This window comes from Onychomys torridus, unplaced genomic scaffold, assembly GCF_903995425.1.
Source record: "Onychomys torridus unplaced genomic scaffold, mOncTor1.1, whole genome shotgun sequence".
In the NCBI taxonomy this organism is placed as follows: Eukaryota; Metazoa; Chordata; class Mammalia; order Rodentia; family Cricetidae; genus Onychomys; species Onychomys torridus.
In genome coordinates this window covers 135,167-207,255 of record NW_023411418.1, presented here as the reverse complement: position 1 = coordinate 207,255, position 72,089 = coordinate 135,167, and the positions used below count along the sequence as shown (strand labels likewise).

Here is a 72,089-nt window from a genome sequence, read left to right as displayed (position 1 = left end):
TTAGATAGGCAAAGGAATACAGCTTTACAGAGTTAAACAAATGCAACATAAAAGAATGTAACATACCTTTGCATCATTAAACAAATGTTCCACAGTGTAAACAAATGTGACTTACCTTAAAATAATATTCTGCAGGTGCTGGAAAATGGGTCAGTGGTTAAGAGCACTGACTGCTCTTCCAGAGAACTGGGGTTCTACGCCCAGCAACCACATGGCATGTCAGAGCTATCTATGACTCCAGTTCCAGAAGACCCAACACCCATGACAAAAATACAAATGAATATAAAATAAAAAAATTTAAATTTAGAAAAAAATATTGTAAATAAATCAATAAATCATTATAGTCCATTTTCATATGTGATACATTTTGAGCTTATCAGTGATGAGCAGACAAGTAGAAGGCATTAGATCCCTGGCCTGTCTGGCTACCCACTGTCACCTATTGCCTAACCACCTTTATCTTAGAGTTGAAAAGTTAAAGCAGTCTTCTACATGCATGCTTGGCCCCATATATCTGGAAACATGAGTAGAAGTAGGGGGTGGGGCATAAGTCTCAACCTCCAGAACGATGGGAAACTAGAGATGGAAGATGACATCTTCCTGAAGAACTCAGCCAACATGGAAATCAGGGGGCAGATAAATATAGAAGTCACTATTTTGAGCCAAATGGCAGGCCAGTTATTTTTGACTCTTCTTGGACCTGGACTTTGCAAGATCATAAAATAAACCGCTTTACTTTCACTGAAAAAAAAAAAAGAATACATAGGTTTCCTATGCAAATCTGTTCCAGATGTTTTACAGATACTAATTACTAGGAGTCAAAAAAAGGTCAGAAGGCTTAAATCCACATGTCACAGGTCAAACTGACTCCAGATAAATAAAAATTCCAAATATAAGGTTTTCTTTTAAGCTCCTAAATTTTAACTTTTGTCCTAAGTCAGTAGATTTCACAGACATTATCTAAAGAGCAACAATGGAATGCAAGCTGCTGATCTCTGGACTTGCTAAAAGCTGATGTAAACCAGTCCAGTTCCCAGTCCCTTCACTGGGAACAGCTAATCTGATGCTCCTGATGAATGCTCCATTGCCTAGCATTTGAGTAGCCTTTCAGCCTTCCGAAGCCCTGATACCCCAATTTCAGCTGGTGGCAGCTGCACAAGAAAGTATGTTGTCCCTCTCCCCTTAACAGGCTGAAAATGCAAATCCAAAGGAAAATTACCTTTGTGGGAAACCTGTTGCTTACATCTCAATCATTCTGAGATGCGCCAGGGAATATAAAACTTTTACCATGCAGAATGAAACTAATTAAGCTGCCCCATCTGGATGATGGGCCTGAAACACTGGGTTGACCCCATGCATTCATGGTATGGTCCTAAATTCAGGAAGGGGATCTTCCAGCTCTTTACAATTATAAAATACTATAATGAGACTCAGATGAAATTAGCTCTGTCTCCCCTTTCCAAATCTAAGTGGGCCAAGGGCACAGCTATAATAATTGTCTCCAGTTGGGTTGGACTTGGATTAGCAGGAGACATAGATATATGGACTTCAGCATTGATATTACAAGAAAAAAAAACTACAAGGCTTTCCAATCAGTCATACATTCAGACTTAGTTCACATTGAGGACTACATTGACAAACTAGAAAGGTCTCTAGACCCCCTAGCTGAAATAGCCCTATGGAACAGTTGGGGTCTCGATCTTTTTAGGCAACGAGGAGGTCTCTCTGCTGCTACACTCAGGAGTAAATTTTGTTTTTATGTCAATCACTCAAGGGTCATTTGTGACTCAATGGCTATTCTAAGAAAAAAAATTAAAGATAGGGAATGGGGGACCCAGGTCTGGATGGTATGAGAGTCTATTTAATTGGTCCTCCAGGCAAACCACACTACTCTCAGCACTAGTTAGACCACTTCTAATCCCTATTCTCCTACTGACCTTGGGACCCTGTTGATTAACAGGCTGATTCCCTTTCTGTGAGAAAGATTACATAAAGTCAGTCCTCCAGTTTCATGGTCTTCCAGTTTCAATATCAAACCCTAGAATCCAGAGACACACGGGGCCCATGATTGTATCCTCTCTGGTTACTTGTAGAGGGGGAGATGAAGAGGCCTTATTTAACATGAGTGCAGCCATGATAGTCCGCAGAGTAACAATACTGGGTCTAGGCCTCACCATACAATGACCAGGAAAAGCCACAAACTGTACCCTATGGGAGACCAATCAGAATTGAGACAAACAAGTACTAATTGCTCTACAACATTAAGGCTTGCTTACACAATCTCCATGTAGTTTTCCAACTTCCTTGCACTAATGCCAGCACCAATCAGTGTTTGACAAAACTTCTGTCATCTCATTCCTGCCCAACCAGGTGTTCAACCCCCAGCTGCAGTTTTCCTACCCCCCCCCATTCCTTTATTATTTTACAGCTCTGCCTCAACTGAGCTCAATGCTTTCCCTGATCCAACCACTGTGTCTGAATGGAAAGAGAGCTCAAGCTCAAGATTACAATAAAGGCTCTTTACTTTTGGACATGAACTTGGTCTCCTGGTGTTCTCTGGGGGGGGGGGCTCATGATGTGCACATATCAAATAAAAGAAGCACACAGAATACCAAGTGGATTGGACCAAAGGAAAAAAGTCCACTTACCACATAATAACATAAACATTAAAATTACATGCCAAAGAAAGAATATTAAAGGCTGCAAGGGAAAAAAATACCAAGTAATACATAAAGGCAGACCAATTAAAATTACAGTTGTGAAAATGAAAATGTCTAGCTAAGCCGGGTGGTGGTGGCACACACCTTTAATCCCAGCACTTGGGAGGTGGAAGCAGGCCAGCCTGATCTCCCAATTGAGTTCCAGGAAAGGGGCAAAGCTACACAGAGAAACCCTGTCTTGAAAAACCAAAAAATAAAAAGGAAAATGTTTAGCTGGCATGCTACTGTTAATAAATGGAGGTCAGTGATCTTTGGGGTTATACTTAATCTCCAAGGTGTCTGTGTGACACATTCTCAAACAAACTTCATTTTCACAATCCTATTCAAGCTAGAGTATTATCTACTTTTCAGGAGTGGCTCTATGCAACAATTTTTGGCCTCTTGAAATTAATTTAGCTCCCTTTGAAGATACCTTAAAATTTGTGAGCCTGAATGTAGCCATTATGAGACCATTAATTCTGCTCCTTGTGAGCTGCCTGTATTTTCTTTATGGTTCTTAGTTGCTCTTTTGCAGAGCTGCCAGCTTAAGTCTTGCTGGGATCAAGAAAAATCGGACTTGGAGATTCATGCTTCTGGAGTTGTGTCCATGCCAGTGGATGCCCACATGCTTCAGAAGAGAATTTGACATCGCTGCTGCTGTTATAACAGTGATGACCACCACTAATACTGTTTCTGGGATTGCCATTTCATAATTGGTTACTACACCTAGCACAGTGGAAACACTGGCAGCAAAAGTAGCTACCACAGTTAGATAATCTTTTATTCTATTGAACATGACAAATTTAAATCAATACTTATATACATTTCGATTGGCTTTGAAAGTTATAAATTTACAAACTCAAGTTCCATTTGCTTTTGGAATACCATCTTAGAAGGACTCCAATTTGCAGTAAGGGTCGTTAAAGAAGGAAATGGCTCAGTTGCCTTTAGCCTACCAGCTATGGGTGGGTTAGGGCTTCTGTTGGTCTTTTCTGTGTTGAACACACAGAATGAAAGACATGTGCCGCTTAGAGATCTTTGGCAACAGTTAACTGTGCAGCTCTCACATGATTGAGCCTGTATAATAATGAGTATTCAGAGATGGGTAATGTGGGGGGGGCCCTCACAAACTTAAGACAGAATGCCTGTGTGGCCTGGACAGGTGTCTCCATGACAATTAAGCTGACCTGCTGATGTCCCACACAACCTAAATCAGAAGCTCAATTTTTATTAAAAGGGGGGACCTGTAGGGCTCTGGCCCCCGTTTTGGGTAACTGTTGCCTTGCTTGCTGATCTTGACCTTGATATCCTCCCTGTGCTAATTCCCTTCAAGACCCTCCTGAATGCTTAAATAAAGTTTGTTGTGTGTGTCCTGCATATTGGACAATAACAGCTTAGATACAAGATTGTAAAACATCGGAAGTGAACTTGGCCCCCCAGGGTTCTCCCATTGTGCTTGCTGTAAGCCTGTATTTAAGACCTCCTCCCTCCTTCAATAAACAGCAATTGGGCATTCAAAACAAAAACAGGAAAGAAAGAAATTAAAGACATCAATGTTCTAAAACAGGAAGTGGTGATGGTGTCATGGGCCTATGAGGATGCTGGACTGAAGTGTATCAAATTGTGCAAACAGGAAAATTGTATACTATGTGAATTATCTGTAAATAAAGTTCTTATAAAAAAAATTACACTTAATGCCTCAATGGAGACTCTAAAAGCCAGAAGGGCCTGAACACAGATGCTGAAAATCCTAAGAGACCATAGATGCCAACCCAGACTACTATACCCAGCAAAACTTTCAATTATCAAAAATGGAAAATATAAGACATTCCATGATAAATCAAATTTAAACATTATCTATCTACAAATCCAGTCCTGCAGAAGGTACTTCATGGAAGGAAAACTAGAACCCATGGAGAGTAACTACATGAATGTAAACCAAGTAAAAAATCTCACATTAGCAAAGTCAAAAGAGGGGAAACTAGGAAACTAAATCTCTCTATGTCACCCTGATTTTGTCTGTCTCTCTCTGTCAAACACACACACACACACACACACACACACACACACACACACACACACAGGAAAGATAAGAACAAAAACAATATAACAGGAATCAACAATCATTGGTCACTGATTGCTCTCAATACAAATGTTCTCAATTACCCAATAAGAAGATGCAGACTAAAAGAATGGATATGAAACTAGGGTCCATCCTTCAGCTTTATATAAGAAACACACCTCAACATCAAAGATAAATATTACCTCCTGGTAAAGTGTAGGAAAAAGATATTCTAAGCAAATGAACTGAGGAAGCATGTTTATGTATCTCTGTGAGTTCAAAACCAGCCTGGGCTACAGAGTGAGTTCCAGGAAGGTGCACAGCTACACAGAGAAACCCTGTCTCAAAAAAAATATGCTGCCAATAAAAGTACCCTATACACACTCAAAGACAGAGTAAAATCTGGAATTGTGTTTTATTCTTAGGTCTAGGAGTATAGTTCCACAATGATGATCTATGCATATATGTTGCTATAAATATAAATAAGTGTAAAGGTATATACTTTTTTATAAATATCACTGCATCACGACTTTTTATAGTTTGCTTACAATTTATCATAAAATATAGAGCAGTTACAAAACACACCTAAGAAAACAGTAGCTCAAGAGCCTTTTAAGTTAAAAATAAAAATAGATATTATTATATTATCAGCACACATACTGAAATTGCTCTAAGTATGTAAAGACCAAACATTAAAATGTATATTATCCAAGAAGAGATCAGATTTTATGAGCAAAGTGTGATACAAATGTGGTACACTTAGTGTTACTTCATGAGAAAGAAATTTTGCTGCTTTTATTTAAAACATATAAATTGAATTCATTCTCCTAAAAAATGTTTAAGTATCTACACAATGACTTATATAACTATGTGATAAGAGAGTATAGTAAGAGTAAAATTATGTTATAAATAATGTTTTTAGAACAGTTTGAAACATGTAACATTAAGGATATTTGTATGTACACAGGATTACCAAGACACCAAGGATGGCAGGCAAAGATGTATATTCTTAATGCATTAAGGATAGACAGGCAAGGCCATCTGAATCAGATTCTTAGACACACATGCAATTTATCTCTGACAAATTAATAAATGAGTGCTAACTTGCTGCTCTTAACCCAAGTGGCTGTAAATAAAAGAAATAATCTCATACCAGCAGAGCCAAAAGGGAAACTGGAATCATATTCTGAATTTTAATCACTATCTAAGACTTCAATCAGCCCAACTGAGTTCAAAAATTGAACTTGTCCTCTAGCAACAAAAATCAGTCATATTAGTGAACACGTAGACATTTTCACTTCTCACTATTCTTAATCTGTAATTTTTCTTTCTATCTTGCACATGTGTTCCTATGAAGGAGAATATATGTATATGGGGTGCAATGTCCATGAGGAAGCAAGAGGAAAACTTTGAAGATCAAAGTACATGATACCTCGAACAGATCCTACCCACATAAAAAGAGCATCTTTATGTTTTATACTTCTGAACTATTGAAAGGTATTCTGGGGGTACAGCCTCTAATAGCCTTCTTTTCAGAGGTCAAGAAGAGATACTACCAACAAAAAGAAGAAGAATCTGAGGAATGAATCTAAGTGCACCAAGTTCTTCAATGCATTCATTTTATTCCTCTGAGACAAAAATTCTATTTACATAGCTTCAAGTCTGTACTCATACTTAGCTCCTCTCTGTCCTTTTTCTCATAGTTCTAATTTCTTTCTGTCTCATCCTCATCTTCATCTTTGTCCCTTTCCATCTTCCATTCCTTCCCTGTTCACTTTGGATCTGGTCTAAAACCTTACAGATTGACCTTTACAATCCAATGCAAGGTCCCCACAGAGCAGTGATAGTCAGCTTCATTTGCAACCCAAAAGGGGAATGAATAAAGGAGGTAGGGTCAAATAAGGGCTGGAATAGATCAGAAAGGGAATTTATGTACTCAAAACATATTCTTATAAGTGGGTTGGTGAAACATTATCAGTTTATCATAAATATGCTCAAACTACAATCTTACAGGTGGTTAGGTAAAAGAATCTATGAGTTATTAAAATAAAACTATCTTTATTTTTCTATCTCACTGTTTTCTGGCAGGGTAGGGGAGAGTAGTTGATAGCTAGGTAACTTGCTTCACAGCTACTCACTGAGGCAGAGCCCATGAGCACCGACAGGACTAAGAGCTGCTCCCTGAGACAAAGAGTCCATCAGCACCGATTAGACCAAGAGCTCTCACTGCACCAAGAGTATTGATCAGACCAAGAGAGGTCCACTGCACCAAGAGTATTGATCAGACCAAGAGAGGTCCACTGCACCAAGAGTATTGATCAGACCAAGAGCTCCCACTGCACCAAGAGTATTGATCAGACCAAGAGAGGCTCCCTCAGACACAGACACCACTTACACCAAGTAAAGAAAGAGATGGGTAGATGCCAGTGCAAAAATACAGTTAACAACATAAAAACCAACATGGCTCCATCAGAAATTACATCAGCAAGACCTGAACATCCCAACACAGAAGAAACAGAAGAAATCAACCTTAAAAATTATGTTAAGAAGATGACAGAGATCTTTAAAGAGGAAATGAAAAATTCCATTAAAGAATTTGAGGAAGCTAAAAGAAAATTAAAAAATAATAATGAAAATTTAAAAAAAATAAATAAATAAAAAGAATGAGGAAAAGTCGAACAATAAATTGAAAGAAATCAGTAAATCCCTTAGAGAAAGCAATTAAACAGGAGATGGAAACAGTTCAAGATTTGAAAACTGAAATAGAGACAATAAAGAAGACACAAACTGAGGGAACGCAGGAAGTAGAAAATCTGAGTAAACAAACAGGAACTATAGATGCAAGTATAACCAACAGAATGCAAGAGATGGAAGAGCAGATCTCCAATGTTGAAGATAAGATAGAAGAAATAGATTCATCAGTCAAAGAAAACACTAAAACCAACAAAGTCATGACCCAAAATGTCCAGGAAATTAATGACACCATGAAAAGAACTTAAAAATAATAGAGGGGAAAAAAGGAGAATACCAACACAAAATCATAGAAGAAAACTTTCCCAATCAAAAGAAGGAAATGCCTATAATGACACAAGGTTACAGATTAAAAAAAAACCAGACTAGATCCCAACAAAAGTCCCCAGCCACATAATAACCAAACCACTAAACATACAGAATAAAGAAAAAAATATTAAGAGCTGTAAAGGAAAAAGGCCAAGTAACATATAAAGGCAGACCCATAAGAATAACACCTGACTTCACAATGGAGACTCTAAAAGCCAGAAGATACTGGACAGATATTATGAAGACACTAAGAGATCATGGATGCCAACCCAAAATACCATATCCAACAAAACTCTCAATCAACATAGACAGAGTAAACAAAATATTCCATGATAAAACCAGATTCAAACAATATCTTTCCACAAATCCAGCCCTACAGAAAGTAGGAACACTGGCAATAGATAATCCCATACCAACAAATACCAAAGAAGGGAAATAAACATCACTACCACCAAAAAAATAACAGGGATTAGCAATAACTGGTCATTAATATCCATTAATATCAAGGATCTTAATTCACCTATAAAAAGACACAGGCTAAAAGAATGGATATGAGGGTTGAAGAGATGGCTCAGAGGTTGAGAGCACTGACTGTTCTTCCAGACGTCCTGAGTTCAATTCCCAGTGACCACATGATGGCTCACAACCATCTGTAATGAGATCTGGCACCCTCTTATGTATACTAAATACATAAGTCTTTAAAAAAAAGAATGGATATGAAAACAAGATCCATCCTTCTGCTATATACAAGAAACTCACCTCAACTTCAAAGACAGACACTACCTCAGAATAAAAGGCTGGGAAAAGACTTTCCAATCAAATGGATTTAAGAATCAAGCTGGTGTAGCTATCCTAATATCTAATAAAATAGACTTCAAACTAAAATCAATCAAAAGAGATTGGGAAGGACATTACATATTTATCACAGTGAAAACCTGACAATACTGAATATTTATACCCCAAATGCAAGGGCACCAGCATTCATAAAAGAAACATTACTAAAGCTTAAATCACACACAACAAACCTCACATACTAGTAGTGGGCGACTTCAACACCCCACTCTTACCAATGGACATGTCTGCCAGACAGAAACTTGACAGAGAAATAAGGGAACTAACAGACATTATGACTTAATGGACTTAATAGATATGTACAGAAAATTCCAACCTAACACAAAAGAATGTACATTCTTCTCAGCACCCTATGGAATCTTCTCTAAAATCGACCACATGCTTGGTCACAAAGCAAATCTAAATAGATACAAAAGAACTGAAATAACCTCCTGTGTCTTATCAGACTACCTTGGCTTAAAGTTAGATTTCAAGAACAACAAAAATTATAGAAAACCTACAATCTCATGGAAACTGAATAGTGCCCACCTGAAGAAATGGTACAAGGAAGAAATAAAGAAAGAAATTAGAGATTTCCTAGAATTCAATGAAAATGAATGTACAATATACCCAAACTTATGGGACACTGTGAAAGCAGTAATAAGAGGAAAATTCATAGCTCTAAAGGCCCACATAAAGAAGTTGGAGAAATCTCACACTAGTGACTTAACAGCACAACTGAAAGCTCTAGAACAAGAAGCAAAGTCTCCCAGGAGGAACAGACGCCAGGAAATTATCAAATTGAGGGCTGAAACCAGTGAAATAGAAACAAAGCAAACAATACAAAGAATCAATAAAACAAAGAGTTGGTTCTTTGAGAAAATCATCAAGATAGACAAGGCCCTAGCTAAATTAATCAAAGAGTAAGAGAGAGAGCATCCAAATTCACAAAATCAGAAATGAAAAGGGAGACATAACAACAGACAATGAGGAATTCCAGAGAATCATCAGGTCATACTTCAAAAACCTGTACTCCAAAAAATTGGAAAATCTGGAAGAAATGAACAATTTTCTGGATAGATACCACATACCAAAGTTAAATCAAGACCAGAGAAACCATTTAAATAGACCAATAACCCATAAAGAAATAGAAACAGTCATCAAGTCTCCCAAACAAAATAAGCCCAGGACCACATGGTTTCAGTACAGAAATCTTCCAGACTTTCAAAGATGAACTAATACCAATACTCTTCAAAATGTTCCACATAATAGAAACAGAAGGAACATTACCAAACTCTTTATGAAGCTACAATTACCCTGATACCCAAACCAAACAAAGGTGCAAAAAAGAAAGAGAATTACAGACCAATCTCCCTCATGAACACTGATGCAAAAACACTCAACAAAATATTGGCAAACCAAATCCAAGAATACATCAAAAAAATTATCCATCATGACCAAGTAGGTTTCATCCCAGGGATGCAAGGATGTTTCAACATATGAAAATCGGTCAATGTAATATACTGTATAAACAAACTGGAAGAAAAAAAAACACATGATCATCTCATTAGATGCTGAAAAATCCTTTGACAAAATACAACACCCCTTCATGATAAAGGTCTTAGAGAGATCAGGAGTACAAGGAACATACCTAAACATAATAAAGATAATTTACAGCAAGCCAACATCAAGTGACATGGAAAGAAACTCAAAGTGATTCCACTAAAATCAGGAACACAAGAATGTCCACTCTTCCAATACTTATTCTACATAGTACTTGAAGTTCTAGCTAGAGCAATAAGACAACAAAAGGAGATCAAGGGGATACAAACCAGAAAGTAATGCCAGGCAGTGGTGGCACATGCCTTTAATCCCAGCACTAGGGAGGCAGAGACAGGTGGATCTCTGTGAGTTCGAGTCCAGCCTGGTCTACAAAGTGAGATCCAGGACAGGCTCTAAAACTACACAGAGAAACCCTGTTTCAAAAACCAAAAACACAAATCAGAAAAGAAGAAAAAAAATTCACTATTTGTAAAACACATTAAGTGACCCCAAAATTTCTATCTGGAAACTCCTACAGCTGATAAACTAAACTCCTACAGTAAGGTGGCAGGATATAAGATTAACTAAAAAAATATCAGTAGCCCTTTTATATAAAAATGATAAATGGGGGCTGGAGAGATGACTCAGAGGCTGAGAGCACTGACTGCTCTTCAAGAGGTCTTGAGTTCAATTCCCAGCAACCATGTGGTGGCTCATAACCATCTGTAATGAGATCTGGTGCCCGCTTCTGGCCAGCAAACATAAATCCAGGCAAACACTTTATACATAATAAATAAATGTTTAAAAAATGATAAATGTGCTGAGAAAGAAATCAGAGAAACATCACCCTTTACAATAGCCCCAAATAATATAAAATACTTTGGGGTAACTCTAACTAAGCAAGTGAAAGACCTATATGATAAGAAGTTTAAGTTCCCGAAGAAAGAAATCTAAGAAGATAACATAAAATGGAAAGATCTCCCATGCACTTGGATAGGTTGAATTAACATAGTAAAAATGGCAATATTAAAAAAAGCGTCTACATACTCAATGCAATTCCCATCAAAATCCAACACAATTCTTCACACACCTGGAAAGAAAAATACTCAATTTCATATGGAAAAACAAAAAACCCAGGATAGCTAAAATAATACTGTACAATAAAGCAACCTCTGGAAGTATCATGATCCCTGACCTCAAGCTCTACTATAGAGCTACCGTAATAAAAACAGCTTGGCACTGGCATAAAAACTGACATGTGGGCCAATGGAATCAAATAGAAGAACATGACATTAAGCTGCACACCTATGAACATGTGATTTTTGACAAAGAAGCCAAAACTGTACCACAGAAAAAAGAAAGCATCTTCAACAAATAGTGCTGCCATAACTAGATGTCAACATGCAGAATATTGCAAATAGATGTCGCCATGCACAAAACTCAAGTCCAAGTGGATCAAAGACCTCAACATAAATACATCCATACACTGAACTTGATAGAAGAGAAAGTAGGAAGTAGTCTTGAACATACTGGTACAGGAGACCACTCGCTAAATATAACACCAGTAGCACAGACATTGAGAGCAACAATAAATGGGCCTGAAACTGAGAAGCTCTTATAGAGCAAAGGACACAGTCTATAAGACAAAACAACAACCTACAGAATGGGAAAAGATCTTCACCAATCCCACATCTGACAGAGAAGTGATTTCCAAAGTAAATAAAGAATTCAGGCTGGGGATTTAGCTCAGTGGTAGAGTGCTTGCCTAGCAAGCACAAGGCCCTGCCTGGGTTTTGTCCTCAGCTCCAACAAAAAAGAAAAAGAAGAAAAAAGAAAAAAAAGAATAAAAAGAATTAAAAAAAATTCAAGAAACTAGACATCAAAATACTAAACAATCCAATTAAAAAATGTGCTACATAGCTAAACAGAGAATTCTCCACAGAAGAATCTCAAATGGCTGAAAAGCATTTAAGGAAATGCTCAACATCATTAGTCACCAGAAAAATGCAAAAATGACTCTGAGATACCACTTTATACCTGTCAGAATGGCTATGATCAAATACACTAATGACAGTCTATGTTGGAGAGGATGTGGAGCAAGGGGAACACACCTCCACTATTGGTGGGAGTGCAAACTTGTACAACTACTGTAGAAATCATTATGGCGGTTTCTCAGAAAGTTGGGAATCATTGCACAATCATACCACAAAGATACATGCTCAACTATGCTCATAGTAGCATTATTTGTAATAGCCAGAACCTGGACACAACCTAGATGCCTGTCAACTGAAGAACAGATTAAGAAAATGTGGTACATATACACAATGGAGTACTACTCAGCAGAGAAAAACAATGACATCATTAAATTTGCAGGCAAATGATAGAACTAGAAAATATCATTCTGAGTGAGGTAACCCAGACTCAGGACAAACATGGTATGTATCCACTCATAAGTGGATACTAGAAATAAAGCAAAGGACAATCAGACTGCAATCGACAGATCCAGGAAGGCTACCTAGCAGGGGGGACCATAGGATGACTGTGGCTTACAAGTTTTGGTTTTACTCTATCATTAGGAAAGCCTCAATGAAACATTTCAGTATTAAGTTAAGAATTTGTACTGTATCAAGCTGATAAAAGAAAATGGTGGCCATACTTTCAGGAGGGGAGGCTAAAATCTTTTTAGATTATGGATTAGTCTATAGAAAAATGTCTGCCATAAATCAAACAGTAAATAGGAAGATGAATAGGAATCTCACTTACACACCTTAAGTAAAACATAGCTCTCTGAACAGATGAAGATAGGTTTCTTCTGTATCCCAGAATCTAGTCAATATTTATATGTATAATTCAGCTATCATTTTCCTTACAAGGGCTTATTGGGAAATGTTATCATTTATACTATTTCCTTCAGAGAGAATGTTTTCCTGTTCAAAATAACCCTGCACTTTTAAGTTATAACCTATTTTTATGGTTAAAAAAAAAGGAAGGGTTTACCATTATATATAACAAAATAGTAATCAAGCAAGAATTACTGTTACAATATCTAGTTTATTTGTAATTGGCAAAATTAAATATTGTAACTATCTTTAAAAAAAGGAAGCAAACAGAATTTGAGATGTCTGTTTCTTTTTTAATGAGAGAAAAAAGGGGATGAACACAGCTACAGGATTTCATCCCAGAACCTCAGGAGACAGCTTCCCCATCTCCCCCAAAAACCAATCAACGTCCACCATTCAGCCTGAAGCAGTCTTTGAGAGAAACGGCGTCCCATACCCATCTATCCACGTTTTTTTTTTTTTCTTTTTTAAAACATGAGAGTCGGGAATGATAGAGATTACTTGTCCACACGGTTGGGCTTGCCCAGTGGACTGCCTAACTATTTCTGGTTCAGAATAGCCATCTCTGGGTCAGACATCTATCTTGCGGGACCGGGACTCTGTGGCCTTATGTGGTTGCATACGCACATGCGTGGAGTACCCACAGGAGTCCCTGTATGCATGCACGGCCCAACCTTTAAAAAGCCAGTGCCATCTTGCATGAGTCTCTCAGTCTCTCTCCCCCACCACGTGTGTTTCACACAGGCCTGTCACCTCTATTCTCTTTAATAAAACTCTTCTGTGGTCTTGTCGTGTTCGGGACGTGTTCCTAGCGCTGCTTAAATAACTAACACCCTTTCCTAGAAGAGAGAATGGCATAAGAGATAAATTGATCTTACCCATTTGCATAAGTTGGCTGTTGAAATCTCTACATGGACACATAGAGATGCACTCAATGGACTGTTTCTCAAACTTCTGAGCTGACATAATTGTGTCAAGCAGGATTGAATATATCTGCATAAGAGAGTTCCCTAATTGCAAAATAAATATTCATTGGCTCAAGTTAAACTTCCAAAAGTATACACCCAGACAATTTCATATGTGATCATTCACATGACATGAACTGAAACATGCTGGGAAATTACAATATTACTCCAACTACCACAATCAGATCCTTTTTCATATTGGTGACTCTAGAAGCTGATTGCCTATCCTGTTCTTCCTTGCACTGTACACAATAAAATATTCCTACCATTTGGTCTGAAGGCAGAAGAAATGCTCCACATGTGAATCATTTCTCTGTGACTGCATTGGATAGTCAACTACATGATTCAAAGAGATAATTAAAAATTTTGATGTTGTATAGTCATTTAATTATAAATTTTGAAGGTGTGGTAAAGAGGAAAGCAAGATCATTGTTCTGGAGAGCAAGAGGCTGGGTTCAAGGCCACCGGAGTCAGCAGAAGAGAGTTTGTCTCAATCATCTTTCTAACAGGAAGGAAATACAGCTTTTCTAGAATTAAAATATGCCTTCCCAGGGGAAAAATCACTTCATACACTTAGTGGTTTAATAAAGACAAATCTGCCAGGCGGTGGTGGCGCACACCTGTAACCCCAGCACTCGGGAGGCAGAGGCAGGTGGATCTCTGTGAGTTTGATGCCAGCCTGGTCTCCAAAGAGTTTCGAGAAAGGCGCAAAGCTACACAGGGAAACCCTGTCTGGGGGGGGGGGGAAACCAGAAAACAAAAAAAAAGAAAGAAAGAAAGAAAAATCTACTTAATTATAGTATGCATCCATCTATGGCTAATGCTCAAAGGAGACGGCCTAGACACATTTTGCATTTCATATATGATGTCATCCTTAAGTGTCTTTTAGGTTCACCCTCTAGGTTACACTCGAACAATTTAAATAGAGACAGACAATTGTATGTCTAGGCACTTGGGAAGATGAATGAGTTACACAGCAAAGATATTCCCAGAATTGTTTCTTAAGTACACCAGTGACCTGAAACAACAAATCTTTCTTTAGTGACAGGGTCCTGAGATGGAGGTGGCAGGGGATGATAGTGACAGAAGAAGTAGAAGGTAGAAACAAAAAATGTAGAGTGTGATCTCTAGGACAATCTATGTCCCATGCTAAGTGAGCTTTTTTTGGGGGGGGGGTGATTTCAAGACAGGGTTCCTCTGTGTAGCTTTTTTTTTGGGGGGGCACCTTTTCTGGGACTCACTTGGTGGCCCAGTCTGGACTGGAACTCACAGAGATCCGCCTGCCTCTGCCCCCTGAGTGCTGGGATTAAAGGGGTGGGCCACCACCACCACCGGCTAAGTGAGCTTCTTAAGAATAGCATCTTGTATACTACTTCTGGGTGGGGGGGATGTAAGAAAAAATGGGTGACTTCTATGAAGCCAACAGAATCTATCATATAATGGGACAAACTCAGGGATGAGGCCAATCAAACAATGAGGCGACAGGGAAAAACAGGGTATCTCAAGAACATTACTTACTAAGCCCACAGTGGTCTGATAATCATGATTGGGACTGATAATCATAGCTCCATGTGGTGGAAAGAGTTGGGTTCTCAGGATCTGAAGAAACCCCATAACAAAGACCCTGGTTCCAGATCTCTAAAGCACATTCCTGTCTTTAGAGAAGGAAAGCAGTTTTGTTGTCAACATATCATGCCCTTAAGGAAATCTCCCAAAGCCTAGGCCCCAGGCTGCTACTAGCTCTCCCAATGTTTCCTCTCCCTCCCCAAGGGCCTAAACAAAAGCCTCAATTGATCACACCAGTCATTAACACTTCAGTGTTTTATTTTTCAAATAGTTTTCACCTGGTTTCATATTCCCTCTCCGGCAGAACTATGCTTTTCTCTAGAAGAAAACTGTAACTCTAGGGCACACCAGGCCTTGAGGTTGGTTGTGGCCCATAATGCCTCAATGAGCAGCTTGTTAGAGTCCCATTCTTTGATATAAGGTCGGGCTTAGTGGGGGGTTATAAATTGTGTGTGGCTGCTCTGTAATGGTCTGGAGCCAAATGTCTGGACAATCCTGGTGAACAAATGTGTATCCTACCATCCTAATCTCTAACAGACCGAGTTAGCATATATTTATCTTTGGGGTGTTTTTGAGGCAGTTTTCCCCCAGCTAAATTCTATTTTGTGAAACTTATTATTTCCTAATCATTGATAAATCCTTTTTTATTTCCATTTTTTCTACATCACAGTTTAGAAGCAGAATGCTACCCAACACATGATATGAATTTTACAACCTGCACAGAATTAACCATGTATGGATCTTTTTTGTTTGTTTGTTTTTTGTGACAGGGTTTCTCTGTGTAGCTTTGGAGCCTGTCCTGGAACTCACTCTGTAGCCCAGGCTGGCCTTGAACTCACAGAGATCTGCCTGCCTCTGCCCTCTGAGTGCTGAGATTAAAGTGGGATTAAAAGCGTGTGCCGCCGCCGCCGCCACCTCCGCCGCCACCACCACCACCCAGCCTTGGATCTTACATATACAGGTTAAATGCAAAGTGCTAATACTAGAAGATACTGGAGGAAACTAGGTCTCCTCAAGTCTGGCAACCTCCTTTCCCTGGGTGCACCAAAACCATGTTGAAGTTAGCTGCAAAGATATTTCTACACACAGCTCCCAATACTATGAGCAGATTCAGCCCACAGAGCAAAATTATTCAGAGGCCTGCACTTGAGTCCATGGAGTATCAAAGACCACATGGGACCGCACGGGACATGACTTCTGACTGCATGTTTCAAACCAGAGAAAGGACAAACCCACCACACTGGCTCCCACAACTCATCAACTACTCTCCCACATCCAGGGAGAGCAGCCCCTTGCTCACCATGTTGTAGTTTCACAGTTCATCATATTCTTTGCTCAGCTCACTTCAGCAGCACTCACAGCACACAAAACCATGGGCCCCAGCTTGTCTTCAAAGCTGAGACTGGAACTGGTAACCGGAAGTGCCCTGCAGAATGTCTGACTGACAGTTTGCCTGGAGGACCTGATTGGCTAGTGAGGCCTGAGTGACAAGAGCATCTACCATAGGGTTACACTGTGCTTAAAGACACAGCACAATGGTTCCTAACTGCCTTTTACTCCAAAGACTTTTTCTAATCAGCAAAGATATGCATTTTTGTCCTCTCCCCCCTCCCCAAAGCTGAGGACTGAACCCAGGGCCTTGTGCTTGTTAGGCAAGTACTCTATCACTGAGCTAAATCCCAACCCCAAAGATATGCATTTCAATAGCATTTGTCTCTGGCCCCAATAGCAGACCCTACTATTTTCCTACACTCCACAGGCACTTCCCCTTCTTCCTCATGGACACCATGTTGCTAACTACCTTGTACGGGCCTATATATTACGTGGGGTAGAGTGATTCTGACACACAGGTGGAAGAGTGCCCAGAATATTAACAAATACAAAGACACTGGGGGTTGGGGATTTAGCTCAGTGGTAGAGTGCTTGCCTATCAAGCCCAAGGCCCTGGGTTCAATCCTCAGCTCCACCAAAAAAAAAAAAAAAAGAGAGAGACATTGAAGGATGCTGAAAACAGATGTCTGTTATGAGACTTCACACAGAGGTCAGGTGAACTGAAGGTACTTTTATCCTGTTTATCACAGAACTTCAGACAACCAGGAGAAAAAAGCAGAAACTAGATCACAAACAAGATAATAGTTCTTTCTCACATCAGAAAGTGGGATGGTGGCTCCACTGATTTAAGAGTGTTATACCTGAAGTTCAGAACAAATGGTTAGCAAATGATTAATAATAAAGAGTAGTGGCCTGGCGGTCATGGTACAAGTCTTTAATCGCAGCACTCAGGAGGCAGAGGCAGGCAGATCTTTGTGATTTTGAGGCCAGCCTGGTCTACAGAACAAGATCCAGGAAAGGCACAAAGCTACACAGAGGAGCCCTGTCTTGAAAAACAAAACACAACAACAACAACAACAAAAAGAGTAGTCTTCACAGAAATTTGAATACTAAGACAATAATCAAGCAAGGAAGAATGTGTTTACTGTTAGCCAACACATCTTCCTTAGTAGGCAGGTGAAAAAAACCACAAGTACATTATTCAAGATTCTCTACATAAACAGGACTGGTAGAATGAATGTATGTAGAAAAAGGGTTTATTAGATTGCATCACAAGCTGTGGTCCAGGTATTCCAACAATGGCTGCCTACCAATGGAAATTTGAGAAATCCAATAGTTGGTCACTTCATGAGGCTAGATATCTCAGTTGGACTTCAGTATATGTGGAAGGGCCCCAAAATAGCTTGACCACACAGCCACTATAACAGGCTTAGAGGCCCAGACACAGCTTCTGTGACAGGCTTACTGGAAGGCAACATCAAGATCCTGGAAAAGCCTGAAGCAGACACCACCCAGGGATCCACCCAGGGATGAGGAAGGACCTGACATCCCAAACATTCCATTAGATAAGGTGGCCACATGTCCCTGAGTCTATCGCATACCTGTTCTTGTTTTACAGATACTCCTAGACAATTGTCAGCCAACTAGGGTCCTTAAACCTGGAAATCTCCTCATCCCAAACTTTGCTATGATTAAAAACATCACCCCACCTGAGCTCAGGGTTCTCTGTTCTCACCACTCTGTTGTACAGATAGAGGGATCAAGCTCAGAGCTTGAAGAGTATAAAGGTTCTTTGCTTTTACATATGGAATTTGGTCTCTGTGGTGGTCTTTTGGGGGTCCCCACGGTCTGGGCAAAACATATACACTACAATTCCAAGGAAGTAGTCTCTAATACTAGTAAAGGAATGAACTTGGTAGTTAGAACTAGGGCAAAGAGGCACAGCAAGAGAACTTCCTCCCTCAATATTCTTTATATATGATGGCTGCAAACAGAAGGTGTGGTCAAGATTAAAGGTGAACCTTCTACTTTGATTTTTTCTTATGGAGTTTTCAAGACACATTTTATCTGTTAGCCCTAGAACTCATTTTGTAGACCAGGCTTGCGTCAAATTCAGAAAATCTGGCGGCTTCTACCTCCTGAGTGCTGGGGTTAAAGGTGTGCACAGCCACCAAACAACTGAAGGTGGAGATCACCTAATTGATCTAGATTAAAGATTGGTCTTTACTTTCAAACCTTTTAAAAAAAAAGTCCGGGGCTGGAGAGATGGCTCAGAGGTTAAGAGCACTGACTGTTCTTCCAAAGGTCCTGAGTTCAATTCCCAGAAACCACATGGTAGCTCACAACCATTTGTAAGGAAATCTGGCACCCTCTTCTGTATATGTAATAAATAAATAAATAAATCTTTAAAAAAAAGTCCAACAAAGGTGTACCCAATTCTTTGGGTTTTAATTAATTCCAGAGGTAGTATGCTTGACTAAAAAGAATAAACACCACAACATCCAAGACAGAAGAAATGAGAAAACTTTCTTACCTGCAGGAGACAGGGAGATCATGGGAATTATTTCTAACACAATGCTTTCCCTAAACAAAGGGAGCATTTGGATTTTAGTTGGGAAGTCTGGCAAGTTCATGTGGAGTTCTCCCTATTCCTATGTAGGCTCAGTTAACAAATCCATTTATGACCATAATGTCACTGTAAAAGCAGAGACATTTATGGGCATTTTTACCTCAAAGTCATGCAGGAACATATATAAAGTATAAAAAAAAATGATGAAAATAAATACCTCTGGCAGGTTTACCTTGTACCACAAGGTCTTAATGGAAACTCAGGTAAGTGACATAGTAAAAGTAAATTTCTTTGGAGCCTGTGATGAGTCACTCTTGACATCAATCTGTAAGAAAACTATATCAATGCCATAATTCCCACAGATAGAAAAATTTAGAGGACACAAATAGAGAAGACTTCAAGGAAAAGTCACTTATCAGCACTGTATACTCTTAGATGAACAGTTATGATGAGCTGTATTATCCTTGGAATAAGGCTGATGTTGCCTATGGGAAGACTGGATCAGAGGAAAGCCACAGCTGGTTCCAAGCAAGACCAGAAGTTCATTTTAACTAGCCCTGGGTGCTGTCTGTCTTGGGGACATCACTGCAGAGAATTCCATTCTTTCCTTTTCTAACATTTGTTAAAATTTAGTTGTATGGTGTTTTGTCTGATTGTGTCTCTGCACAGTACATAAAGAGGCTAGAAGATGTCAGGGGAAGCCTGAGACTACAGTATTAGTAAATGGTTAGCTACCATGTGGATTCAGGGAATGGAACCTGAGTCCTCTGTAACAGCGTCCAGTGCTCTTAATTGCTGAGACCTCAATCTAGCACTGTTGCTTTATTTAAACTTTATTATCATAAAATGCTAATTGAAGGATATTACATCACTTTCTCCTTTTATCTCTTCATTCCATCCTTTCCCAAATCCATTTCAATGACTTCCTTGTTAAGTATGGGGGAATAAGTAAAGAATAAGCTGAAATACAGGAATACAACCTGCTGTGTTTTATTAATTGTATATATATTTATAATTTGCTGAACATGTTGTATTGAATAATCAGTTAAGGAACCAATTCCTGCCTGAGGCTTATTCTCTCAAATGGAAGAGAATTACACTTTTGAATCAGCATCCTCTGTCTGACCTTAACTAGGTTGCCTTAAACAGGAAACATAATCAAGAATAGAAAACTTAGGGAGGAAAATGCCTTACCAGTTATGAGCACTGAAGATTCTTTCAAAGCATCCAGCTTCCATTCCTAGTACCTATAGAAGCTCACTAATATAGATAGATAGATAGATAGATAGATAGATAGATAGATAGATATCTCCAGTATCATGAGATCTGACCTCATACTCTAGTCTCCCTGGCCACCATAAGAGGACCAGATTTACACCATAAAAATTATATTTCAAGCTGTGTGTTGCAATGCCTTCTTTCAGTACTAGCAAGCTGGACAAAGACTCAAGAAGATCATTGTGAGTTTTAAAGCCTGTGCTTCATAGTCTACCCAGACAAAAAAGAAAAGAAAAAATCCTTAATAGTATACAAGAACAGGAGCTTTGAAGAATTCTGAAAATGTAATACTTACTAAAGTCATTTCAAGTGTCTGTCACTGGTGACCATAGAACCATTTTCCAAAATTAGAGTAGCCAAGCATGTGAACACATGCCATTAATCCTAGCTACTGAAGGAAACTGAACATTTGACAGTGTGTCATCATTTTTCCATGTGACCTAAACTGCCCATCATGAAATAGGTGATATCTGACCCCAAATGTCATAAAATAGGACATACACAACATCAATCTAATAGCAAGTGGAAGAGGTATATAACAGATCTGGCCCAAGAAGGTCACAAAAAAAAAAAAAAGAGCTGGGCGGTAGTGGCTCACGCCTGTAATCCCAACACTCAGGAGGCAGAGCCAGGTGGATCTCTGTGAGTTTGAGGCCAGCCTGTGCTACCAAGTGTGTTCCAGGAAAGGCAGAAAGTTACACAGAGAAACCCTGTCTCGAAAAAAAAAAGGTCACAAATGAGCTACATGAAGAAGTTGCCTAAATGCCTGTGGTTTCTACACCAGCTACAGTGACTACTGCCTGCTACAATCTACACGCAGCCTCAAGAGGTGTTCCCTATGATTGTTTGTGTGAGGAAGAGAAGACTGGAGCCAGGTTTCCTGATGGTCCTCTACATCATTCGGTCCCCACTCAGAAGTAGACAGCTGCAGAATTTCAACCCCATTCTGAGACAAGCATGAAAGACACTGGGGAAGGGAAATCTTCACAGTGAGCAGAAGTTCAGGCAGTACACAGGGTCATATAGTTTGTTCGGAAGGAGTAAAGTCCAAATGTTTAATTACTCATTGATTAGTGGGCTATAGTCAATGGATTGACTGGATTGTCAGGGACTTGGAAAAAGCATGACTGGAAAATTGCTGAGAAAGACATCTTGGGAAGTATATGGATAGAACACTTCCAATAACTAAAGCAAGTGAAAATACTTGTATCCCATTTAAATGTTCAAAAAAGGTGACTTCACCTGAAGATGAGTTCAATAATCAATTATTGATGACTCTCTGTGGACAGTCAGCCTCTTTTCTTAGCCATTCATGTCTTTGCCCAATGGTCATATGAACAAAGTGTCCATGGTGGCAATGATGGGGGAATATGCATGGCCTCAACAACATGAACTTTCACTCATTATGGCTGACCAGGCTATTGCTGCTGCTGAGTGCCAAATCAACCAACAGTGGAGACCAACACTGAGCCCCAGATATGGCACCATTCCCAGGTTAACCAGCAAAAAAGTTAGTGGCAATTAGACTACATTGGGCCACTTCCTTCCCAAAAAGGACAACTTTTTGTCATTACTGGAGTAGATATTTCTTCTAGCTATGAATTTTCCTTTCCTACATGTAATGCTTCTGCCAAAACTGCCATGAAAGGACTTACAAAATGTCTCATCCACTGACATGGTAGTCCACACATTATTATGTAGATATAACCATATTGCTAAATAAGAAACACAGAGTCTATTGCAGAGTTAAAAGCCAAGAGGTCAGAGCAATAGCTGAGAGCTGAAAACCTTACCCTTCACTGCTGTTGCTGTCTTTCCTCTCCGCCAGAGCTACTTCCTGTGTCCTGTCTTTTATATAGACTTTCTGTTCTGCCTTCTCATTGGTTGTAAACCCAGCCACATGACCTCCTCATCACTGCCTGTTGTACAGACCTCCAGGTCTTCTATAGTTGGTATTGAGATTAAAGGTGTGTGTCACTGTGCTGGCTGTATCCTTGAACACACAGAGATCCTGCCTATTTCTGCCTCCCATGTGCTGGGATTAAAGGCGTGCACTACTACCACCCAGCTTCTGCTAGGGCTTGCTCTGACCCCAAGGCAACTTTATTAATATACAAATAAAATCACAAATCATTACAAATAAAATATCACTATATTATTGTTTATGAACAGGGAACTCATTTCACAGCCAGAGAAGCATTACAGTGGGGCCACAATCATATAATAAACTTGTCCTGTCATATTCCCCCACATCCTGAAGGAGCTGACCTTATAGAAAGAAGGAATAGACTTTGGTCTTTTGAAGATATAGTTACAGCACCCATTAAGTGGTGGCATCTGCCAGGCGGTGGCGGTGCACTCCTTTAATCCCAGCACTCAGGAGGCAGAGGCAGGCGGATCTCTGTGAGTTTGAGGCCAGCCTCAGCTACCAAGTGAGTTCCAGGAAAAGGCGCAAAGCTACACAGAAAAACCCTGTCTCGAAAAACCAAAAAAAAAAAAAAGTGGCGGCATCTTGAGGGCTGGCACAGGGTTCTCAAGAAGTAGTGTGTTTGTGTGTGTGTGTGTGTGTGTGTGTGTTTGTGTGCTGATTATTACTTGAAATATTAGCATCCAATATTTGATATGGTTTCTTCAATCACCAGGATACATGGGTCTAGAAATCAAGGAGTGGAAAAAGAAATAGTTCCACTCACTATCACCTCTAGTGACCAACTAGAGATATTTTTCCTGCCAGGCGGTCGTGGTGCATGCCTTTAATCTCGGCACTCAGGAGGCAGAGGTCGACAGATCTCTGTGAGTTCAAGGTCAGCCTGGGCTACAGAGCTAGTCCAGGACACACTCCAAAGCTACACAAAGAAACCCTGTCTCAAAAAAAAAGTTTTTCTTCCTGTTTCTACAACTCTAAGTTATGCTGGCCTAGAAGCTGTGGTTCAGAGGAAGGAGTGCTCTTTCCAGGAGCCACAACAAACATTCCATTGAACTGGAAACTCAGACTTCACCTTTTCTATTTAGTGTTTCAAATGTTCTTAAACTTAAAAGACTAATACGGAATAACAACATTAGGAGGGATATATATCTTGATAACCATGGGAAAATTGGATTGCCTCTCCACAATGGACATAATAAGGATTATGTCTGAATGCAGGAGATTCTTTAAGGCATCTCTTGGTGCTACTGTGCCCTGTGATTAAAGTTAATTGGAAACTACAACAATCTAATCTAGAAAGGATGACAAAGGGCACATACCCATCATAAATGAAGGTGTGAGTCACTTCTCCAAGAAAAGACCTGCAAAAGTATTTGCAGAGGGTGGAAGAAATACAGAATGGTTAATAAAGGAAGGGAGTTCTAAATACCATCTAAGGCCATGTGACCATTTGCAGACATGAGGATTATTAGTAGCATGAGTGCTTCTGTTGCTTTTTGTTAATAATCTATTTGTACAGATATTTGTATGTTCTTTCAATTTCCTTATCATATGTTGCAACATTAATTAAGAGAATAATCAGTGGTTATCAGATGTCAAGTTTGAGATACTAGAAAGATGTCCACCAAGGGATATTACCACTATTCTAAATATAATAATGATGCATTTATAATTTTATGTTGGGATAGTCATGTTAGGCATAATTATGAACTGCTTATTGTTTTTTCATTTGGAAACTAATCATGACATAAGGTGATATGATTTTGTGTCAAGTTGAAAAGGGGTGGATTGTGATGTCTATTCTTGGTTGTCAGTTTGAGTCTATCTGGAATGAGCTATAATTCAGAAATGGAGAGTAGAGTTGTGATCTGGACCTTGAGATAAGAAAACAACATGCCTTTTATCTTGATCCTGAGGCTGGATGACACACGCCTTTAATCTAGACATTGAGGCAGGAAGGCACACCTTTAATCTGGGTCACATTTTCTATTGAGGACAATGGAAGAAGGAAAGTTGTTTATTAAATCTTTGTCTACTTTCCCTCACATTGTCAGCACATCCATTTCTTCACTGGCATTGAAGCTGCTTCTGTGTGATTCCAGCATATACAAAAAAAAAAAAAAAAAAAAAGAAAAAGAAAAAAAAATCCAGGTGAGACACCCAGCAGCCTCCTGTGACTGAGCAGCTACTAGATTCTTGGACTTTCTGTTAGGCATTTTCTGGAGCGCAGTCTGTAAATTCACATATACATATGTAGATATTGACAGATACATAGATAGATAGAGATAAATGACATTCATCTCTTAAATGTTGTGACTATAAAAAACTCTGACTAATACACAGGAATTTCCAGTTAATTAAATTAGTATGCTGTTAGGTCCTAATTTTCTATTTATAGTCTCACTACACATCTGAAACACTTTTAGCAAATACCTTAGTACCACATTACATACATTAGCAGAAAATAACCTTTTCTATTTTATAAAGCTAAAGACTATGGGAAACAGTGAAGTATAGTGCTCTATATTATTTCTTATGAAAAATTATAAAACAATATGAGCCATTAGATACACAGGAAGATTTGGGTTGATCAAGATGATAGGTATTTGCTGCTTCATGTAAAACTAAATATTTCTTAATTTAATCTTATAAGTATTAGTTATTCAAACCTATTAAAACTCAGAAATTAAGTAAATTCATGCTTAAAAGGGAAACACCCACATCAATGTTCCAATCACCAAGGAAGGAGAAAGGAAATTCTATCTCCAGTTCTACCATTTAGAATTATAGTTAAAGGACTGAACCATGGGGCTGGAGAGATGGCTCAACAATTAAGAGGACCTTGATTCAATTCCCAGCACCCAGGTGGAGGCTCACAACTGTCTTTAGCTTAAAGGCTAAAGATCTCCTGAACTAAGATAACACCTTTTTGGAAATGATGCTTATCTCTAGGTCAGGCAGGTAGTTTTATTTCTTGTGCAATTTAAGCTGAGACCCTCCTTTCTTGTACAGTCTCACTAACATTATAGATCCCATTATTTTTATCTAAATGCTTCTAAGAATGTATTTTGAACAAATAAATTCACTTTTTCCGATATATTGCTGATTTAGCTCTTAGTTGACCTCCTCCCTTACCACTCCCCTTTTGGGTTGCAAAAGAAACCCTGCTGGTCACTGCCTGAGGAAAACGCTTGTCTGCCTTTATGACTCTGTAAGAATTCCAGCCAGGTGACCTTGCTTTAGCTAGAGCACTGCTATTGCATGGGTATATGACTGTGTACCTCAGAGACTTGGAGAGTATTTTGAGGATTTTGACTGGAGAGGATTTTGACTAGGAACTAGATGGGAAACTAGAAGAATGAGAGGGAAGATGAGCCAGATGGGAAAGAATGAGATGGGTAAAAATGAGATGAGGAAGACCAAGGTGGGCAGAACTGAGATGAGAAAATTAAGATAGAATGTAAAGCCAAGTGGTGGTAGTTCATGCCTTTAATCCCAGCACCCGGGAGGCAGAGCCAGGTGGATCTCTGTGAGTTTGAGGCCAGCCTGGTCTACAGAGTGAGATCTAGGACAGACACCAAAACTACATGGAGAAACCCAAGACAGAATGTAAAGGGGACAGCAGATGAAGGTAGAGAGAAATCAGGCAAGAAAGGAGCTGGGCTTAAGTACAGAACTGTAACTGTGTAGACACCTCATTCCAGAAGAATTAATTGATGGTCTAAGAGCTCAGTGTACTTAGATTCTTTTCCTAAAATTAATGCATGCCATTTGTAGCATTTCTTCTGAGACCCTGGGAAAATGATTATTAAGACTGGTCCTTAATAATATTTGAGAACTCACAGTTGCTTTGGGATATATGAGACAGCTTTTGGTGAGAATCCAGGGGTGATGGAGAACCAGAAACTGGAGGTTTGGAACCAGACCAATGAAGCATTGCAATAAACCTTTTTAAGTAAAGCTCATTGGATAAAAGGGTATACTATGTGATACAGGGTGGTTCCTCATGTCACTAGGACATATGAAGAGATGCTGAAGATGTGGAAAAAGAGGAGGAGCAAAGACGGGCATTTGGTGCTGTTTTGTTTTCTTGTTTTTTTTTTGTTGTTGTTGTTTGTTTGGTTTGGTTTGGTTTGTATATTTCTTTGATTTATTTTTTTTTTTTAATTTTCAAAAAATTGGGGGGTGGTGCTGGGCATTGGTGACACATGCCTTTAATCCCAGCACTCTGGAGACAGAGCCAGGCAGGTCTCTGGGAGTTTGAGGCCAGCCTGGTTTACATACAGAGATACAGGACAGGCACCAAAACTACACAGAGAAATCCTGTCTCGAGAAAAACAAAAACAAAAACAAACAAACAAACAAAAAACCAAACCAAACAAAACAAAAACCACACACACAAAACAAAACAAAAAAACTTATAGTTTGGGCATTTAGCTCAGTGGTAGAGCACTTGCCTAGCAAATGCAACGCCCTGGGTTCCATCCTCAGTTCACAAAACAAAACAAAACAAAAAACTGAGTGGGAGGATGCTGCAGGGAGAGAGGCACATATGGAGGGACTGGACTTGAGAAGATTTTAAGTGCATGATGTAAAATTCATGAAGAATCAGTAAATAGATTACATTAATTAAAATAACTTAAAAAGGATTACCTTGGTTATTAGAAGACTGAAGATCTGAATTTAGAGCTCCCATGATTCCAGACAATGCTATTTTTTCACATGATAAATAATTTTACTAGAAACAAGAGGAGGGAAACAAAATGAAGAGCTTTAAAGAAAGGATAAACACCCTTGAGAGTGGAAGTGAGCTCAGGATCTAAGTAATAAAGTCCAAAGAGTGTTGTGCCATAAGTAGCACATCCCTTGCAGGTCATTTACAGTGTTCACCTTTCATGTCTGGCTATCTCAGTTCCTCTTGTCTGCTCTATTCTTGATTTGAAGCACAAGTAATGGAAGTATTTCCTAATTTCACTGACAATTGGATTATTTCAGATGTTTCAGTCTTCCTTCTACTGCACATGAGTCAGAAAGGAATGATGCTTATCAACCCTCAGAGAAGGGTCTGTGGGTTTTCATACAGTCCACTCTTCTGTTCTTTCCTTGGGGAGCTTGTTTGTGGGATGGAGCATCCATTCATTGATACAACATAAGACAAATTACTTTTCATTTTTTAACTAGTGAACTAGGAAATAGAGCGCTGCTCATCACAGCTTCATTTGCTTTATTGGGTCAAGGATACATTTAGAGGCATTACTATGCTTTATGCATAAAAGAGAAGGACTTCTCATCACCCTCATGTTCTCAATTAAGGTAAGTAGCTGATAAACTTTCTAGGTATGGATTAGAAAAACATGTCTACTCAAAGGTTTAGTGAGGATTAACTAGACTGCAATGGTGCAGTAGCACAAAGCCCAGAAAGGAAACAGAAAACTTAATTTCTCAATTAGGTGACCCATTTGTAAGTGAATAATTTAGAAAAACCATTAATTTTCTCAAAGTGAGAAATGAACGGATTTCATTGTGTGTGGACATTATATTGATCTGCATATGTAGATGTATCATAGAAGGAAGAAAACTCTGAGACACAGATACTAGCCAGGTAGAATCCACTAGTTTCTTTTGGTTTGGGAAAATCAAAGCATTTTTGTGGGTTTCATCTGGCATAGGATTTTGGGCCATTCTCTTTCCCTCTACACTTAGAATGTCATCATCTAGTATAGCTTGTTTACACCAACCTCAGTTGTTTTCACATGAAAAGCTTCTTGTTTCATTCTTGAGACTAAATTAGCCAAAGAGGACTTCATCCCTGAGCTCTTACTGCCTGTTGTTTTAGCTGAATTCATGGTGACTTCGGGAATAGAAGAAAAATCTATAAACGTGTTTTTCACCTGAATATAAGGCCTCAGACGCAGAGCCCAAGGGAAGAAAGAGTTCCAGAATTCTCAATGCAGTGGAGGGGGCATAAAAAAAAGTGTTCAGAGTGATTACTGTGTGAAAGCCTCACTCATCAACAAAGTTAGAAGCACATATGGTCACAAACACTTATGCAAGAGTATAAACCTGCCAGATACTTTGACATCTGGACCCATGAGACTTATGTCTGAACAGACATGTGTGTTGGTAGGATGTTTTCTTTTGGTTCTTATTATCAGGATCTTTTATAACCACAGGCACGTATATGCCTATAGCTCCTCTGAGAGTTACCGCAGCATCAAAGATTTTCACCACGGAGGAGATGTGGTCATTGGTGTCTTTTTCCAAGTTCATACTTTCTACACTGGCAACAAAGTTCCACATCCTTATCTACCATACTATTTCACTGATATGCACATACAGTAAGTTTTTTTCTCATTTATCCTGTTTCAGATTTCATATTACATATGATCCAGGTGATATATGTATTCAAACTTCTATACTTACTTTTATCATTAAAAACCTTCCTACAGGGTTTGGGGATTTAGTTCAGTGGTCGATCCTCAGCTCTGGCAAAAAACAAAAACTAAAACAAAAAAAAAAAAAAAAAAAACCTTCCTTATTTAATTGTATGTTCCTCAATATACAATTTAACACACACTTTATTTTCTCAAAGATGATACAATAAGGTTGCTTGTTTCATATTGATGATTTTTTTTCCAAATATGACAATTGTAATCTAGTGATCTTACTTGGCCATGCCTTTAGAACCACATGATTCTTATGTTAGGTTCAGGGGCAGCATGGTTTTATAAAGTTTACCTGGCTCTTCAGGGCAGTCTTGAAGTCTGTATGTACTCCTGTGAAAAGTGGTGATGCCCTGAAAGCTGTGACTCTGGAGGGATGTGATGGTGGAGTCACAAGTTTGCGTGATTTAGGACTTTATGACTAAGGTGTCAGATTTAGAAGTTGTGTATACTTCCTTGTTGTCAAACTATCTCTGCCTGCCTTCAAAGTTTTTTTTTTTTTTTTTTTGAGCTGAGGATTGAACCCAGGACGTTGCGCTTGCTAGGCAAGTGCTCTACCACTGAGCTAAATCTCCAACCTTCAAAGTTTTTTTTAATTAAATTAATTATATCTTAATCTTATACTCCTCAACACATTTTCCCTTTTAAATGCTTGTGCCATGCATGTCAAGTAAGTTTTTTTAATCTCATTTTTATGGGTCTGTTCATAACTCACATTGGTATGATTATGTCCACATAGGGCTATTTCATAGTAAGTCAGAAATAAAATCAAACTAAGTTTGTGGTAAAGAAATACTTTTGTTATTACAAAAGACTAATATTTGTGTCCTTCCCCTTTCCTTTCCTTTCCTTTCCTTAAAATCTACCATTGTACAACTCCTTTGCTACATTTTTTTAAATACAGTTTAGGGTCCAAGAAGTATATGTGTCTTAAAACTAACATCATTTTGTAGGATTTCTGATTACATCTTTATAAAATGTGAGAGTGAATTTATGTTTCAAAGAGGAAATGTATATCTTCTCTCTAAGTTTCAGTCTCTTTTTCTCTTTTCAATTGTTTCTGCATGTTTATATGCCAAGAAATGATCATCTTAATTATCAAGATTACAGAATTTATTAGCTATGGACAGGGGTTTTGCTCCACTTCATTAGTTTCTGTGGTCTAAATTTCTAAGTGGATTTCACTTTAAGGTTATCATAACTTCAGATAATGTGATGTATAAACATATATATATATATGGATTTCCAGATTAATGTAAGTTATCTTGTAGTGGCAACATGACTTAGTCTATTGGACAGCACATGGTACAGACTTTTCAAAGCATTTTTACCATAATTGTTCATGTGTGGTCATGCACACTCAGGCCTCAGGCCTCATATACAGGTGAGAGACCATCTCTGAGAGGACATCTTCACCTCATACCATGTGTGTGTTGGGATAAAACTTTGACCATTCTCAGTGGTAAGATTTTGGACTGTGTGAACAATGTTTTTCCCATATAGAAAATCCTGTTATACATGGTGGCCATTAGCATGGCTAATTAAAATTGGTATTGTCTCTAGAAATGTATGAAATGAAGATGTCCCTCCCATTTACTTTATAAAGTGGTGGACTTAGTATGACAAGGTAGATTACCCCAACTCTACAAAAATTTAACATGTTAATAATGTGGCAAAATTCATGTATCATATGAACACTATCTTTCACAATTATATATTAAGACTTTTTTCTTTTCCACTAAAAATATATGCATCTTGTGAGCAATTTTTCACATCAAAAGCTAAAAGTATTTTCTTGTAGCTTATTCTAAAATATTTTACAGTGGGATGCTTTTTTTAAAATTTTCTCTTACTTCATTTATTTTGGAAATTATAATATAATTGGAGCATATCTCTTTTTCTTCCTTACCTCCAAAATTTCCCCCTTCCCATATTAATCTGCTTCTTCCTTTCAAATTCAAGGACTATTTAAAAATTGTTATGACATGAACACACACATACACACACACACACACATTCCTAATTAGAAGGTCAGAATATATAAAGCCACACCTACATACATTTTTTTAGGGTGACCATTTGTTATTGGATATTCAATTGTTTTACTTTTCCTTGCAGATTATTTCTTTGACTCTTCATATTTCTTAGTTGCCTATAAGTCTTTGTTCAGGATTAAGACTCCATGATCTTTCTCCCAGTTACTTTGATATATCTAATACTGTCTTCTGCATTCATATCATGTTTAGGTAGTCATGTTCATAAAACTTTCAAGATAAGACATTAATTATAAAATATCAAAAATTTTGAACAAATACCCTAACTTGGACACTTGGACTGAGAAAGATTTATCAACATTGCTTATTTATTTTTTTTTTTTGGTTTTTCGAGACAGGGTTTCTCTGTGTAGTTTTGATGCCTTTCCTGGAACTCGCTTTGGAGACCAGGCTGGCCTCAAACTCACAGAGATCCACCTGCCACTGCCTTCCGAATCCTGGGATTAAAGGTGTGTGCCACCACCGCTCTGCACAACATTGCTTTTTAATAATAGGAATAAATGGTTTGATTATCTTTTTGAGGACAAATAGTTAAGGGCAACACTACCTACCTATAAATATATATGCATTGTATTTTTTCAGAATTGAACAAAAACAAAAAAGAGATATTGAAAGGACCAAGCAGATGCCATAACAGGCTGCTCAGTCTCCTCTCAGAGATCAGGCCTCAATTTCAGTTTCCTTAGACTTGAGTAAGCAGTTTCTGGGAGAGCCGTGAACAAAAGACATACATAGTCCTTGCAGTAGTTCCCTATCTGCACGTACTCTGATTGCTCAAAGTTCAGCCAGGTGTTTACTGTCTGGGACCCCTCACTATATCCATGGCAGCTCAAGGACAGAGCCCAGACCACTGAGCCAGCCCCCAAGGTCAGTACCTGCTAGGCCAGCCAGCCCCCATGGCAGCTCAAGGACAAAGCCTGGGACTTGTCCCAGACAGTCCCAAAAATGATAATTGTAATCCCCCAACCAATAAATTCAAAGGTTACATACCCTCACCCAATTAAAAGAGAACAGAGATAAAAATAAACCAATCCCAGTAGCACCCAAGCCAACCCCCCCCCCCACACACACACACAACTGTCTTGAAGGGCTTGCAGTTTTAGCCTTTAAAAAGCTAGCCACACAAAGAAAGAGCAACTCCTCCCTGCCTCACTGTATTGGGTCTAGGAAAGAGTTCCCTGTCTAGACTTGTAAACTTAAACAAAATAAACCTTGCTGTTGCATTCTGGACATCCATGGTCTTCGGTGGTCCCTTTGGGGTCATGATCTGGGCATAACAATATAACTGTCAATTTTCTGGAGCATAACTCAGACAGAGAAAATCATCTTGTGTGTTTTCACTCATGTGTCCTCCTTCTGTGTATTACCAGTGAAAATGTCTCTGCCCCTAACTCTGTCATGATTCTGAGCTCTTCTCTCCATTATTGTCTGTGGCCTCATAATTGATCCCCATCTTTCCTTGAATCAAAGCTCTGTGGCCTTTTCTCTACATATCAGGAGAGTGCTCATTGAATGCTCTCTACATCCTTTTATGAAGGTCTATGGGGACTGTGGTTCATTTATATTTCTTTTATTTCTAATTTTATAATTTATTTTAATTTTACATATCAGCCATGGATTCCCCAGTCTTCACTTCCCCATTTCCCCCAGGCCAACCCCCCATTCCCATCTCCTCCAGGGCCAAGACTCCCCTGGGGATTTAGCTCAACTTGGTAGATTAAGTCCAGGCAGGTTCAGTCCCCTCCTCCCAGGCTGAGCCAAATGCTTAACTAACTAAATGCTTAACTCCTTGGTTCCTGGCCCTCACGACTTATACACCTTTCTCTTTCTGCCCCCACTCCCTGGGATTAAAGGTTGGGTTTCTGGGATTAAAGGTGTGGGTCACCATGCTTAGCTGTTTCTAAAGTGGCCTTGAACTCACAGATCCACCTGGCTCTGCCTCCCAAGTGCTGGGATTAAAGGTGTGTGCTAACACCGCCCAACTGCTGTTATGGCTTGCTCTGACCCATTTTCTAGCCACCATTTTTGGCTTTGTTCTAGTGGCTGTCTGTTCTCTGACCCCAGATATGTTTATTTCGGGGAACACCCAATATTTCAGGGAACACAATACCCACCATAGGAGGCTGTACAGGCAATTATTCAGAAGGATGAATATGAAAGGGCAAAGTGTAGGCCTGTCTCAGATTAAGAGTGAGTTTAAAAGCCACCCTGAGGAGTTTACATGAAAGCTTGTGACCCAATGGAAGAAAAGTACAATAAGATGTTATGTCTGCATGGTGCAGTTGGCCCAACATGTGGAAATAGAAGTCACTGTCTCAGAAAAGGGTAAGAGATGAGATGGGGGATAGAGCAAATGAATGCATACAGATAAATACATATGCAGAGGGGGGATTTGGGTAATTGATCAGCAAGAGAAGTCTTGATGAGAATGCTAAAGTATTAAAGGGCAGAGACAGCTCTGACACTATGTGGAGGACAGGGGAAAGGGGGAGACAAGCTGTATGTTTCATCTAGTAACTTTCATTTACCTGAAGTTGCAAGTTATGTAGCAGAACGTGGGAACAGTGGCAAAAATAAAACAGATTTATTTATGTTTGGTTTCTCTGTGGAACAGTCCAAGACATCCTGTAAATCACTGTCTAAACCACACTGGCCTTGAACTCACAGAGATCTTCCTGACTTTGCTTCCTGAGTGCTGGGAGTAAAGGTGTGCACCATCACTGCCAGACAATAGAACTAACTTCTTAAATTAACACATTGCTCTTCTAGTACCTTGAGTAATCTATTGAACATACAGGGCCCTCTTCTCCAAGGCAAGAGCTGTGGTGATAACTTGTTCACACTCTAACAAATAAAATTTGCCTGAAGATCAGAGGACAGAGCCAGTCCCTAAATTAAACATAGAGGCCAGGCAGTGGTGGCTCACACCCTTAATCCTAGCACTGGGTGGCAGAGGTCTGTCTGGATCTCTGTGAGTTCAAGGATACCATAGACATTAACCCAGTCTAAAAAAGAAATGGAGCCAGGCAGTGATGGCTCACACCACTAATCTCAGTATTTGGGAGCCACACACCTTTAATTCCAGCAATTTTGAAAAATTTGAGACAGGAAGTGATGTGTCTGGGTGGAGAAAGGCATATAAGGAGGGAGGAGACAGGAACTCAGTCCTTTGAGCTGAGGACTCAGAGACATTCAGTCTGAGGATTCCTGGAGACAGACTCTTCCCAAATCTGCTGAGGAGTTGGTGAGGTAAGAAGTGGCTGTGGTTGGTTTCTTTGATCTTTCAGCATTTACCCTGATATCTGGCTCTGGGTTTTTAATTAAGACACAGATTTTATAAGATTATTTTTTCATTTCTTAAGATTCCATATTTTATATAATTATATTTTACTTTTAGTAAGATTAGGATTCATGCTATAGAAAACCCCTGTCCTCTGAAGCCCACAAATGGAAGGATGCTCCTTGGCTGCACTGGCTGCTCTTGGACTGCCATGACAGCTCCCCCTACTTCAAGTATCTTGCAATATTAAGGGACCTGGTCCTAGGAAATCCCTCTCAGGCTAAATCTCTTTATGGAACCTAGAAAAATCTATCTTATTTACAACACAGGCTTAAACCCCCAGGGCTACAAAGAAAGAAAAGAAAATGGAGTGACTGCACAGCTGCCTGACACCCAAATCAATCTTGCAAAATTGCTTGGTTTGTTGACAGCTCTTCTCTTTAACTTACACATGAGCTCATGTGCCCAGGCTGGCAAAATACTTGTTAAGTTGCTAAAGATGATCCTGAACACCTGATCTGCATGACTTCACTAAAAATATCCAGACTTCTCTGGGACTCACTGTGAAGATTAGGTTGTTTGTAACTCATTGTAAAACTCCTGAGTCAGCTTTACAAATTATGGTCCTAATGGTCATTAGGGTTTTTATAAATCCTGGCTTTTATTTTGTTGTCTTTTGCAAATTGTAACATGGAAAACGGACTGACTTTGCTAATCAGAAAGGGATCTCTAGTGAAGCAGAGGGACTTTGGAGAAATATAACTGACTTCAAGCATACCTTGTGATCTTTCAGCAGAGGGAACAGTGAGAAGCAATCACTAGTGAATGATCGAAGAACTGGTGTCTTCTGAATAGATCTGTGGTTGTAGGGGGGGTGTCAAAGCAATTGCCGTAATTGGTTCAGTTGACAGCCTATAGGACATGTTCTCAGTCTGGTCTGGTTCCATGTCCCACTGCCGACTAGCTCCTCTTGGCTCCTGGGTGAGCTAATCCCACTGCCTGGTCCTTACTACTTCTACATCCTACAGTTACCAATAATGTCTTTTTGCATTACAAAGCCCCAGATCTCCTGAATTTGCATCAAATCTGTTAGTGTCCCTCTGTGCTTGAACCCTTGCAGTGCTCATGTGTAGCTGAGGATTCTGCCCCTTCCACAGCACAAGTATAGCATGTAATAAAACAATTTTCAAGGAACTTTTTCAAAAGGAAAATTCCTATGAGTGAGTACATACCATGTTTGTCTTCTGAGTCTGGATCACCTCACTCAGGATGATTTCTTCTAGATCCATCCATTTGCCTGCAAACCTCATGATGTCATTGTTTTTCTCTGCTGAGTAGTACTCCATTGTGTATATGTACCATATGTCCTTTATCCATTCTTCAGTTGAAGGGCATCTAGGTTGTTTCCAGGTTCTGGCTATTACAAACAATGCTGTTATGAACATAGCTGAGCAAATGCCCTTGTGGTATGATTGAGCATTCCTTGGGTATATGCCCAAGAGTGCTATAGCTGGGTCTTGGGGGAGATGGATTCCCAATTTTCTAAGGAAGTGCCATATTGATTTCCAAAGTGGCTGTACAAGCTTGCATAAGGACAACCATGGTATGTACTCACTCAAAGGAGGATACTAGATGTAAAACAAAGGTGACTACACTGCTACACAACTCCAGGGAGGATATCTAGAAAATGGGACCCTAGGAAAGACACAGGTATCACCCAGTGACAGAGAAATGGATGAGATCTACATGAACAACCTGGACGACAATGGGAGTAATGAAGGGCAAGATTTGAGGGAAAGAAAGCTTAGGGGAGCAGGAGATCTCAGCTGGATCAAGAACAGAAAGGGAGAATGAGGAATAACAGACCTTGATAAATGAAGACCACATGAGAAGAGAAATAGGCAGAGTGCTTGAGAGGTATCTAGAAATCCACAATGATATATCCTCTGTAGACTGCTGGCAATGGTTGAGAGAAAGCCTGATCTGACCTAGTCTGGTGATCAGATGACTAAACACCCAAACAGTGGTCTTGGAACTCTCATCCAATAACTGATGGAAGTAATGCAGAGATCCTTAGCCAGGCCGCAGGTGGAACTCCAGGTGTCCAACTGTTGAGAAAGAGGAGGGACTGCAAGAGCGTGAATTGTTGAATCCAAGATTGCAAAAAGCACGGAGACAAAAAGCCAATCAAAAGAAAGCACATGAATTATGGATAAGTGAGACAATTGAATAGCTTGATCTCTTTGGGAGGCACCCAGGCTGTGGAACCAGGACCTGTCCTTAGTGCATGAGCTGGCTGTTTGGAAACTTGAGCTTACACAGGGACACATGCTCAGGAAGATGGGGGTGGGGGTGGGAGGGGGGAGAACCCATGGCTGATGAATTAAATTAAAACACATAATAGTAATAATAATAAAAAAAAGAAAGAAAGAAAAGGAACCTCTCATGTAAAAAAAAAAGGAAAATTCCATCTTCCTAAAGGCTGTATTCTAGTGTTGTTTGAAATTGGCTCTGTAAATGTAATTGATCCAAGTCAGATTGCTGATCCTCTTAATCTGAAATTTAGCATATATTCACTAAAGCAATATAAATAACATAAACACACATACACATGTATATGAACATATCCTCACATGCACCAAATATTTAACCCATCAATGCATAATCTCTTCAATTTCTCCTCAATTTTATAGTTTTGATTATACACAAGGTGCTTTGATTCAATCAAACTACACTAGGAAAATTAAACATAAAAAGGATTAAGTTAATAGAGATTCAAATCATATGGAAACATGTTCTTGGGAGTTGGGGTTACATAGAGAGTTTGAGGTAAAAGGCATCCAAAAAGGAGTATAAAGTGATCAGAGGAGCCCTCAGAGTCCTGGAGTCTGGAGTCACTGCCTGGACCTACTAGAACCAGGAGCTCTGTTACAATTTTCCAGAGCAGGCAAGTCACTCACCAGGATTAGGAGGCCACTTGCATTCTTGGAAGGACTTATCAGCAATTCAACTACACATCAAGATTCTATATTTAAAAAGGAAAAACAAAGAATTTGAGGGTTGTTTGATTTTTTTTTTATTTGATTTTGTTTTTTGAGGTATTGTTTTGGTGTGTTTTGATTTTAATAGAATTGTCTATTTATTATACTGGAATTTACATGTTAGTCATTCCTTTTTTTGAGGGGAGGCCGAGTTTCAGGCAGGAAAGGCTAGCCTTGAATTCCAGGTCCTTCTTGGTTTGTATAGCTTCCTAGGGTAATTTTGGAGTTCAAGTTAGGTTCTGTCTTGAAGTTTTATTCTCTGTAGTCCCTTAAATAATGTTTCAGAGTAAGGTTTGCAGTTGTTTGAATTGAAAGTTCTTCTTAATTGTAGATTACAAATTTTGCAGTGAACTACTAACAATTTTGAAACTCGGGAATCAAATCTTAGCTGATTGGGGACCTGAGACTCCAGGAATGTGGTTGTTTAGCCATGATTATTTCATATGACATTTTCTGAAAGAAAAATTGAAAATAAAGTTAAAATAAAAGGGATCCAGGTAGCAGACACCAGCCATACCTTGTGAGTAGAGTTAAGGTCCTGAGTATGGAAGATCCCAGATCCATGTTAGACATGGCTGCCTGGAGAGACAAAATTGAAAAGACACTTGGGAATGCTTCTCATTGTTAGAAAAATTGTGTATTGGGATAAAAATCACACAACCAGTTTTTCTACATCAAGATATTTTATATTAAATTTTATTTGAAGTCCTTTAAACTGGATTGGCCTGAAATACACTATTACTGAAAACAATAAAAGGTACAGCCTTTATTGTTTTCTCACAGGGTCCATGGAATAGTCTAACAACCAGCTGAGGCTTCTAATCTGCGGGATATAGAAGGAACCTAAGCACTGTGAGTTCTTTAGTCCATTCACTTTATTCTCGAAGTCAATTCTATTAACACAGCTTCTTTTCTGTTCTCATACTTAGCTCTTCACAGTCCCTTCTGCTCTCAGTCCTTTCTGCTGTTCTCTCATCTCTTATCTAGTTCTTTCCATCTGTGTCCTCATCTTTTTCCTTCTAAACCAATTCTCCAAGGCTCTGAGTGAACCAGTACATGTACACAAGCAGTAATTCTTTGGCAAAGCAATTCAAGGCTTTTAGTTTCCAGGGTCAAGGAGAGAGGTGATAAGTATCCACACATAAAGCAACAGTTGTCAGCTTGTCAAATTCCAACCATAACAGCAGGGGGGAGGGGTTGGGGGGGCTGACTATAGGGGAGATCTCAGGTAAGGACAACTAAAGGATAAGATCATTTCAGGAATTCTAAAAAGTAATTTATGTGTTCTAGGAGTGGTTAGGTAAAATGTTAGGAGTCTGTGTATATCAGTATAAGTCCCTAGAAAAGTAAACTTTTTTGCACAAGAAACGAAGCTTGCAACCTATCATCAGCCTGGCCTTGTTAGAAATCTCCTTAGGTCAGGGTGAAATAACTACCTTTACTTAGTAACCAGCAAGTGGCTAAAACATTATCCCAGGAATGTGAGCAGTAAATTTCTTTAGTTAGGGTCTTGCATAAATAAAATGGGGTGACAGTAAGGAGTTGAGGATTTAATTGCTGGTGGCTGTTTTCTTTTGTCTGTAAGTGAGATTAGCTAATGTTTATCTGTGTGCAGTTTTGTCCTTGGAAAAAAGTAGGTATCTTTGCTGAAATCCTTTTGTCTGGAGAATGACCCTAGCCAGATTTTTGTTAGTGAAAGGAAACACCGCTGTGGACAGTTATTCAACTACCTCAAATGTATAGGGCCAGTTGTGCCCAAAATGAGATGCATATAAAAAGGAGATGCATGGTAAAAGGTGAGAATCATAGATATTATCATTGCATAAGAAGTTAAAAAGAAAGAGCCATTTCATTCCAAAGACAGTAATTCCATAATTTCTGATGTGATGATTTTCTCTAACAGAACCCTTATTTCGGATTGGTTGACCTTCTGAACTCTAGTTGTCACTGCTGTATACTCCCGTGGAATTTTGCTATCAGTGACTCTCAATATTATTGGGGTTTTTGATAAAGCAACTTCACATAGATTAACAAGAGGTTTATTTGAGGTGGTAAATTACAAGTAAAGAGATAGGTTACAGGATCCAGGAGAGGTGAGGTACAGTCCAGCTGTGTTCTTGGAAGAACTCTTCTCAGTCTAACATCTAACATCCAGGATTACCAGGAACCAAGAGGGCTGGCACATCTGGACCTTGGGTCTTAAGGGCTCCCATCTCAGCCCTGGCTCAGGGGCAGACCATTGGTAGGCCTGACAGCTACCAGAAGCCTCAATGGGGGTAGAACATCCAGGTCAAAGCTGGAACAGCTACCCACTAAACAATATTATGTAGATTCGATCTTCCTGGAACCCCCATGATTCCTTCTTAAAAGTGCTGTCATTATAGGAAACTGATCTCATGCCAGTCTTCTGCTCAGTGTTTTAAGGAGAAGAGTGTACTAGCCAGACACGGGAGATTTAATAAGAACACAGTCAGTGACAGGCAGGATTATGGTCAGAGTCACATACCTGGGCTGCATAATGGCTTACATTCAACTTTGGAAACACAGGCAATTCCCCTGAAGCCCTCCACTGTGTGCAAAACTGTACCTTAAAAAAGTAAACTACATTTTCCATACTGTCTTTCTTAGCCAAGTTCTTGACCATTCTTATGAATAGGGTTTGTTAGCATCTACTCTCAGTTTACCTGAGGTAAAGCTTCTGTGTCAACAGCTTGTCAACACCATCCAGCACAGCTTGAAATGTCACCAAATCAGTTGTTATTTAAACTCATATGTGCATGTAAACAAAGAAAATAAATCAATGAGCTATTCAAATTCTCAAAGTATTTTTGTTTTCACACAGGGTTATGGTGATATTTTATTTGTACTGAAATGTGCCTTTATTTGTATGTTAATAAAGTTGCCTTGGGGTTAGAGCAAGCCATAGCAGAACCTGGACGGTGGTGGTGCACGCGTTTAATCCAAGCACTTGGGAGGCAGAGCTAGATTTAACAAGATGGTTACATCTACACAGGATGTTATGACACAATAGGGACTCAGTAAAAATAATCAAAAGAAGATTAAGTGTATGAAAAATTCACTCCCCAATCAGAAAGCTGTATTTCCTTGGGAAGTGGTGCCAAAGAGGGAAGGTATGAAAAGAAAGGAACATAAAAGGATATAGGAGGTCAATATGAGTCACTTTTGGGATCTCCTCAGTCCTACCATGTACACTGAACACATGGGATGGAGTAGATGTGTGAGTTCTACAAGTGACCTTGACACTCTTTCAAAAAGAATTTGAAAGGTAATCAGTCTCAATTTGCCACAGAAGCCTTGTGTGATTGCTTGCTTTTTTTGAATAAACTTTGCCAAGGGTAAAGAGATTAGAGCATCAGAGCATGATACCTGGTAGGACAATGCCTCATTTGTGCCTGTGCCAGTTCCGTGATAATTCACATGCTGAAGGGGAATGAGGATTTGAGATTACCAGATGTTATAAGTAGATACACTGAGTTCTTCACTGATGCCAGAGCAGGAAATATGGCCCTGGGGAGGGAGTTCCTGTGATGGGTGAGACATATAAATAAATTCATAAGATACAGTGTAAATATATGACTCCTGAATGTTTTACCAGGTCCTTCTGTCTGAAGAGCCTTCAGAATGAACCTTGAGGCTCCATCTACACTCCTGGGACTGGCAGTGAGGAGTCTGCTGAGACATGAGGCCTTGGCAATCTCAGCACTGCAGAAGCTGCCCATGGAGCTCTTCCCATCCCTGTTCAAGGAGGCCTTCAACAGCAGACATATGAAGATAATAACAGCGATGGTGGCAGAATGGCCCTTCTCCTGCCTCCCTGTGGGGGCACTGATGCAGGACAATGATGTGGTGATATTACAAGCTGTGCTGGATGGTGTAGACATGTTATTGAAACAGAAGGTTCACCTGAGGTAAGGCCAAAGGAGAATAGAATAGAAGTTACCTGGTAATTGATAAGGGAATTGTGGAGTTAAGTATGTGGGGTCAGTGGCCGATTGCAGTCATCTGATGTTCTCAGCTTTCAAGTCCGTGAAGCCTCTATTTATAATTTAACTAATTAATAATGTAATCATGGCTGGGTGGTGGTGGCGGCGCATGCCTTTAATCCCAGCACTCGGGAGGCAGAGCCAGGTGGATCTCCGTGAGTTAGGCCAACCTGGGCTACCACTTGAGCTCCAGAAAAGGTGCAAAGCTACACAGAGAAACCCTGTCTTGAAAAACCAAAAAAAAAAAAAAAAAAAAAATGTAATCATATTTCACAAGTGCTGGGCACCTCAGTGTAGATGTAGTCATAGGATTAGTCTTCTCTGTCCTCTCCCCCAGGTAATAAAAACAGAATTCAACAGTAACTTAAAAGAGATGCAGGACATGTATTTGGATATAGCTCATGAAGGGGGCCCTTGCCTGACAAGTGTTGCTGACATTAGAGTAGTGGAATGACAACTGACTCTATTGTACTTCTGATCTTTCATTGTCATATCACAACTTTTTCTCTCACAGAAGGTCAAAGCTGCGAGTCCTGGACCTGAGGAAAGTGTGCCATGTCTTCTGGGACGTATGGCCTGGCCTAGAATGTGGAGAGAGCTCAACAGGGACATTGAGTAAGGCGAAAACAGAGAATGACCTACCTAGATATGCCCTGAGGCAGCATTTGAAGGTTGTCACTGATTTTTTCTTAAAACTTGCCCTGGATAAAGAGCAAGCATACTTGCTGCAGTGGGCCCAGCAGCAACAAGGGCCTGTGCAACTGTGCTGTTCCAAGATGATAATCTGTGATGCTCCTGAGCAGGTTTTCATGAAGGTTTTGAATATTTTCAAGCCACACTACATTGAGGAGTTGTATCTATCCACATACTGGACTCCAAGAGAGCTGGGTCATTTTGAACATTGCTTTGTCCAGATGAGAAATTTGCGCAAACTCCATCTAGCACGTGTTTCTGTTTACATCAACTGTGCTGTATATACCTTAGAAGATAGAGAGAAGTGTACTACTAGGTTCCTTGCTCAAATCTCCAAACTCAAATGCCTCCAGGATCTCATCGTCAATGATTCCTACTTTTCCAATAAGCACATAAAGCATTTGTTCAGGTAAGAAAGGAGAGAGAGCTGTTTTGGCTACTTCAGCAAACTTTCCTCTGCTACATTAGAGATTAGTGAGACCTGAGATCAGCTAGTCACTGTGACTGTCACAGCTATTGGTTTGTCATAATACTGAGAATGGTCTGGATACCATCTTAACAGGGTCAGAAGCACAATTGCTTCACTGACTGCTCACCAATTAATTTCTAATATGTTTTTAGAGACGTTGAAGAGAGCTTTCTTAGTAATAGGCACACGGTATGGCTCACATAGGGTCTTAATGTGTTTTATGTATTCTTCCTTGGGGTCCAGTCTACCCTGATGGGAGGGAACAGGACAGAGTAGTGGGCTGTTGGGTGGTGCGGTGCCATACATGCACAGTTTCCCTTGTGATCTCTGTCCTTATATCTTTTGTTTTCAAAGATTTATTTATTTATTATGTATACAGTGTTCTGCCTGCATGTATGTCTGCAGCCCAGAAGATGGCACCAGATCTCATTACAGATGGTTGTGAGCCACCACGTGGTTGCTGGGAATTGAACTCAGGACCTCTGGAAGAGCAGCCAGTGCTCTTAACCTCTGAGCCATCTCTCCAGCTCTGTCCTTATATCTTTATGAACAAGAGTTATCTTGTTCCCATGTGGATCCTCTGTCAGCTTTTATCTTGCAATTGTGGGACAGATGTTGTGATCATATTTTGGATTAGTAGAAACAAAAATGGTGGGAAAGGGCAGAGTGTCAATTTCAGGCAATGATTCAGAGAAAGGGGGCATAGGCTATATTGGGAAGGTAGAATTGTAGTGGTTTCTGGAAGGCACAGGCCAAGACATTGTTAGAACTATTCAGGATTAGTCCTCATTTAGCCTTTCCTTCTAGGTTATAGTGGCCATCTCTGGTTCTCTGGCATTGGGTTGAGAAGCTGTATCACTCAGTTCTGAGCCTAGCACTTGCGATGGTGATAGACTCTTGAAGGCAACGTTGTGACTCTAATGAGCAGACACTAACAGGCTGTACCTTGGGTGTTGTGCTCCATATAAGAACACACTGACCTTTCTTTGTGCAACCCTGTGCTAGGTAACTGTACATGAAATTGACACAGGTTAAGGTCACTTGAGAGGTAGATACTCAAAATCAGGAATGTCTTAAGATATTGGCCTATAGGCAAGCCTGTAGAGCATTTTTGTTATTATTGATTGATGCAAGAGGGCCCTAACTATTGTGAGTGGGGCCATTCCTGGGCTGGTTGTCTTTTATTGTCCACAATGTAGGCTCAGTAAGACATGGAGAACAAGCCCATAAGCAGCATTTCTGCATGGCCTCTCTGAATATTTCCGGGTTCCAGGTTGTTGCCCTGTTTGAATTCCTGCTCTGTGTTCCTTCAATGATGTATTATGGATTTATAATCACAAGGCCAATAAATCCTTTCCTCTCCCAATTGCTTTGGATCATGGTGCTTTATCATAGCAATAGTAAACAATATTAAGATACTGGCTATGTAGTAGTGTCAAAACTAAAATGCCCTCCCAGACCATGAGACAGAACTAAACTTTTGTTCTTTCCTTAGATGCCTGAAGACCCCCTTGGAGTCTCTGTCCATCAAACTGAGCCATATCCCACCTTCCACCTTGAAGCACCTGTCTCAGTGTCGGGGGATTTTTCAGCTAAAATATCTGACCCTTTTTAGTGCTTCATTATTCAACTTATGTCCCACAGCTCTGCAAGTTCTCCTCAAGAGTGTAGCAGACACTCTGCAAACTCTGGAAATAAGGCAGTGCTGTATCAGAGACTCTCAGCACAGTGCCCTGCTGCCTGCTCTGAGCCAGTGCCTCCAGCTAAGGAGTGTCAATTTCTATGACACTGTCATCTCCATGTCTGCCCTGAAGGACCTTCTGCAAAGCATGGCCAATCTAAGCAAGTTAACTGATGAACATTACCCTGCCCCACAGGAGTGCTATAATGACCAGGGTCATGTCTTAGTCAACAAATTTGCAAATCTGTGTCTTGATGTTCTGAATACACTCAGAGTCAAAAGAGAGCCCAAAGTTATCAGCTTTGCCACAGACGTTTGCCGCAAATGTCTCCAGCGCTGTGTCTTTAATGGGAAGACCAGTCTTTGTCGTTGTTTGTCATAAACAGGAATTGGTTGAACCAAGAAGCCGAGAAATCAAAGCCTAAGAGATAGAACTTTCAGGAAAATGTTCAGAACCTGTGGTTTCAGATACTGTTTGATATATCAGAAAAAAATGTTATTCATTGGAATCAATTATATTGGATTACTTGATGAAGAATAATAGGTCTGTGGGGAGAGGTGTCTTGTAGAATCATTAAAACACATCTGCATCCCCATTGATGATAAACTAGTAATGTTTCACCAAACCACTTATAAGAATATGTTTTGAGTACATAAATTCCCTTTCTGACCTATTCCAGTACTCTTTCACCCCACCTCCTTTATTCATTCCCCTTTTGGGTTGTAAATGAAGCTGACTATCACTGCTATTGTGGGGACCTTGAAAGCCTTACTTTGGGCTGTAACAGCCAAATTGTTTGTAAGGTTTTAGACCAGTTTCAGAGAGAACAGGGAAGGAAAGGAGATGGAAAGGAACAAAGATGAAGATGAGGATGAGACAGAAAGAAGTTAGAACTATGAGAAGAGGGACAGAGAGGAGCTAAGTATAAGTACAGAGTTGAAGCTTTGTAGACAGAATTTTGTCTCAGAGGAATAAAATGAATGCATTGAAGAACTTGGTGCACTTAGATTCTTTCCCTCAGATTATTCTTGCTGTTGGTAGCATCTCTCCTGGACCTCTGAGCACAAGGCTATTAGAGGCTGGACCCCAGAATAGCTTTCAATAGTTCAGAGGTATAAAACAGAGAAAGATGCTTTTTATGTGGGTAGGATCTGCTCTAAGTATCATATACTTTGATCCTTACTGCTAAATCAAATCTGAGGATGACAGCTGGAGAATGACACCCAAAGTTTTCCTCTTGCCTCCTCATGAACATTGCACCCCATACACACATGTACACCTTCATAAGAGCACAGATGCACGATAGAAAGAAAAATTACAGATTAAGAATAATGAGAAGTGAAAATGTGTAGGAGTTCACTAATGTGATTGCTTTTTGTTGCTAAAAGAAAAGTTCAGTTTTTGAATGTAGGTTGGCTGATTGAAGTCTTAGATAGGGAATAAGATTCAGAAGAACCACTTAAGAGCAACTACTTAGCACTCATTTTTTTATTACATTTATTTATTTTTCAGGGATAATTTCCATGTGTGTATGGGGATCTGATTCAGATGGCCTTGCCTGTCTATCCTTAATTATATGATGGGGTTGGGGATTTAGAGGCCCTCGGTTTGGTCCTCAGCTCTGAAAAAGAAAAAAAAACCCTACATGTGGATTATACTGGGCCAGGTGGTGGTAGCACACCCCTTTAATCCCAGCACTCGGGAGGCAGAGGCAGGCAGGTCTCTGTGATTTTTGAGGCCAGCCTGGGCTACCAAGTGAGTTCCAGGAAAGGCAGAAAGCTACACAGAGAAACCCTGTCTCTGAAAAAATTAAATTAAATTTAATTTAAAAAAATGCATCTTTGCCTGCCATCCTGTCAAGCATAACTTTCATTCAGTTCTACAATTTACAACTGTGTATATTGATTCTGAGTTTTATTATTTCTGAACTCCTGTACAGGTGTTCTGGTGATCAAGTGTAAATACAAATATCTTTAATGTTATGAGAATCAAGCTGTTCTACAAATATGTATAACGTAATTTTATTCTTACTGTACTCTTATCTCATAGTTATATAGGTCATTGTGTAGATACTTAAAACTGTTTTTGGAGAATGAATTCAATTTATGTGTTTTAAATAAAAACAGCAATATTTCTTTCTGGTGTGCAGTAACACTAAGTGTACCACATTTGTATCTCACTTTGCTCATAAAATCTAAGATCTCCTTGGATATTGTGTATTTTAATGTTTGGTCACTACATACTTAGAGCAATTTCAGTACATGTGTATATAATAATATCAGTTTTTATTTTTTAACCTAATAGGCTCTTGAACTATTATTTTCAGAGGTAATTTTTTGTTTTGTTTTGTTTTTTTGAGACAGGGTTTCTCTGTGTAGCTTTGTGCCTTTCCTGGAACTCGCTTTGGAGACCAGGCTGGTCTTGAACTCACAAAGATCTGCCTGGCTCTACCTCCCGAGTGCTGGCATTAAAGGCATGTGCTACCACAGCCCGGCCAGAGGTAAATTTTTACTACTCTATATTTTATGATAAAATGTAAGAAAACTATAAAAAGTAGTTAGATAAGAGGTAGAGTATTAAATCTACTCTGGGTAATGTTGGTTGGTGGCTCTCACTATTTCCCTGATCTCTAAGACTTTTACCCCTATATTTGGCTCCAGTTTTTTATTTAATAAGACAGTTTAGAAAATTGGCTACAAGTAGTGATAATGCAGTAATATTTATATAAAAGTATATACCTTTATACTTATTTATACATTTATAGCAACATATATTCCTTGATCATCATTGTGGAAACACTCCTAGAACTAAGAATAATATAATTCTGGGTTTTATTCTGCTTTGAAGGTGTATAGGGTACTTTGGTGGCAGGATAATTTGATAGGTAATAAAATGGCTACATAAACTTGCTTCATCAGTACATTTGCTTGGAATATCTTTTTCCAACACTTTACCAGGAGGTAATATTTATCTTTGATGTTGAGGTGTGTTTCTTATATAAAGCAGAAGGATGAACCCAATATTATATGCATTCTGTTAGTCTGCATCTTCTTTTTGGGAAATTAAGAGCATTTGTATTAAGAGATACCAATGACCAATTGTTGTTGATTCCCGTTATATTGTTTTTGTTATTTTTGTTCGTGTGTGTGTGTGTGTGTGTGTGTGTGTGTGTGTGTGTGTGTGTGTGTATGTGTATGTGTTTGGGAGAGAGACAGACAGACAAAGTCAGAGTGACACTGAGAGGTTTAGTTTCCTAGTTTCCCATCTTTTGACTTTGCTTTTGTCAGATCATTTTCTTTGCTTACATTCATGTAAGTACTCTCCATGGGTTCAATTTTTCCTTCCATGAAGTACCTTCTGTAGGGTTGGATTTGTAGATAGATATTGTTTAAGTTTGATTTATCATGGAATATCTTATATTTTCCACCTTTGATAATTGAAAGTTTTGCTGGGTATAGTTGTCTGGGTTGGCATCTATGGTCTCTTAGAATCTTTAGCACCTGTGTTCAGGCCCTTCTGGCTTTTAGAGTTTCCATTGAGAAATTAAGTATAACTCTAATAGGTCTGCCATTATGTATTACTTGGTATTTTTCCCTTGTAGCTTTTAATATGCTTTCTTTGGTATGCATTTTTAATCTTTAGATTATTATGTGCTAAGTGGACTTTTTTCCTTTGGTCCAATTCACTTGTTATTCTGTGTGCTTCTTTTATTTGATAAGATTCTTCTCATTCAGGTTAGCTTGTTATGTGCACATCATGAGCCCCCCAGAGACCACCAGGAGACCAATTTCTTGTGCAAAAACAAAGAGCCTTTATTGTAAGCTTATGCTTGAGCTCTCTTTCCTTTCTGACACAGTGGTTGGATCAGGGAGAGCATCAAGCTCAGTTGAGGCATGGTTTTAAAATAATAAAGGATGGGGCTTAGGCAAAATCCAGATTCACCTGGGGGTTGAACACAGGATTGGGCAGGAGTGAGATGATAGAAGTTTTGTAAAATAGTAATTTGCTGGTGTTACTGCAAGGAAATTGACAAACTATATACAGGATGTGTAAGCTAGCCTTAATGTTCTAGATAGACCATTTAGTACTTCTTTGTTTCAATTCTGATTGGCCTCCCATAGGATAGAGTTTGTGGCTTTTCCTGGTTATTGTAATGGTGATGACTAGTGTTAGTATTGTTAGTCTTCAGATTATCATGGCTGCACTAATGTTAAATAAGGCCTCTTTATCCTCACCTCTACAGGTAAGCAGAGAGGATAGAATCATGGGTCCCATACATCTCTGGGTTCTAGGGAATGATATTGAAACCAGAGGACCATGAGCTGGACTATATTGAATCTTCCACACAAAAAGGTGATCAGCCTATTAATCAAGCAGGGTCCCAAGATGAGTAGAATAGGGATTAGAAGTAGCCCAACTAGGCCAAGCGGTGATGGCACACGCCTTTAATCCCAGCACTCAGGAGGCAGAGCCAGGTGGATCTCCGAGAGTTTGATGCCAGCCAGGTCTACAGAGTGAGATCCAGGACAGGCACCAAAACTACACAGAGAAACCTTGTCTTAACCCCCACCCCCCACCCCCCAAAAAAGAAAAAAGAAAAATGGTCCACCTAGTGCTGAGAGTATAGTGCTAAGCCATGAAGACCAATTAAATAAACCCTCATACCATCCAGACCCTTCCTGGGTCTCCCATTCTCTGGCCTTTTTTCTTAGTATACTCCTTGAATCTTAAATGACCCCCAGTGATCAAGACTTCATCTCTTCCACAAGCCTGTTTCAGCTAGGAAGTCTAGAGATGTTTTTAGTTTGCCAAACGAGTCCGCAGTGTGAGCTAAGTCTGAATTTATGACTGATTGGAAAGTCTTCTAGTTTGTGTCTTGTAATATCAATGCTGAGGTCCCTATATCTATGTCTCCTGCTGATGCAAGTCCAGCTGAACTGCAGACCATTACTGCAGCTGTGCCCATGGCCCACTTAGAGTGTAAAGGGACTGGGCTAAATCCATCTAAGTTCTTTATAGTATTTTATTTTGGTAAAGTGCTAGAAGATTACATAGTACCCTGTTCTTGAATTTAGGACAATACCATGAATGCATGGGGTCAACCCAGTGTTTCAGGCCCATCATTCAGATGGGGCAGTAAAATTCTCATTCTGCATGGCCAAGGTTTTACTTTTGCTGGACTAGCCCAGAATGATTGAGATGTAAGCAACAGGTTTCCCACAAAGGGAATTTTCCTTTGCATTTTCAACCTTTTAAGAGGAGAGGGACAATGTACTCTTGTATAGCTGCTTCCAGCTGAAATTGGGGTGTCGACTGTCAGGGCACAAGAATACTGAAAGGCTAGTCAAAGGCTGGGCAATGGGGATTAGCTGTTCCCGGTGAAGGGACTGGAAGCAGTCCCATTGGCTGGACTGGTTTACATCAACTTTTAGCAAGTCCAGAGATCAACAGTTTGCAGTCCATTGTTGTTCCCTAGATAGTGTCTGTTAAATCTTCTAAGGACAAAAGTTAAAATTTAGGAGCTTAAAAGAAACCTTATATTTAGATATTTTACTTATCTAGAGTCTGTTTTACCTGTAACAAGTGGACCTAAGCCTTGTAACCTTTTTGAGTCCTTGCAACTAGTGTCCATAAAACATCTGAAACAGATTCACATCTGAAACCTGTGTTTTCTTCAATATATGAAGCTTGTGAGAAAGACGAACCAGTTTGCCTTTTTTAAAAAGAGACCTAGTAGCTTTTCCTAATTAATGAACTGATTAGTGAACAAACAAGATAGCTGCAGCCTTGAGGGAAGGAGCTGATTGCCTGCTGTTGTCTAACTGCAAAGCTACTGTTAGCTTAGTCATCAATGTCAGAGACCTGTGAAGGGTCAAAATGGCAGAGGAAAGTTTATAGTCTTTAACTAGATAGATATCCCAAGCTTTTATGAACTCTATGGCAATGAGGACGGAGTTATCAGGACATCATTCTTGGCTGTCAGGCCCAGAGGATGAGAGGCTTTCTTGTGGAGGCCTACTTCTCTGCTCATTTATGAAGTGATGTCACACCTCAGCAGAGATGAGGGCAAGAGCATTGTTGGAAAAGTTACTCAGAGCACATACATGAGAATCCTGTGTATCACTGCTTCCCATCCTGTGTCAGTCCTGAGAAACTCATGCCCCACCATGAGAACCTGCCTGCTTCCAGCATTGGGAGAAATCAGTGACCTCCCAAGCACTTTGGTGACCTCTTTGAAGACCACATCTGTAATCTGGTGGTTCTTTGGATAGTTAGAAACTCATAAACATTTTTACACATGCACTTTCCCACTTTCCCTCCATGAAATATAAAAGTAATGTATAACTGCATAGTGATGGAAGAAAGGCTTCCTTTACATCAACAACCCTCATACAGGAGAAAAACTGCCTCCACTTACCTCTCAAGTCCTTGGAGCTGTGGGGGGGGGCTATTGGTGAAATTATTAAGGCCACTCCACATAGTTAAAAGGGAGGTTTATTTTGTGGGGTAACTTACAAATGAAGGGATAGATAGATTGTAGGGTCTGTCAAAGGTATGGCACAGTCCAGCGGTGTTCTCTGGAGAACTCTGCTCAATCTGCGTCCAGCATCCATGGTCCTGGCACCCAGAGATTCCTCTCATTTGGATCCTGGGTATTCAGAGTATTCTCTCAGCCCAGCCTTGTAGGTATGACCATTACCAAAGCCTCAATGGGGGTTGGAACTTCCAGGCCAAGGCTGGAATGGCTACCCACTACAGGGGGCACATGGAGCACACATTTTCAGAGTCGTGAAGGAATTGGGCTAGTATTCTTTTAGTTAGAGAACCACATTCTGCAATAAAGGAACCCTGTTTGGAATCTGGGAAATAAATAGTATCAGTAAAGTACCTGAAGGAGGGAGTTGAATTTGACCTAGAATGAAATGGAAAAATACAGGAGAAATAACTTTCAATACCTGACCTGAGGTCCTGAAGAGATGTGGGGACAAGTATGGTATATCTATACCCAGAAGCCATGAGTGCCATTTAGGGCAGCTGGAGAGAATCATTCCTAGTGTTGATCACCAAAGGTAAGATTTAACATGCTTAAAGACTACCAATTCTCTCTGAGTTTGATGATATTATCTTCCTAACAACAGTCATGCTTCATGCTCAGAATTATTGGGGGGTGTATCTCTAACCATACATATTTGTAATCAAAGGGATGTTGAGAGAAATACTCCAATCTTCACCATAAATAACAAGCTCCAGTGATATCAGAACAGAAATGTGCTTACTATACATGGATGTTTGAAGAGCTGGGTAGAGACCCTGTATACTTATCTCATAATGAATCCACAGGTTTACCATTTTGTGATACTGTTTATGCAAGTAACAAAATCCTATGATTTTAGACAGTGTATTTTAGAAACATATTTTGTGACATATTCATCTTCTCAAATGAGTTCTCTTTTCTCCCCTTCCCTAGCCTGTGATGGTTTTTGCCTTTTGTGCAGGTGAACTTTATCACGCAAGTGTGGTAGAATCACATTCAGGCTATGATTTTTCATTTCCTTGACTGTGAGTGGGAGTAAATATTTCATTAATGAGTACATTTACCATTTACCTCCTCACGCTGGCAAATGTGCATTGATAGGATTAGCTCATTTTAAAAGTGGATGATTTTAGCCTTTTGTAATCTGTGTCTTTTGAGTATCTTATAAATTGTGGACATAATTCATAGTTGTACAGTCAGCCTGAAAAAAACTTTCCTGACATATGTTTGTAACTAAAAGTTGTCTTTCTATACTGTTTAGTGTTTGATTTTTCAGTGCAAAACAAACAAACAAACAACTAAAAAACTCCTTTTGAGGTGATTTGATAGAACCGCCCGGGAATACCCTTGATGCCCTGCTATACATACTACCATCCCAGAACAATAGTTTACATTTGCATTTATCTACCAGCAGTAAGAATTAAATCCAGGCAGATTCTGTTCAAGTGTATCCCCTTCCCCCTATGTTTTCTTTATTTTTCAGTCATCCTCAGTAGGACTACAGAGCATCTACCCTGTATTTCCTGGATTGCAATTTTATGCCAAATCCAAACCCCTCCTTCTTAGAAGAACAGTCCTCTCTTTCCCTCATTGGATTGAAAGTTCTTTGCACATAATTCACTGAACTCCCATACAAGCAAGAAGCAACCTTACCTAGGCTAGGGAAAAAGGCAGGGAATACCAGTAAAACTTCAGCAAGTTTTAATGCAAAAGTTCTCTGGGCTTGAGCCGCATTAATGAACTAATTCGGTATCTTTCAACTCCTAAAGCCACAAGAATTTCCTGACCTTGAATCTGGGAACTAGCTAAACAGTTCAATGAGTGGGTAGACACTCAACAGTTCTCAATCAGGTGTGCTCTGTTTGATTATTGAAACACTATTTAAACAGCACTTCAAGATCAGGATTTACAAATTTATAATTGTCTCTCTGACAGCAAATCATTTAGAAATGTGCAATAGTCTTTCTGACTGCAAAAGATATCTGTGTCCTCAAGCCATTCTTCATGTCAACCTCAGTCCCTGCAATCTGAACAAACTGCACACCACTTCCTTTACATGATATTGAACATTGTGTAAAGCTATATGCTCTGGGTTCCATGGATGACAGACCAGTCCCTAGAATGCCACAACCTGTGTAGCTTTGAAATTAACCTCACTGCTGTGTTGGTAAATGAAGAAACCATGAATACAGGTATAAAAATGCTGAGAGAAGGTGGGTCCTTTGCTCTGAAGGCCACAAGGCAGCACCCTAAATACTCAGCACATTATATATTATTAAGATTAAAACTTTACCTTCTAGTCATAAGGAACCTCTATGTGAAACAGTCTTAAGCTACAATTGTCCTAGTGAGGAAACTGGAGATTGATAATTTCTAGAAAGATTCAATGTTCAGTCTAATAATAGGGAAATGCTTTCCTTTCCTGTGTGTCTGAGGCATTTTGGTCCTGCTTATGTAATACTCATTGCTTATGTAAGCAATGCCCCTTCACTGGGATGTCATACTCTCCTCACACTAGTCTTCTATTTATCAGTATCAAGAAGCAACTTTCCCTAATTTATTACCAGCAAAGACAAAGTCTAGTTCATATTCATAGGCTGGACAAATTCCATAACTGATAGTTGTAGCAGAGGTGACTTTTGTCTATAAGCGTATCCAGTAACTCAGGACAAAATTGGTTAACCATGTCTATGAGTGCTTTTGCCATGTCATTATAGCACTCTAGAGAGGCAAGGTATACCTCCCTGGTAGGCTGACTCAGCTTGGCTGGGTGGGGAAGAAGTTGCTTCAGATCAAGTATAGAAAGGTCATTATGCTAGAATTTTAATAGGATGTCCTCACACCATTGGTTCAGGGTAGGTAAGACGTCAGTGAACTGATAATTCCCATCCAACACCACTCCCGTTTCACTGTTTTTAGGGTTCTTTTCACTTCCTCAAGTAGAAATCCAAGAGGCTGAGGTTATGTATCACATTAAAAAAACGTTCAGATTCAGATTATTGAGCTCACAAGTATTCAGTCAATGGAGCAGGTAATCCAAGTCTGACTGAGATCTTAAAGTGATCTACATAGTCTCCAAGAGTGTCTTTATCAACCTATGTAGAGACAATGAGATTAATTCTTGCAAATGATGTTGAAGAAGGTTGGTCAGATTGATAGAAAGGCAGAAGACAGTTCTCCCAAATTCAATCGGTCAATATGATTGGGGTCAACCACCAAGACACTGACTTTTGAGGTCCATTCACACATTGAAAGCTATTTGGTCTGATATCTGTGGGTGTCACTGTGTGACTGGCTAAGTACCCAGGGGAAAACCACAGAGATAGAGGTAACTTGGCCACCATGTCTTACAATAGCATTTGAAGGCCGGGCACTGGTGGTGCACGACTTTAATCCCAGCACTCAGGAGGCAGAGGCAGGCAGATCTCTGTGATTTCGAGGCTAGCCTGGTCTACAAAGTGAGTTCCATGAAAGGTGCAAAGCTACACAGAGAAACCCTGTCTCAAAAAACAAAAAACAAACAAACAAACAAACAAAAAAACAAAAAGAAAAAAACAAAACGAAACAAAAGTTGAAGAGGCTCTGGTATATTTCTGTGGTAGAACACTTACCTATCATGTACAAGGACCAGAGTTTCATTCCCAAAACACATACATTCACTTAATAAATAGAGATCTGATTACAAAAAAAAGGACTGAAAAATAGTGCAAAAAGGAAAAGCGTAATGAAACACCCTGAGAGTAAATCCTGAATATCATAGTGTGAATTATGAGTTTGTATGCTTGTATTTTATTGAGATAATGTCTCCTATAGTCCAGAATGTCCATAGAGTGCCCATCCATTAAGCTGAGGATGGACTTAAATGTTAGATATCCAACATGTAATTGTGAAGCAGTCAAAAGACAGATGTATATCTCCCAAGCAGGTTCATACATTTCTGTGGATCCCACCAAGGCTTCATGCCTAAGTCCTATTTGACTTCTCCATCTCCATCAGCCTTCATGGCATTAGTATTCTAATCCCAGGAAAACTAGACATTCTGATGCACTTTCCACTAATCAGCTCCTGAAGTTTCCACACGTAATGCTCTCTCATAATTTAGATGGTCCCCAAGCATGCAGATTGTTCTTATTCCATAACCTATACAGTAGCCATCACTTTCTTCTTGGGATATTATTTCCATAATTTCCTTGGGTCATTCTTTAAAGGTGCTAAGGAGAGCAAGTAGGGCATACAATGTGGTAGATTGAGGCACTTCTGACACGTACGGTAATGCACAAATGTAATCCTAGCACCCAGGAGGCGCATTAGCTAGATCACTATGTTTTTGAAACTATCCTGTTCTATGTAATGAATGCCTGAAAAGCCATGGCTCGGTATACCTTCTCTATTTCTCAAATAAAAATGTAACAAACAAACAAACCAAAACAGAACTCTACATCCACAGAGAGGCAGCCAGAAATCACTCTTACTTCTTAGCACCCTTCATCCTCCAATACAAATTGGACTTTCTCCCGATGCCTGGGGGAAGAGATACAGGATTCCGTCAAGTATTGCTGTGTCCCTCTTAGCAACCTGCATAACTAGAACCTACTCCCAGAAGGATTTAACAAATCTCCAAAGTCACTAGTAGTCTTCCTAGTGTTGCTATCCTGCCTATTCATCCAACTCTCACTAAAGTAGGAGGTCATAATATGGACATTTGCCTGGGCATCACAATTCTCCCACACCTGGCCTTCAATTCCTGATGCCATTCCCTTCACCTTATAAGACATAACTGTGACTGCTTCTACCCTAAGCTCAAAAGTTACCTCTTCATAATCAAGCAAAAAGCCATGTAACTGGAAAGCAGGAGAACACAGAAGGACCAACAATAAGATACCTATAATCATCCTTGGGGTTCCAAGCTTTGACACTGTGAGCTCCACTTCCTGTCCTGTTCAAAAGGCTTCCCTGAGTCCTTTACCACTGTAAGTAATTTCTCTTATACAAAGCCCCTACTTATGCTCAAATAGCCTTTAACCCACAGGAATCAGAGATACAGATCCTGTTCTAACAGATCTGAGGACAGCTGACATAGAGCAAACTGTGATATTAGTAACATACCTTTTGTGCATCAGTTTTCCCTTTATATGGGTCCCGAGTGCATACACTGCACAGAGCATGGACACATATGTGACAGTCTGAGTTTACTGAGATGACAAGTCAGGATGCTAGAGTAGCAGCATGATTAATACATCAATTCTAATTTTACATCAATGTGAACTACACAGTGCCTTGAAAGCCTCAGGTGTGCAATAATGGTTAATATAATGCAGAATACCTTTGCTCTGGCTGATAGAGGGAGCTCCCAATCCTTCCTCACTTGAGCACAAGTTCCAGGTGTACATTCAGGAAGTATATTCAAATAGTGGTGCTGGAGCTTGTTGAGTTTCAAGAACTGGGAATGATTTCTGTAAACAACTAGTGTGTTCTACCCATTGGTATTCAAGCTAGTCCAAAGTTATATGTATTAGATTTAGAAGTGATCCCTAAAAAATTCCCTCATGTTCCAGGCCAGGGCTATCAATCCAATGGTGACTACTTTTCTGCATGTATTCATATACAATTCCTGTATAAGGCCTGTCTCATGTATTTCTGGCACCTCTAGGGGATTGTAGACTGGGATAATCCAAAGCTTCAGCTTTTGACACATCACATATATTGCATATTTTATATACAAGTATCATTAAAAGAAATATTTTATTTGTGTACATGATTGGTGGGATTAGAGAGGCCCTTGCAGGCCTCCTGAAAGATTCATCAGCAACAATTTAAAGAGTTCTTCCAGCTTATTATGTGCATTTGAAGCCACTACTACCCTGAATCCTAATGCAATGAGATCTGGGTAAAAGGAAGCTCAAACTTTTCTGGGCAATTATCTCGAAATATCTTTGATGGCCATCAATGGGAAAGTGAATGGTCCCATGCACAAACTGTGCTTTGAGTTCTATTAAGGAAACAAGCTGGGAACTTGTGGGATAATCTGTGAGATGAATACAGTTCCTTTTAATCCCCAAAGCTTTAGAATCAGGACCATGCTGAGCTCCAGCCTGCTCTTTAGAAGATTGAGGACTGGGAATTGTAAATTTGATGTTATGCTAGAATTCACACTCTAGTGTCTTCTGTTATACTGTTTTCTTCATTTTTACTTAATAATTCTATAATCATTCTTAATCAAAAGAACTTTAAACTGTATCTAGAGATGCTGGTCAATAAATAGGGTGCCTGCCCAATTTTCCTGAGTTCTTGAATGTTGCATCCCAGCACTCTATAAAGAGGGCAAGACAGATTAAAGGGCTCAGAATTCAGGAAGCAGAAATAGAAGTGTCACTTTTTTTATGATCCTATGGAGTTCTAAGCTAGCCTGGGCTACATGAGGTTTTCTGTTAGGCACACCAAAAAAAGAAATTAGCAACAACAAAACAAATATTGAAATGAAATGAGAAACTGCCTGGGCTGGTAGATGGTGTGATAGATAATCCTGCTTGTCAGTTTGATTTTGTCTGGAATGAACTATAACCTAGATATGGAAGGGACACTTGTGATTCGGATCTTGAGGGAGAAAGACAACATGCCATTGATCTGGATCATGAGAATGGATGTCACATAGCTTATACCTAAGGACAATGGAAGAAAGAAGGGGATTCTTTGCCTGCTTGTACCCACCTCCATTATCTCATCCATTCCTTCTTCATTATCCCAGCAGACAAGCTGAGACACCCAGCCTCATGGGACTGATCAGCTTCTAGATTCTTGGACTTTCCTTCAGAACTAGTCACTGTTGGACTGCAGCCTGTAAGTCATTCCAATATATATTTTTAAACAGATCCTCAGATAGGAAAACTTACCTAAAAGCCAGTAGGTAGGGCAGGGTAGCCTTAAATGTTTGATCTTCCTGCCTCTGCATTGTATGTCATCTCTCTCTGGTAGCCTGGAAAAGTTGTAGATGACCAAGATTCACTCACTGTCACAATCAAATCCAATTTCTATTAACAGTTACCTTCAGGTTGTTGAGTGACACAGCAGAGTGTTTTACCTGTTTTGTTCTTTTTTTAAAGATCTATTTATTTATTTGTTTGTTTGTTTGTTTATTTGTTTATTTATTTACTATGTATACAGCATGTATGCCTGCAAGCCAGAAGAGGACACCAGATCTAATTACAGATGGTTGTGAGCCACCATGTGTTTGCTGGGAATTGAAGCCAGGACCTCTGGAAGAACAGCCGGTGCTCTTAACCTCTCAGCCAACTCTCCAGCCCTTTACCTGTTTTTGATGTTAGAAAGAATACTAAGGCCAGACAGTGGTGGCTCACACCTTTAATCCCAGCATTTGAGTGGCAGAGGCAGGCAGAACTCTGTGATTTTGAGGCCAGCCTGGTTAGTAGATTCATTTCCAGGTTAGGCTTCAAATGTACACACAGAAAACTTGTCTCGAAAAAAACCACACACACACACACACACACACACACACACAACTAACAGAACTATAAAGTGATCTTTGGTTAAGTCAAAATTTTGAGTAGTCTGAGTTCAAGTGGATAAGCTGGGTTTGCTGATTAGAGGCTGTAGAGGCAATTATTCAGAAGGATGAATATGGAAGTGCAAAGTGTAGGCCTGTCTGGGATTAAGAGTGAGTTCAAAGACAGCCTGAGGAGTTTACATGAAAGCTTGTGACCCAATGGAAAGAAAAGTACAATAAGCTGTTATGTCTGCATGGTGCAGTTGGCCTGACATGTGAAAAGCCTGGAACATAGAAGTCACTCTCTTAGAAAGGGGTAAGGGATGAGATGTGGGGTAGATAGATAGATAGATAGATAGATAGATAGATAGATAGATGAATGCAATAGATACATACATATTCAGAGGGGGAATTTGGTTTATCGATCTGGGCCACACATTGTGTTGGAATACTACATAAGGACAAGGGAAGAAAGAAGGGGACTCTTTGCCTGCTTGTCCCCACCTCCATTATCTCATTCATTTCTTCTTCAATATCCCAGCAGACCAGCTGAGACACCCAGCCCCGTGGGTCTGATCAGCTTCTAGATTCTTGGACTTTCCTTCAGAACTAGCCACTGTTGGACTGCAGCCTGTAAGTCATTCCAATATATATGTTGAAACAGAGCCTCATTTAGGCAAACTTACCTAAAAGCCACCAGGTAGCCCAGGGTGGCCTTGATTTTTGATCTTCCTGCCTCAGCATGGCACATCATTTCTCTCTGGTAGCCTGGAAAAGATGTAGATGACCAAGATTCACTCACTGACACAATTAATTCCAATTTTTATTAACAGTTGCCTTCAGGTTTACGAGTGACACAGAAGAGAGTTTTACTTGTTTCTGATTTTAGAAAGAATACTAAGGCCAGACAGTGGTGACTCATACCTTAATCCCAGCACTTGAGAGGCAGAGCCAGGCAGATCTCTGTGAGTTTGAGGCCAGGCTGGTTTATAGATTCAGTTCCAGGTCAAACTCCAAACCTACAATGAGAACCCTTGTCTTGAAACATATACATATACACAAAATAAATAAATAAATAAATAAATAAATAGATAGATAGATAGATAGATAAATAAATAAATAAAATAAAGAAAAACAACCAACCAAACAAACAAAAAAGCAAAATAAAAAAAATTATAAAGTAATCTTGGGTCAAGTCAAAATTATGAGTAGTCTGAGTTCAAGTGGATAAGCTGGGTTTGCTGATGGGAGGCTGTACAGGCAATTATTCAGAAGGATGAATATGGAAGTGCAAAGTGCAGGCCTGTCTGGGATTAAGAGTGAGTTCAAAAGCTACCCTGAGGAGTTTACATGAAAGCTTGTGACCCAGTGGAAGAAAAGCACAATAAGCTGTTATATCTGCATGGTGCAGTTGGCCTGACATGTGGAAATAGAAGTCACTGTCTCAGAAAAGGGTAAGGGATGAGATGGGGGATAGAGCAAATGAATGCATACAGATAAATACATATGCAGAGGGGGGATTTGGGTAATTGATCAGCAAGAGAAGTCTTGATGAGAATGCTGAAGTACTAAAGGGCAGAGACAGCTCTGACACTATGTGGAGGACAGGGGTAAGGGGAGACAAGCTGTATGTTTCATCTGGTAGCTTTCATTTACCTGAAGTTGTGAGTTATGTAGCAGAACCTGGGTACAGTAGCAAAAATAAAACAGATTTATTTATGTTTGGTTTCTCTGTGGAACAGTCCAAGACATCCTGTAAATCACTGTCTAAACCACACTGGCCTTGAACTCACAAAGATCTTCCTGACTTTGCTTCCTGAGTGCTGGGAGTAAAGTTGTGCACCATCACTGCCAGACAATAGAACTAACTTCTTAAATTAACACATTGCTCTTCTAGTACCTTGAGTAATCTATTGAACATACAGGGCCCTCTTCTCCAAGGCAAGAGCTGTGGTGATAACTTGTTCACACTCTAACAAATAAAATTTGCCTGAAGATCAGAGGACAGAGCCAGTCCCTAAATTAAACATAGAGGCCAGGCAGTGGTGGCTCACACCCTTAATCCTAGCACTGGGTGGCAGAGGTCTGTCTGGATCTCTGTGAGTTCAAGGATACCATAGACTCTATGACACTAACCCAGTCTAAAAAAGAAATGGAGCCAGGCAGTGATGGCTCACACCACTAATCTCAGTATTTGGGAGCCACACACCTTTAATTCCAGCAATTTTGAAAAATTTGAGACAGGAAGTGATGTTTCTGGGTGGAGAAAGGCATAAAAGGAGGGAGGAGACAGGAACTCAGTCCTTTGAGCTGAGGACTCAGAGACATTCAGTCTGAGGATTCCTGGAGACAGACTCTTCCCAAATCTGCTGAGGAGTTGGTGAGGTAAGAAGTGGCTGTGGTTGGTTTCTTTGATCTTTCAGCATTTACCCTGATATCTGGCTCTGGGTTTTTAATTAAGACACAGATTTTATAAGATTATTTTTTTTCATTTCTTAAGATTCCATATTTTATATATTTATATTTTACTTTTAGTAAGATTAGTATTCATGCTACAGAAAATCCCCTGTCCTCTGAAGCCCACAAATGGAAGGATGCTCCTTGGTTGCACTGGGTGTTCTTGGACTGCCATACCAGCTCCCCCTACTTCAAGTATCTTGCAATATTAAGGGACCTGGTCCTAGGAAATCCCTCTCAGGCTAAATCTCTTTATGGAACCTAGAAAAATTTATCTTATTTACAACACAGGCTTAACTCCCCAGTGCTACAAAGAAAGAAAAGAAAATGGAGTGACTGCACAGCTGCCTGACACCCAAATCAATCTTGCAAAATTGTTTGGTTTGTTGACAGCTCTTCTCTTTAACTTACACATGAGCTCATGTGCCCAGGCTGGCAAAATACTTGTTAAGTTGCTAAAGATGATCCTGGACACCTGATCTGCATGACTTCACTAGATATATCCAGACTTCTCTGGGACTCCCTGTGAAGATTAGGTTGTTTGTAACTCATTGTAAAACTCCTGAGTCAGCTTTACAAATTATGGTCCTAATGGTCATTAGGGTTTTTATAAATCCTGGCTTTTATTTTGTTGTCTTTTGCAAATTGTAACATGGAAAACTGACTGACTTTGCTAATCAGAAAGGGATCTCTAGTGAAGCAGAGGGACTTTGGAGAAATATAACTGACTTCAAGCATACCTTGTGATCTTTCAGCAAAGAGAACAGTGAGAAGCAATCACTAGTGAATGATGGAAGAACAGGTGTATAATCTTACCCTGCCTTCTGAATAGATCTATAGTTATAGTGGGAGTGTCAAAGCAATTTCCGTAACTGGTTCAGTTGACTGCCTATAGGACATGTTCTCAGTCTGGTCTGGTTCCATGTCCCACTGTGGACTAGCTCCCCTTGGCTCCTGGGTGAACTAATCCCACAGCCTGGTCCTTACTATTTCTACATCCTGCAGTTACCAATAATGTCTTTTTGCATTACAAAGCCCCAGATCTCCTGAATTTGCATCAAATCTGTTAGTGTCCCTCTGTGCTGGAACCCTTGCAGTGCTCATGTGTGGCTGAGGCTTCTGTCCCTTTCACAGCACAGGTATAGCATGTAGTAAAACAATTCTCAAGGAACATTTTCAAAAGGAAAATTCCATCTTCCTAAATGGGCATGGCTGTATTCTAGTGTTACTGGAAATTGGCTATATAAAAGTAATTGATCCAAAGCAGGCTGCTGATCCTCTTCATCTGAAATTTACTAAATATACAAACTAAAGCAATATAAACAAAACACATACATATACATATATATGAACATATCCTCACATACACCAAATATGTAACCCATCAATGCCTAATCTTTTCACTTTCTCCTTAATTTTATAGTTTTGATTTTATACACGATGCTTTGATTCAATCAAACTACACTAGAAAAATTAAACATAAAAAGAATTAAGTTAATAGAGATTCAAGTCATATGGAAACATGTTCTTGTGAGTTGGGGGTACATAGATAGAGTTTGAGGTAAAAGGCATCCAAAAAGGAGTATAAAGTGATCAGAGGAACTCTCAGAGTCCTGGAGTCTGGAGTCACTCACTGCCTGGACCTGCTAGAACCAGGAGCTCTGTTACAATTTTCCAGAGCAGGCAAGTCACTCACCAGGATTAGGAGGCCACTTGCATTCTTGGAAGGACTTATCAGCAATTAAACTACACATCAAGATTCTATATTTTAAAAGGAAAAACAAAGAATTTGAGGGTTGATTTTTTTTTGGATTTGATTTTGTTTTTTGAGGTATTGTTTTGGTGTGGTTTGGTTTTAATAGAATTGTCTATTATACTGGAATTTACATGTTAGTCATTCATTTTTTTTGAGGGGAGGCTGAGTATCAGGTAGGAAAGGCTGGCTTTGAATTCCAGGTCCTTCTTGGTTTGTATAGCTTCCTAGGGTAATTTTGGAGTTCAAGTTAGGTTCTGTCTTGAAGTTTAATTCTCTATAGTCCCTTAAATAATGTTTCATAGTAAGGTTTGCAGTTGTTTGAATTGAAAGTTCTTCTTAATTGTAGATTACAAATTTTGCTGTGAACTACTAACAATTTTGAAACTCAGGATTCAAATCTTAGCTGATTGGGGACCTGAGACTCCAGGAATGTGGTTGTTTAGCCATGATTATTTCATATGACATTTTCTGAAAGAAAATTTGAAAATAAATTTAAAATAAAAGGGAGCTAGGTAGCAGACACCAGCCATACCTTGTGAGTAGAGTTAAGGTCCTGAGTATGGAAGATCCCAGATCCATGTTAGACATGGCTGCCTGGAGAGACAAAATTGAAAAGACACTTGGGAATGCTTCTCATTGTTAGAAAAATTGTGTATTGGGATAAAATCACACAACCAGTTTTTCTACATCAAGATATTTTATATTAAATTTTATTTGAAATCCTTTAAACTGGATTGGCCTGAAATACACTATTTTACTGAAAACAATAAAAAGTACAGCCTTTATTGTTTTCTCACAGGGTCCATGGAATAGTCTAACAACCAGCTGAGGCTTCTAATCTGCGGGATATAGAAGGAACCTAAGCACTGTGAGTTCTTTAATCCATTCACTTTATTCTTCAAAGTCAGTTCTATTAACACAGCTTCTTTTCTGTTCTCATACTTAGCTCTTCGCAGTCCCTTCTGCTCTCAGTCCTTTCTGCTGTTCTCTCATCTCTTATCTAGTTCTTTCCATCTGTGTCCTAATCTTTTTTCTTCTAAACCAATTCTCCAAGGCTCTGAGTGAACCAGTACATGTACACAAGCAGTAATTCTTTGGCAAAGCAATTCAAGGCTTTTAGTTTCCAGGGTCAAGGAGAGAGGTGATAAGTATCCACACATAAAGCAACAGTTGTCAGCTTGTCAAATTCCAACCATAACAGGGGGTGGGGGGAGGTGACTAAAGGTCTGTTCTCTGGTAAGGTCAACTAAAGGATAAAATCATTTAAGGAATTCTAAAAAGTAACTTATGTGCTCAAAAGTTATAATCTAGGAGTGGTTAGGTAAAATGTTAAGAGTCTGTGTAGGTCAGTATAAGTCACTAGAAAAGTAAAACTTTTTTGCACAAGAAACGAAGCTTGTAACCTATCATCAGCCTGGCCTTGTTAGAAATCTCCTTAGGTCAGGGTGAAATAACTACCTTTACTCAGTAACCAGCAAGTGGCTAAAACATTATCCCAGGTATGTGAGCAGTAAATTTCTTTAGTTAGTCGATAGTACACATCCAGGTAAAAGCTGGAACAGCTACCCACTTCATAATACTATATTGATTAGATTTTCCTATAACCTACGAATTTCCTTCCTAAAAGTTCTGTCATTACAGGAAATTGATCTCATGCCAGTCTTCTACTCAGTGTTTTAAGGGGAGAGTGTATTAGCCAGACATAGGACATTTAATAAAGAACACTGTCAGTGACCAGCAAGAATATGGTCAGAGTCACATACCTGGGCTGCAAAATGGCTTACATTCAACTTTAGAAACCTAGGCAATTCCAATGAAGTCTCCACTGTGTGCAAAACCATACCTCAAAAAAAGTAAACTACATTTTTGAAAAGATATTTATTGACAGATAATTCACATCCTCATTGGCCCCTGACATCATCACCACTTCCTGTTTTAGGACATGGCTGTCTTCAATTTTGCTCTTTCCTTTTTTTTGAAAGCAGAATGCCAAATGCTGTTTATTGAAGGTGAGAGGAGTCCTTAAATATAGGCTTACAGCACAATGGGGGAACCCCCGAGGGCAGAAGTAGGCTTTTGATGTTTTACAATCTTGCATCTAAGCAGTTAATGCCCAATATGCAAGATTCACAGACAAGGAGCTTCCCTTAAGCATTCAGGAGGATGGAATTTCACAGAGAATTAGCATAGAAAAGATAGCAAGGTCAAGGTCAGCAAGCAAGGCAACAGTTACCCAAAACGGGGGCCAGGGCCCTACAGATCCTCCCCCTTTTAATAAAAAATGAGCTTCTGTCTAGGTTGCATGGGACATCAGCAGGTCACCTTACCCGTCATGGAGACACCTGTCCAAGCCACACAGGTGCTCTGTCTTAGGTTGGTGAGTGCCCCCAAGGCATTACCCATCTCTGAATACTCATTATCATACAGGCTCAATCATGGGAGAGCTGCACAGTTAACTGTTGCCAAAGATCTCTAAGTGGCACATGTCTTTCATTCTGTGTGTTCAACACAGAAAAAACCAACAGAAGTCTTAACCTATCCATAGCCAGTAGGCTAAAGGCAACTGAGCCATTCCCTTCCTTAACGAGCCTAACTGCAAATTGCACTCCTTGTAAGGTGGTATTCCAAAATGGAACTTGAGTTTGTAAATTTATAACTTTCAAAGCCAATCGAAATGTACATAACTATTGATTTAAATTTTTCATGCCCAATAGAATGAAAGATTAACTAACTGTGGTAGCTACTTTTGCTGCCAGAGTCTCCACTGTGCTAGGTGTAATAACCAATTATGAAATGGCAATTCCAGAAACAGTGGTAGTGGTCATCACTGTTATAACAGCAACAACAGCAGCAGTGATGTCAAATTCTCTTCTGGAGCATGTGGGCATCCACTGGCATGGACACAACTCCAGGAACACGAACCACCAAGGCCCATTTTTCTTGTTCCCAAAAATTTTCCTTGTAAGTGAAGTATAATTGTTGAAGGATCCTTCACAATCAGTTATAAAACTTTTGGCACTCAGTACAGAACTGTGGTGATGAAAATGTGTGACTGGTAGTCTCTGTTTATAATAAACATACTGATGAAGAAAAAAATAGTGTGATACAAAATCTTTTATTGCTCCGGCATTGTGCTGGTAAAAGGAAACATAAGGAGTAGCTTCACAGAAGGCCAGAGCATAAAACAGACAGAAATTACAATCATAGCATGAAGATCAAGTTCATGAATAGGACCATGAAGCCAAAAGTGTGACATTTACCTATTGCAAGTTTCTATTTTATGACAGCCATGCAGAAGTTGGGAGCTTTGAGGAACAAGCCCCTGCAGTGAGGTGGCCTGCCTTCTGGACCTGATGGTAAATGTTAGCAATATCAGACTCAGGATTTTATGGTCAACACACAATTACACTCCAGGATGTTCAGGCTAGGTGCACAGTGGGTACATCTATCAAGGTAGGGACTTTCCAGGCACAATGCTCCTATATTTATCAGTTGCTGAAAGTTAAAGTTGGCATTACTTGCAATATTCTATGACACACAGATCGAATGTCACAGCAGGAAAGGCACAGTTGGACCACAAGCTGTATTTTCATGCCTCCAGAATATTTTACATGTTGACTAATAGTACACTTCCCATAGCTCAACTTCTAAAGTGGTAGAAGACCTTCTAACATGATTCAATTCTCCTACAGGGAAGAGGAGCCACTGTCATCTGCCCTTTCCAGAAACATTCTCATGGAGGGCTCCCAAGCTTCCTGTACAGTGGAGCTTCTTTTTTATAATGAGAAGAATCTCAACTTGTTGAAGAAATGAGGATGTTACCCAAGGGAAGGACCACAATCTCCTTTGTCATTTTTAAAAAATATATTTATTTTTTTTCAATACAGATATTAGTGTTGTAATTTTACATATAAGCCATGGGTTCCCCTGTCCTTCCCCCTCCTGTCCCAGCCCCTGCCTTCCCCTCAGCCCCTCCTACCATTCCCATATCCTTTAGGGCAAAGAGTCCCCTGGGGATTCAGCTCAACCTGGTAGATACAGTCCAGGCAAGTTCAATCTCATCCTTCCAGGCTGAGCAAAGTGTCCCTGCATATGCCCCAGGTTCCAAACAGCTAGCTCATGCACTAAGGACAGGTCCAGCTCCCACTGCCTGGGTGCCTCCCAAACAGTTCAAGCTATTCAATTGTCTCACTTATCCAGAGGGCCTGATCCTGTTGGGGGCTCCTCAGCTATTGCTTCATAGTTCATGTGTTTCAACTAGTTTGGCTATTTGTCCCTGCGCTTTTTCCAATCTTGGTCTCAACAATTCACACTCTTACAATCTCTCCTCTTTCTTGACAATTGGACTCCTGGAGCTCAACCTAGGGCCTGGCTGAGGATCTCTGCATCCACTTCCATCAGTTATTGGATGAGAGTTCTAGAACGACAATTAGGGTATTTGGCCATCTGATCACCAGACTAGGTCAGATCAGCCTTTCTCTCGACCATTGCCAGAGTCTACAGTGGAGGTATCATTGTGGATTTCTGGGGACCTCTCTAGCATTTTGCTTCTTCCTGTTCTCATGTGGTCTTCATTCATCATGGTCTCCTATTCCTTGTTCCCCCTTGCTGTTCTTTATCCAGTTGGGATCTCCTTCTCCCCTAAGCTCTCTTTCCCTCGAAACTTGCCCTTCATTAACTCTACTCATGTCCAGGTTTTTCATTAGATCCCATCCATTTCTCTATCATTGGGCAATCCTTGTGTCTTTCTTAGGGTCCTGTTTTCTAGGTAGCCTCCCTGGAGTTGTGAGTAGCAGTCTAGTTATCTTTGTTTTACATCTAGTATCCTACTATGAGTGAGTACATACCATGTTTGTCTTTCTGAGTCTGGGTTACCTCACTCAGGATGATTTTTTTCAAGATCCATCCATTTGCCTGCAAACCTCATGTTGTCATAGTTTTTCTCTGCTGAGTAGTACTCCATTGTGTATATATGTACCACACCCTGCTCCCACACCCATCTGCTGGAAACTACAGCCATTTCATGAGCCTCAAATACCAGCCCCCAGCTCCCATTCACCACAGAACTCCCATCTGACCAGAGGTGAGTGCCTGGTGGTCACACCCAGAGAGGCCTGCACTTAGGTCCCAGCCCTGGGCATCAGCCATTCTGGGGAAGACATGCCCAACTTGGCCCCAGTTTCTGGTCCCCCTTCCCCAAGACCCCCTGCTGACCCTACAATCTCTGGCCATTTGGCGGGCTCTCTGGGAAGATTCCCTTTTCCAAGACTGCAGGCAAACCCTGCAGTCCCCACACTCTGCCCCCACACCCATCTTCCTGAGACCCCAGCCACTTCCTGAGACTCAGAGACCAGCCCCCAGCTCCCATCCATCCAGAAGTCCCATCTGGACCAGAGCTCCCATCCACCCCAGAACTCCCATCTGGACCAGAGCTTCATTCTGCCCCGGGACTCCCATCTGGACCAGAGGCCCCAGCTCCCATCCAGCCCTAGAGCTCCCATCTGGAAAAGATAAAGAGAATCTAGGCACTTCCTGAGACTCAGAGACTGGCTCCCAGCTCCCATCCAGCCAGCACTCTCATCTGGACCAGTACTCCCATCTGGCCCAGAGCTTCCTTCTGGACCAGAGAGACGCTGCCTAAATCTATCAGCTCTGTCTGGACCAAGTAAACTGATAAAACCAAAAATGATTCCTCGAGGAGATGGGCAGATGTCAAGGCAGAAGTACATACAACAAAATAAAGAGCAATATAGCATCACCAGAACCTAGTCCTCCTCCAACAGCTAGACCTGAACATCACAGAATGGAAGAAGCAGAAGAAAACAACCTTATAAACAACATCATGAAGAGGCTAGAGCCTTATATAGAAGAAATCAAAAATGAAGTGGAGGAACAGACAAACAAAAAAAATGGGAAGAACACTATAAAAAAACTAGAGGAAAGGACAAATAAAGCAGAAGAAAACAATAAGTCCCTGAAAGAAAATCATGAAAAAGCAAGGGAAACAGTCCAAGACCTGAAAAGGGAAATAGAAAAAATGAAGAAGACACAAGCAGAGGGAATGCTGGAAATAGAAAATCTGAGTAACCAAACAGGAACTTTCGATTCAGGTATATCCAACAGAATGCAAGAGATGGAAGAGAGGATCTTTGGTGTTGAAGATACAGTAGAAGAAATAGATTAATCAGTCAAAGAAAACACTAAAACCAACAAAGTCATAACCCAAAATGTCCAAGAAATTTGGGACACTATGAAAAGACCAAACCTATGAATCATAGGGATAGAAGAAGGAGAAGAATACCAACTCAAAGGCACAGAAAATATATTTAACAAGATCAGAGAAGAAACATAAAGAAGGAAATGCCTATGAAGATACAAGAAGCACATAGAACACCAAACAGACTAGACCCCAAAAAGTTCCCCTACCACATAATAATTAAACAGCTAAACATACAGAATAAAGAAAGAATATCAAGAGCAGCAAAGGAAAAAGGCCAAGTGCCTTATAAAGGCAAACCCATCAGAATAACACTGGATTTCTCAATGGAGACTTTAAAAGCCAGAAGGACCTGGACAGATATAATGCAAACACTAAGAGACCATGGATGCCAGCCTAGACTAATATAACCAGCAAAACTTTCAATCATGATAGATGGAGTGAACAAGACATTTTAAGTCAAAGTCAGATTTAAGCAATACTTATCAACAAACCCAGCCCTACAGAAAGCAACCTAAGGAAGTCAAATACACCCTCAAAAACACAGGCAATAGATAATACCACAGCAGTAAACCCCAAAGAAGAGAAGTACATACACACTACCATCACCAAAAAAAATTATAAAAAAATAAAAATAATAACAGGAATGAACAATCACTTGTCATTAATATCCCTTAATATTAATATGGACTTAATTCACCTATAAAAAGACACAGGCTAACAGAATGGATACCAAAACAGGATCCATCTTTCTGCTGCATACAAGAAACACGCCTCAAATTCTAAGATAGACACCTCCTAAGAATAAAAGGCTGGAAAAAGACTTTCAAATCAAATGGACTTAAGAAGCAAGCTGGTGTAGCCACCCTAATATCTAGAAAAATAGACTTCAAACTAAAATCAATCAAAAGAGATAATGAGGGTGTTACATACTCATTGCAGGAAAGATCCACCAAGATGAAGTTTCAATTCTGAACATTTATGCCCCAAACACAAGGGCACCCACATATGTAAAAGAAACATTACTAAAGCTTAAATCACATACAAAACCCCACAAATCAATAGTGGGAAACTTCAAGACCCCACTTTCAGCACTGGACAGATCTGCCAAATTGAAACTTAACAGAGAAATAAAGGACTTAACTGATGTTATGACTCAAATGGACTTAATTGATATCTACAGAACATTCCATCTGAACAAAAACAAATATACCTTCTTCTCAGCACCCCATGGAACCTTCTCTAAAATCGACCACATACTTGGCCACAAAGGAAATCTCAACAGATACAAAACAATTGGAATAACCTCCTGTGTTCTATCAGACCACCATGGTTCAACGTTAGATTTCAACCACAACAACAACTACAGAAAACCTACAATCTCATGGAAACTGAATAATGCTCAACTGAATTACCAATGGGTTAAGGAAGAAATAAAGAAAGAAATAAAAGACTTCCTAGAGATCAATGAAAATGAATACACCACATACCCAAACTTATGGGACACTATGAAAGCAGTGTCTCATTTTGCTTTGTGTCTTCCTCACCCAGGCTAGGCATAGATTTATTGCATAGCATTTTTTCATCCCCCAATCTCAAAGTGGTGAAATTATAGGCTTGCTGGACAATCAGTTAAATTAGTTGCCTGGCATTTATCCAAAGGCCAGGTGCATTCTGCAAAGAAATGTATCAAAACGCCAGGTAGTGGTGGTACATGCCTGTAATCCCATCACTAGGGAGGCAGAGGCAGGTGGATCTCTGTGAGTTCGAGGCCAGCTTGGTCTACAGAGCTAGTCCAGGACAGGTTCCAAAGCTAGAGAACTCCTGTCTCAAAAAAAAAAAAAAAAAAAAAAAACACTAAAAAAACCAAAAATGTATCAAACCAGCTTCATGATAGCTTTTTCAACATGCTTGAGGCTGGTGGGCCTTTTTTTTTTCAAGACTGGGTTTCTCCTTGCACTTTTGGTGCCTGTCCTGGATCTCATTCTGTAGACCAGGATGGCCTCACACACACAGAGTTCCTTCTGGCTCTGCTTCCCGAGTGCTGAGCTTAAAGTCATGTGTCACCACTGACTGTCTTCAGGCTTGTTCTAATGATACTGTCCAGAATGATCTATACCTAGTGGATTCAGTTGTCAACATACTCTTGCCTTCATCCTCCCATTTACCTGGATCATCATCTGGCACTGAACACCTGACTTTGAAGTATGAAACAAACAAAACACATACATCACCTTTGAGAATCCTCATCGGGTAAAATTGCTGCCTGTGTCTTTGTCATGTCTAGACTTCAATCTCTGGAAGGAGAACACTAACTCTATAGGTTATCTTCTGACTTCTATGTGTGTATCATGGCATGCTCACATGGACATACACTCAAAAACAATAATTAAAACCTTCATTAAGGCTGGGCGGTGGTGGCACATGCCTTTAATCCCAGCACTCAGGAGGCAGAGCCAGGCGGATCTCTGTGAGTTCGAGGCCAGCCTGGGCTACCAAGTGAGTTCTAGGAGAGGCGCAAAGCTACACAGAGAAACCCTGTCTCGAAAAAAAAATTAAAAAGAAAAAAAAAAAAAACCTTCATTAAGTTTAATAAAAAATAATGTGAATTAAGGAAATATAGAAATAATTCAGTGATTAACAGCACTTGCTTTCATTCAGAGGACCAATATTGGGATTCCACTCTCCAAAGATCTCTACTTCCAGTGTCAGATGACCCATTGCCTTCTTCCTGCCTCCATGGGCATTAACATCCATTTGGTGCAGAGATGTTACACACAACAAAAACACTCATAAACTTATTATAAAATAAAGGAAACTTTAAAACAAATCTGCACATAGGGCAACAACATTTCATATGTGAAGTTAACATACAAAGACAGATATCATTATGATACTTTCACACACATATATCATATACTCTGTTCTTATTCACTGATGCGCCCCAGAACTTCATTCTCTCAGCTTGTTTTCTGTTATTCCACAATGCTGGGAACTAAATTTTATAACCCTACAGTGGCTTTCCCTATGACACATAGGCAAAATTGCAAAATTTGGAAGTTTCCTTTCCTCTTCTGATGTTTGCTTCATCTCCTACTATGTTTTTACATCCTCCAGATTGTGTGAATTGTTGACTCCATCTGAAACATAGTATACTTCCTAAATATAGTGAGGCAGGCTGAGAGTTCCTAACTGTACTTCCTGTGCCTTCCCCTCTCTGCTTGTGTATAATAAATATCTTGTTTAGTTTATCACTTCACTTTTTTTTTTACCCTTTTAAAGGCAG

The 72,089-nt window shown here is 39.8% G+C and overlaps 1 protein-coding gene and 1 pseudogene across 1 annotated transcript; both read left to right on the top strand.

The window, feature by feature from the left end:
• The first annotated feature begins 19,717 nt into the window (after window positions 1-19,717).
• LOC118575136 lies at window positions 19,718-24,133 on the top strand (annotated as a pseudogene).
• A 1,908-nt stretch (window positions 24,134-26,041) lies between these two features.
• Window positions 26,042-44,718, top strand: LOC118575135 (PRAME family member 12-like). The gene is made up of 5 exons (XM_036175795.1): window positions 26,042-26,095; window positions 39,786-39,815; window positions 41,144-41,418; window positions 42,008-42,595; window positions 44,151-44,718. Exons 1-5 carry the CDS (start codon window positions 26,042-26,044, stop codon window positions 44,716-44,718), a joined length of 1,515 nt encoding a protein of 504 aa, XP_036031688.1.
• Window positions 44,719-72,089: the final 27,371 nt, after the last annotated feature.

Excerpts from the sequence above, each read along its gene's own strand:
- LOC118575135 (XM_036175795.1), top strand. The coding sequence starts at position 26,042 with ATGAGCCAGATGGGAAAGAATGAGATGGGTAAAAATGAGATGAGGAAG. Across the intron at positions 39,816-41,143 it reads TACCCACTAAACAATATTAT|GCTCCATCTACACTCCTGGG; the intron begins GTAGATTCGATC and ends ATGAACCTTGAG. Across the intron at positions 41,419-42,007 it reads AAACAGAAGGTTCACCTGAG|AAGGTCAAAGCTGCGAGTCC; the intron begins GTAAGGCCAAAG and ends TTTCTCTCACAG.